Source organism: Fringilla coelebs (assembly GCF_963513975.1).
Source record: "Fringilla coelebs genome assembly, chromosome: 1".
NCBI classification, from domain to species: domain Eukaryota; kingdom Metazoa; phylum Chordata; class Aves; order Passeriformes; family Fringillidae; genus Fringilla; species Fringilla coelebs.
In genome coordinates, this window is record NC_140028.1 from 47,554,125 (window position 1) to 47,626,213 (window position 72,089).

Consider the following 72,089-nt stretch of genomic DNA (forward strand, 5'->3'; position numbering starts at 1 on the left):
CTGATCTGCATTACCACTCTGACCCCTCTTTCCTGTTCTTATGCACTGTGACTGACCTTCACAAAGATACAAATTCCAGTTTACTTCACTTCAAATGCAAGAGTGTGAGTCAGCCCCCTGAGGGAATAGCAAGGAATTCATTATAGCAACACAAGAGAAAGATGTGGAGGAAGTAATGTGTTTTCTTTACACAAAAGGGAAAAGGAATAGATGTGAGAGCATCAAGCAAAGCCCAAGAAATCTTGGGATGTAATCTGACATAGTGGCACCGAACTCAATTCTTATTGTCTGTAGGTGTATGGCCTTATTAAGGCTTAAAAAGTAAGCCAAGTCTTGTCTGATCCCTGCTGCAGCCTGCCAAGCAAAGCAGCTGCTTCCAGAAGTGGAAATCTTCATGATCAATATAAAACCACAAGAGGTACCACACTATTGTGGGTGAGATCTTTCAGAAAAATAAAAAGCCAAGATTCCTGAGTCACAGAAAATAGAAGAGGGCAAGACCTACTCTGTTTTCTTCTCTTCCTCACTATTGGTGTTGTCTTAGACATATCTGTCATGTGCTACATCAGCATGATTGCTTTTCAAAAGGTCCTAAGGAAAGAGGCTTCCACTGGAGTACAAGACTCTTCTGAAACCAAGTATCTGTTAAGGATCCCATTATCTTTTCCCCAAGGACAAGCTGTTGGCCTTGCTTCTCCTTCCAACTGAGTAAATAGCATTCTGATTATTCTAATTCTTTCCAAAGCTAATTTTCCACTTTCCTATCCTCCTCTTCACTTTCAGTGATATAATGCCAGACAATGCAACATTGAGCTAAAAATCTGTCCTGAGTGTCTCACATGTGAGATCCTCACCAATAAAAAATACTATACAAGGGACATATTTTACTGCCATCCATTCAAAATACAGTTGAAAAAAGGCAAAGGAGCTCTGAAAGCTGACAAGTAACACGAGCATATTTTTGTACTGGATACAGTGAAGATGGATCCAAATTAATTTCAGCAGGAATCCAGAAGCCTGTATTAGTGCACGGAGCGACATATCCTCTGATGCTTTTATTGGTAGAAAAGTAGAAATCATGTGGATTTCTAAAAAGGTTTTATTCTGTCATGACTGGACAGAAAGATCTAATTATTGGTAATTACTGCCCACTAATTTTATTTACAATTTAAAAGAAAATTAATTTAAAACATTTTCTGTTCTTAACATACTTGCATAAAAAACCCATATTTTTTTCTGTATAATTTTTAGCATAGTGGTTTTGTGATCCAGAATGTTTTGAGAAGTAATTGGAAATAGTTGCAGTCTTGCCCATTTTTACTATTTCCTGTATTTTTTTTCCTCTAAGCTACCACCTACCACTCATTTTTATTTTCTTCTCTAAGAATGCTTGCCTGAAACTTGCAAATGCCTTTAAAAAGAATAACCCACCAGCATAAAAAGTGCTAAACTATGGCTAAAATTCTTGCACAGATAGACAGATAGAAGACATATTTTTGTTTCAGAAACATTCAGCAAGATTCACAAAGAAGAGCTAAATTCCCGGTACAGTGCACAGATGGAATTAATGGCAGTTACAAACTCTACTAAAATCTGGAAAAGACCAATATCCATTACCCAACTGGCCCAGAGTTCCTATTTCTCAGAAATTAGGTCGTTTCTTCCAAGCATGGGACTTGGATTAAACTTTCTGCTGAAATTGTTTTAAATACTTTTCTCTGTTTGTTTTTAAAACAGATGTTCTTTGATACGGCGGCTTCAGGAGGGTGCGGATTTTCACGTGTTCTGCAGATTGCAGCTCTGTTTTCCTGCAAAGCTCCTACTATCAGTCACAGAGTATCTCAACTTATTTACAAGCACTCAAGGAAATGGAAGAAAATATTGAGTTATTTGGCAGCCACCAGGACTCCTCTCCTCAACAAAACAGAAACAGGTACCACAGAATAAAATTCATAAAATCAAATAAGGTAGAAATGGAAAAATCCCTCCTTACCTCATTGCGACAGCGCTAGCCACTTTCCCAAGCACTCACACTCCTGTGTTCTGCCCTAGTATTACCTGTTCCTGAGGACAATTGTCCCGCCTGTAATGCTACAGCTGCTCAGCTTTTCAGGTTTTCAACTGCTGAGAGTTGAGCAAACCTGCTAATGTTAGATCCGGGCAAATCAGTCTTGACCAAAATTCGATAGGGTTTTAATGCATAAAGATGTGATTCCACCAAAGTCTACAAACCTGAACCCCAACTCCTCTTCAGCTTCCCTCTTTCTAGGAGACATGTTTATTCTTCCCCTCTTTAGCTTGGTGCCTTGAGATAAGCCCAGGAGTGCCAGGCCCAGAGATTGAGGTCCTTTCCCACCCGAGGCATGGGGATGGGAAGGAAAGCTTCCCCTTGCAGCTGGGGAGCCCCCAGAACAGCAAAGGGCACATGCAGCCTGGAAGAGCCGTGGCCCAGACTTCCATGTTTTATTATCTCCATGGTGTATGGGGGTAATGCTTCCCACTGTGAGGTGCCCCGGTAGCAATATTTTCTGGAAGCCACTCCTGAGGCTAAACTGGCATTACTGATACATCCAAAGCCCCTGACCTCCCAGCTAAAGCCATCCAATGGGAGGTTATTGTACTCTGGCACCACTGGTATGGACACAAGAATGCTAGGAAGCAGCCTAGATAATTTCATTTTATATACACTACAGAACAAACAGCACATGCTTGCAGCTTTCAGAAGTCACTGGAGATCTGGGTCAGATTCAAATCAGCAACCTAGAGGTGAAAGTCTCTGTATCCCATTACCAAATCCTGAGACATCCAGTCCCCCATGCACATATTAATAGTTGATCATTATGAATTCCATGTTGGGATAATTAATTACCGCATCTGAACTCTGCCTTAGGAATTATTAGATCATTTGGGGCCTGTAATTTATTTTATTTAGCACTGTATGAAAACTGTTGCTTCTTTTTTTTTTTTTTTTTTTTTTAAATCTCCTATACTTTAGGCTTTGAGAAGTACACAGTGTTTTCTGCAAAACGCAAACCACAAAACAAATATATCTCTTATTGGGCCTGGAGTAGTCCTACAGGATTTGTTAGCAGGCTCTGATGATAGACGTGAGCAGCCATGCATCCAGCTAATGAGCTGGCCCAAGGGATAAAGAACACACCAAGCCACTAGCAATGGATGTGGAAAAAGAGCCAGGGGAATGATAGAGCATGTTGCCAAATGATGAGTCTTAAAGGTGGCTTCCCATATGAAATTAAAGGTTTTTGCAAAAGCAAAATCTGTTTTTCTCACTCAAAAATAAATCAGATAGTCAGACACATTCACTTCTGAAATGAATGTTCTCTCTGACTCCATTATGTTCTTAACAAGATGAGCTCGCTTGTAGAGAGCCAAATCCTTCAGACGTGATTTAACCTGCACTTTTGGGAGGCTTTGGTAGGTGTTGTGTAATGAGTCCTGAATAAAGACACAGTTGAAGACTGCAGAAATTTTGGTCCTTTGTGGATAGGAGTTATAATTCCAAAGAAGCTGTAAGAAGCCTATTCTACACATAGAAAGGTAAGGAAAAATATCTCTTTCTTTTTTTTTTTTTTTTTTTTTTACAGACCCTGCTTGCTATTCTGTTCTTTACTCCAGGGATTTGTCTTAGTTAGGTCAGAAATTCTCTTCAATCTGAGGGCCAGATTCTGCCCTTCAGTCCATGTGTGGAATTTATTCCTTGAAATATATATTTTATTTCTAGTACTGTAGACTAAAATGCTGTCTATTGATTTTTTTTTAAATTTTTTTTTCACAGCACACAGAATACTTTGTGTTGTTTTCACTTGTGTCAACAATTGGTAGATATCTAAGTATAGAATAGAAAGTGTCTCAGGAGATGCAAAAATACAATCCAAGTTTGTTAACATTTGTAAGCATCTATAAGGCTTCAACCTGGGCAAGATCTGTCTGCTTTACCCTAAATAATGCAACTAATTTTATTTCCCAGAAAACTCTCAGGAAAACAACTGCATGAAACTCAAAACAAGTACACTGATAGTTTTGTTTTCTAATGATTTCTTTCTTCCATCTTCATTCAATCACCTGCTGCTAATTGACCTTGTAGTCCTAGAAAATTCCCATGAATCCTAAAAGAAATGCACTGGCTTCTCTGAGCTTCATCTTAGAAAATACTTAGAAAACCTCTGGTTTGTGTCCTGCAAAGGGCACTGGAAGAGTATCTCAATTTTACCATGATTTGCTGGCTTTGGGTATTCTCAGTACTCACCTCTACCTCAGCTTGCATGGGGTGTCAGCTGTGTGTGGTGCCTGCTGTGCACGTCTGGAAGGTTTGCAACTGTGAAAGAGAACCACAGAACCATGAACTTTTCAGGTGAGTTCTTGAGAGGACGTGGATGTGAGGTTTACACATGTGGATCCACATGTGTGGGCGATCTCTAGGGTGCTAGAGTGGGGATGTCAATTCTTGTAGGGAGCAGTTTGTGCTCTCTGGGCAGACACGTGGGATTCTGGGTTTATTTTTTCCTGAAAGGCACTGCTGGAGATACTCTTCTCTGCTGTTATTTTTCCAGTGGGGAGTTTAGATTTCAGGGAACCTCTGTTTATTAGATCAAGTTCATGGAAAGAAGGTTTTGGCAAGCAGAGTCTTGTGGTAATAAATGCAAGGACCATCAAAATGACCTTGGTAGATTAGGGCACCGAGACACTAGCAAGAAAAATGCCTGGCAAAATACAGCATGCACACTTCAGTAAGATAATAGCAGTTTGATATACCTGAAACACCTCGGGGTCTCTTCTGTGAGCAATGAATCTGTACTCACCTAAAGATGCTCAGCAACTCTGTCTCACACTATACCACTGATGGAAGCTGTGGAGAGGGGAAGTTTCTGCTGCACAGGACACACAGGTTGCTCAGCTGCTGATTGGTGAGGCTTCCTTTAATGTGAGGGAGCTGCCTGATATATCTGTGTGATGGGATTTATACAGCCTGGGTACCAGAGTCAGTTACCTGACCACGTTATGAACGCCTCTGAGACATCCCAATCGGTTGTGCAAGAGAGGAGTTACCCCCCTTGCCACTGCTGAAAGCATGTTTCATGATCCATTCATCCCAGTCACATCCTCCTCAATTACTGACCCCATTTCTATCACATTGGTGATGTGCCTACACTTCCCCTTTTCCCCATTTATAGTGTTCCAGACTTTTTATGCAGCATCAAGACCTCTCAGGAACCTCTGGGATGACTTCAGGCTCCCTTTTGCAAAGCTTTTCAAAGATTAAGATGACCTACCCTCAGATGTGTCAGAAGTTTAGAGTACTTGTAGCCAAACCTCCTCTATATTCTTACAATCTGCAAAAAGCAAGCCTGGAATCCAAAGAGAACAAATCTTAGTGCAGTTTTGTTGCTTTCTTTGAGCAAGCCTCATAGAAAAATTAGCTAACAAGGCCTTTTTGAGTTTTGTAACTCTCATGGCTGTTTGTTACAGAGCTGCAAAGCTCACAAGAGTTTTAGAAAGACTATGAAATTCACACTATATTCTCAGATCTAATAACAGCAATGTGTGACTGACATTTCAAAGAAGGCTTCAGATTCATTCTCACATTATCCCAGAAACATGGTCCCACCCAGTAACCAATATTCTCCATATTCAGCCATCTTTCCTCCATTTTACTGCCAAGCACAGTAATGTGGCTGCTGATCACCATTGGTCCAGCTCAGGGGTATCAACTGTGCACCACAGAAGCCATGGATGCTAACACAGCTTCCTTTGGGAAAGTAAAAACTTTATGAGCATGTGGGGGTTGGGGTAGGGGAGAGGAGGCCATGTTTTCTGAGATGGACAGTCCCTCTGAATCCCATCTCCCACTAATGTAGAGCTACATAAATTGATTTTTCAGACAGGATGACACTCCAGAGCAAGGTGACAGGCCAGAACAGTGGCTGGACAATAAGATACTTAGGGAAGCTAGGACAGGCTTTATAGAGCTCCAGGGGAGAGTTCTGAATAATATTCTTCAAGCCAAAATCATCTCTAGGACATAAGCACTAAATTATGTTTCTACTTCCCATACTGACAGGTCTCTGGAATCTGCAGGAATTCCCTACTCCTCAAAGGATATCAGAGTGCACAGTATGCAGCTTTCAGGGATTGGCAACCTCGCATTTGTGATCTCCTGTAATGAAATTTACCCACAATGCCATAAGAATAAGGAAATAGAGCACTTGGAGACACTAAAACTATCAGCAGTTCCCTGCTCAGTGCCTGCACTGCTCCTTCGCCTTTAACTTTGTTAAATTGAAACAGTTTGCTGATTTATACACCAACTTGTGAGGAGATATTTCCAATTATTTTGGCATTCGTACCTTGGACAAGCTGTTCTCTCAAATCACCCTGGCACTTAATAGCCTGCACCGACTGGTATTTTGTATGACCCTGGCACCATTAGTCCAGCCTGGCTAGTGTTTCAATTCACCATGGCACTAATGATCTGGAAGTTGTTCTTGTTTTCCAGATTAATGAGTACCCTAAAAACCACTCAAAATTGGAAAAGAAAGAATGTTTTCAAAGGGGAAAAACAAGGCAAATTGGAGTTGCTCGCTACCTCTTCATCATGTTCTTTCTTCTTCTTCCTCCTCTGTAGCTGCTTATAGAAACTAATAACAGTGGTGCTTCCGTGGAGGAGTGGCATATGTTCATCAGCTCAAGGTGCCCACCACAGACACTGACCCCAAAAAAGCCCTGTGGTGACCCACAGGAGGGAAGGCTCTCTGCCAGCAAGTTGCTATGAGCAAGGAGCAAAGACTGAAAGGGGATTATTCTGACTCTCATTGTGTGACATGGTTGAAGCTTTCAGGTCAAAATCCAGCTCAAGATGGGAGCTGCTTAATCAGCATTGCCTTCACCAGAAGATGAGAGCTGCACCCTCATGGTGCTGCCACCTCAGCTAAACCTTCCTCTTCCCTGATGGAACATGGAGGAGGAGCACAAGCCAGAGCAGAGCAAATGCTGAACCCACAATCCCAACACCAGCAGTTGCCCCCAGCAGCCACAGACTGGGAAAAGAGGCAGGCTCAGGCCAGTGTCTCTCAACCTGTAGCTCACACAGCGAAGTTCTCTGAGCACCATCTCCCTTAGGAAGAGGTGGGGCATCTGCCTTGACTCTGGTCTTCACCACCCCAGGGTGGTCCACACAGGCAGGGATGGGGGAGGGCAGCAAACCAGGAGAGGGGAAAATGCTGTGGGATCCTGCTGTTTATTAAGACATTTTCTCTGTGTGGGAGGGGTTGGCTTTTAACTTTATTTCCAAGGGTCCTCAGAGGGTCAAAGTTTCACCTGACATACAGGCAAACAATGCCCAGATGTGATGGACATTCCTAAGTTTAGTGCAAATTCCACCCTTTTGTTTCTTTATTGTGATTGGAACTGGCCTTTCTTACTTATCTTTATAGAAATAAGCCCTATCCCACCCTTGCTTTTAAAGAAAAAAAGAGAGAATGGGGGGAGGGAGAGTGAGAAAGAGAGAATATCACGCGGCCCCTGCAGAAAGGTTTTAGAAGATTTTACATCTCAGCATTTTTTAGCTTCACTATGCATTTTCCATTGTACCCTATTATTGGTTCAATATGTATACTATGTTATTTAAATGTAAGGGGGAAAATTGACTAGCAGTTATGGGAGAAGGCAGAGCTGTCACAACATATTCCTGCTAAGCCATGATTTGTTTTGTGTTCAGTCACACATTGTTTGGATTTCAGCTCTTATTTCAGTCCTGGCCTTAGGGTTTTCTGAGCAGCGTTGAAAGTCAGATACACAGAGTGCTGCACTGAATTTAGTATTCTGTATTTCTAACACAGGAGATGGAAGAAGAGGGCTTTGTAGATGGAGGGAGGGACACAGGACAAGTTCATCCTTCATTATTTCCAGATAGGTAATCCAAAATGAGCTCGAGCTGTACAGAATACGTGTGTGCATGTGTGTCTGTGTCCAGAAATATGTCTGTCATCCAGCAGGCTGACTCCCCTTCTTGGTTGTCTTGGCTCCAGCCCCACAGCCAGAGCTGCTCAGGGAAAACCCTGTGCCCACAGATCAGGCTTTTAAGAGTGGGAGGCCAGGAAGGACCCAGCCAATCTTGGTCTTCCCACCACACAGCAGCTTCATCTGTCCTAGAAACACCTGGTCCTCACATGCTCCAGCCAGGTGCTACAGACACAACTCAGATGGCAGAATCAGAATCTGTTATAGATATATATATATATACATTCTGACTGGATGAACCATCCTAATGCCCAGATTTTTCTGGAGATTTTTATCCTTCAATACAGAAGAATATCTATCATTAACTATACAGACATGGACAAGCAGAGGAACATGAGCCAACCATGCAGTTACTGCTATCGTATGATGTTTACAAAATGCACTTCTATTTGGTCATTATGTAAGTCATTCTCTGAATTCACAAACAAAACCATTCTTCAGAGCAGTGATGAGACAAAAATGTCAACCCAGCTGCAGCTTTCCTAAGGGATCTGTCACAATGTGTTGTCTTAACAGATAGACTATTTATTGTGCTATGTCTCTGTTCATAAAGAAAAGTGCTTGAAACATGAAGGAAAGGAAAATATGAAACCAGTTTTTGGACAGAAGGGAGAAAATGTGGTGGGACCTCTCAGTACTCCTCTTCAGCTTCCACAGTGGGGAATAGAGCATTAACTTTGGGAAGGGCACAGCAAGGTCTTCACCAAAAATGCTGTGGTTGTGCCAAAATAAAGCTTTGTCTGATTTTAGAGCTTTCTTTTGTTCTAAGTACAAATTCAGTGTCTGCCACCTTCTTTATATAGTCATCACCCCATCTAGCAGCTAGTAATAATAGTAGAAAGCATATCCTAATATCTTCTGCCTCCTCCCATCCCACCGAGCACACACAAATGCTGAGCAAAAGAGACTTTATTTCTGACATTTTTTGAAAAGCCAAAGCAATAATAGATGTAACTTAAATATTCTTCTCTGCGTCTTTTTAGCTGTTGCCATTTAGACTTACTGCCCGCCTGCAAGGACATTGTCTCTAAGTGATTATTTTTTATTGCCAATGTCAATGAAACAGAATAGAGAGGAAAGAAGATGCTGTAGCAGTTACTAAATCTGCAGAGAATAATTTTTGTTGCTGGTGGCTTTACTTGTCTTTTAATATGACTTTATTCACGTGGCATGTTCCAGGGAGCAAAAGTCTTTTGGAAAGGGAATGATCTGGAAATGTAGTCACAATATAATAGCAAGGTGACCTCCAAAGGTCCATGCCAGGGCATCAGTGTGAAGAAACTTGAGCCTCTGGAATAGCAGCAAAGAGCTTCCCGGCACTGTAGAGCAGCATTCATAGCCCCACCTTGTGATTCTGATATTGGTGAAGTCAATTAAGACATGGGATACTTCCCAGAGGACTCAGAAGCTGGCACAGGTAGCCTCACCCTTGACCTTAATGGCCTCTGAATCAAATTTACAGGGCTTTATTAACGTTGCAAAATTATTATTTCAGTCGCAGAAATGTAAACTGATGTAAGGCTGAGAGAGCTTATCCGAATCTTATTCATCCCAATCTAGACTAAAGGATATTCCAAATAATAACTGCATTTTCATACCATAAAATCACCTCACAAGGAAAATTTCAGTCAGTGAAAACAAAGAGGCTCCCATAAACAAAAGAATAATTTTGATATAGTAACTGATATCAAGTTGGGGTTATTTATCAATTAGTTAGAAGAGTCTACTGGGAAAAAACCCACATATCTTCCTAACTTTCAAGTGGATTTGGCATAGAAATTTTCCAAACCTCAAAATATTTGTTTGCCTTTGTTACTTGAAGGAAAAATCCTGATCTGTAGAGGACAAGATTAACGTTATCTATCTTATTATTTAGAAATTAGGCAGAAATCCTTATAGTCAAAGACTGACTTTTGGGAATCTGTATCTGCTTGCACCTGATGAGTAGAATCAAAATTTACCAGTTTTGGAAGCTTGTTAGTCCAAACAAAATGGGAAAATATACTGACACATCACCACTACAACTCCTTACAAACCATGGTGCCTGCTGCTACCCCTGAAATGCAATGTAGAAACGCCAAACTGGGAAGCTTACCTCACTGGAAAGCTGAGACACTGGGGGCAGGATGAGCAGAGCACTTCTCCTCCTGATGGATGTGTAACAAAACCTTGATAGTGAAAAGAACCTGTATCACACCTTGTTCCTGTGGTGAAGGTTTAATGTCTCAATTGCTGTTCCTTTTATCATTTATAATGCTACACAAAACACTGATGAAGAGGATCACATTGCACTTCTTCACATGAGAAGGATGCAAAGGCAGAGATCCAAAGACAAGTTAAACCGCAGAGGTGATTTTATGTTTATCAATCTTATCTCATTTTTCTGTAATGCAATTCATCCCACAGTACAATACAAAATTTGCTAAGGCAGCCTCCAAAGCCAAAATCCCTCATCTGAAATACTTAGTTAGATTAGAGATCTGTTTTGGCCATTAATTTAGCTTTCATTGTAGGTCTCTTCAGCTTTTAAAAATGTTCTGTGGACTCTTTTGGGCCATCAAAAAGACACTTAGAACAGGCTTCACAGTGAACTGATAGGAGTCCACTGCAATGCAGTCATCTCTGCAGAGCAGTGAACACAAGCAACACATGGCATTTTGCACAGCTGAGTAGCAAAAAGTACTCCTCAAGGGCATCAGGGCAACCTCAGCTCTCAAACTACTGTAGGACCTCAGTGTGCACAGAGGGTGAAAAAAAAATTATAGCAAAGCTGCTACTGGTCTAAGACAAAGAAAAATTCATCCAACCTCAGATCTATGCCATCTAAAAATCTTAAAGCACAAATCACATATTATCTGTATAACAGGAATGAAGACCTAATCTGATTTTGCTACAAACTGAGCCTATGTTTCCAGCTAATCAAAGTATTTCTAAGCTGGTCCTTAGATGTTAATATAATTCCTGCTGAAAAACACAGTGATTGCTCTGTTTTTGTAATACATTCATCCCAAGGTTCATTTGTCCATCTGTTAAGTACTTGCATATGTTTGTTTTAGGGGATCATATGTATGTGTGTAGGTGATGGGAGAATTTCTACCAGGAGTTTTATTACTGTTGAAACAGATAAACATATTTTCCTTAAAACCCCAGGCATGATTTATCAAAAAGATTGTTTTGTTTAGTAATGATTCCTCATAATAGCAGGACTTGATGCTCGTATTTTCCTTTTTCCAGACATAGCAAGGTCCAATTTAATTGCTGCAACCATCCAAGATAAAGTTCGTAGTAATGGATAAAAATCATAAGGTGATGAGTTACTACATATTGATGAACTCTCAGTCCTGTGAACCAGTTAATATTATCTCACCAACCTTGATAAAATTGGTTAGAAGAAAAGAAAATAAACACAGAAGCTACTCTGGTTTGTGAATATTCTTACAAAGAAATCCAGTTCACAGGACAGCAACCACATACCAAAACACAACAGTGATTCCAGGCTGACCTTAGATTTCCCCAGCTAGTCCTGTGAAGGCCTCGGGGACACGTGCCTGAATGGCTGAGCACAGTACCGAGGAGAGCAAGGGAAGGAGATCTGCCTGTTCAAGCATAAGGAAAGGTCCTTGCTGCCCAGGAGGCAGCAGGAAAGCTCTCTCAGTCTTGAAGCAAATAGCGTAGTTGCCACTAGAGAGATTGAGACAACTGTGGGAAGACAGTGGAAGGATGTGTCTGGCACAGATGACCACATTCTGGTTTTGAAGTTATTCTTCTTGCATGGGAAACTTTGTGCAATTTCAAGGGAAAACTCAGACCCTATAATATTGAGAACCACTTAGTAGCTACACACTTGTGCCAGCAGATGAGAAACTCATTCCTCCCTGTGCCTTGGGAAGAACTGCCTGAGCAAGTTCTCCAACTGTGCAGTCTGGCTTGCCACAGACACAGCTCTAGCTCTGCAGGGAGAGGATTCAATAAACTTTCCCTTGAAAAAAAATAGGGAGCTTCACAGGAAACCAAGAAAATGATCGGGAGCTTGGGAGTTGAATGGATGCAGCAGGAGTGGTCCTCTCCCCCTGGCAAGCGGAGGAAAGGAAGGGAGGGCAGGGAAGCTCTGTGATCCTCTCAGCAGCGCCGTGAATCTAAACTAACAAGCAAAGAAAAAATTCAATCAAAACACGTGCTAGTGCCTGCATCATTATTGTCCTAAGCTACCTCATGCTTTGCCAAAAACCCTTTGCCCTCATCTCCAGGAGCTTTGTTCACACAGATAGAGTATAAATAAAATTCCTGGATAGACAAATATCCACATTGTCCTCAGGTGACTTTTAAAATACGTGTTTTGTACAAAGAATCTAACATTTTTTAAAGCTTTTTGGACCCATTCCTTCTGCAAACATAGAATACCTATGATGCTTTGTAGTACAGTTAGCTTGGTTAATGTTTTTTCATAAGGAATTCTAGCAGGAACCACCATTACAGAAGGAACTTAGTTCTTTGAACTGCTCTAAATAATATAAGTTTCACTTTCATCCCAAGAAGTGTTAAGGATGCACAAAAACACACAGGGAATTTTGTGCTAGCACCACTGATTATATTACTTTCAAAAGAGAAATAAAATCTTACCCTGAAGCTCAGAATTATTAGAGTGAACAGCCAGAATCTATTATACTATAGAAATATCACACAGAGAGCATTCATGAAAGAATTCGCCAGTCAACTTGCTATGGTACGAAGCTGTTCATTTTGTACACATTGTCTCGTTACTTACTTTCCTCCTTATTAATGAAGAAGTCATAATATGTGGGTAAATTAAAAGTCTTTCTGCTGTAACAGAGAAAAATATTCCAAAATTCATCTGCTGGGTCTTAGCTACACTGCAGTTCTGCAACAGATTTGAGCTGGTGGAGGTGGAGGTTCCCGGTGTAAAGGCTGGCTCCTTCCTTCATGCCAGCATTAACCCCACACAGCCATGACATGAGTCAGATGGGGAAACTGTTCTAGATAAAAATCAATTACCCCTGGTCTCCTCTTGTCAATTCCATCACCCATCTCCTGTCAGCACAAAGGAGGCCACAGGAACACATTGCCAAGAAGGAGACTTCTACTGGAAGCCTACACATTGACGTCAAGGGACCATGAAATTCTACCAAGCTTCCCAAGCCTGGGAAAATCAACAAAAGGGGTTCCTCATACCAGGGCAGCCTGGAGAGCATCCAGTGGGCTTCAGCACAGACATCCACTTGTTACAATGTGCCACTGCTCTGGAGAAGTTGGACCAGACCTTTATAAAGGACCAAAGTGCACTCCAGACCCACTCCAAGCACTGCCTGCACTCTTTAGCACCATTAAAACCTCTTCATCCAGCCAGGTCTGTCGCCTCTTTGCACAGCGCCATTAATGTTATTTTTTAATAAGTTGCATTAAAAATGTTACAGCTAACATGAAAGGCGTTTTACCATCACTCCCTCTGGGCAGTCATGCCCCAAGGATTGTGTGTCACTCTTGCTCTGTCTGAGCTCCCCGTCACATTTCAAAGGAACATTTTCATTAGTTCCTGGGTGACTCAGGAACCTAATTCATGTTTTAGAAGCAACTTGGGAACTGAAATTTCAGCTAAAATCCCAGGAAATCGACTCTCAGTCACTGACACTTTTGCGTGCATTCCCATATGGTTTTGTTCTTAATTTGTCTAGAATATAATAGAAGCAAATTAGGCACCAAGGAATTGTGCCTTATAGAGATGCTTGTGTTCTTATGCAGACTATGTAAAAACAAAACAGGCTTCAAGTTTTGTATTCCTCAAGGAAAAATAAATCTGTGAGACCTCTAAGAAACCCATTGTCTTTTCCCAAGCTCTAAGACTGAAGAGCACTTGCTAGGCAGTAGTTCATGCCTTGGCTCCACATCTGGACAAGATGTACAGAGGCAGTTTCCAATTCTTCCTTTAAACAGTAAGGAAAGCCTGGCACTCCAGCTGAAAGGCAGCCCTGAAACACTCTGGTCTTCCCTTCAGGCAAGGCACATTACAGCTAAGATCCCCTCAGAAACACAGTTAAAGCTTTGGCAAAAGCAGGACAGAATTTGTTTTACAATTATTAGGCCAATTGCCTCTTTCCCCTCTTTACAACTTGCCTTAGTTGAACATAAGAGTAAATCTTCCCATTGTCAGCTGTTTTAAAAATGCCTTTCTATGTTTTTCAGCCTGTTTGAGTTTTTTTTGTTAATTCTACCATCTTTGTATCTCATTGTTCAAAAATTTAGTATCTAAAGAAAAACACACAAAACCCCCCATCTGAACCTGAGGTGCTCCTTCTTGCATGGTGGCTAAAAAAAATTAATTTTCCTTTTTTTTCTTCTTCCTCTTCTTTCTTTTTATTTTTGGTAATGAGCATCAAGTATTCCAAAGGCTACTGAAGCCAGTGGAATTTTTTGCACCAGCTTTGATGGGTTCAGATCAGCCTCAGAGCACTTAAATTCATCTCATATTTTCAATTCTCTCCTGCTCAGGCTGTTTCTCATGTGGAGATGAGCTGAAATAGAAGTAAGCCCATTAACCATTCTTCTTCCAGACCTCCTCAATACAGTCAGAACTTTGTCATGATTTTAAATACCACATTTATGGCCCTGATCTACTTTTTTTTATTATTACTTAACCTTTTGGATGTGCCTGAGTTCACACAGTCAGGGACCTGCTCTTCAAAGATAAACAAATTGTTGGAGAACTAAGCAATACAGGAAATTCACGTGCTTCACCACTGAATTAAAGGGTGGTAGGCCGAAAAAAGTCATTAGTTTTAGTGACCACAGTGGGTTTTATATAGAAGAAAGGTTTCATTCCCTAAATTGGCTCACATGTTATTGCTAATGAATGTCTAACAAAGATTCTTCTCTATAAAATGTGATCATTTTACACAGGAGATTTATCAGTCGAATTCTTGGAGAGATTGAGGCATTGGAGTCTTTTAAAAGTCCATTTTTTAAGTCTCTACTCCACATACTGCTTTTATGACCTAAAAAGCAAAGGGACTCCACATGCTGTAGGGTTCAATTGAAATTATTGTTGGAAGGTAGGAATACAACAGTAGGACTGTATTCATCACAAGAGTTACACTTTCTGTTGCTAGAGCTCAAGAAAAGTCCATAAGGATCAGAGTTGCAAGCCAGCTCTTTCATTTGCTCGTTCTTTGTGCCACACTTTGTCTCTCCCTCTCTGGCGTTAAGAGGGTCACTTGGTGCAGGCAGCGCTCACGCACGCTCACCCTGCTAAAACTTTTCTGGCAATTTGTTCAAAGGTTTCCATGTCTTGTTAAAATGCTAAGGCACGTACAGCCAGCCTGTTTTTCATAAGCAGGAGCTCAGAGGGCTGTGAGGTGCACACTGGGGCACCTGTGGGAAGGGGGAATTCACATCACCTGCTTTCGGAATTTAGGGTGGGTGCAGATCCTGTGGTCAGGGCAGTCGGCTCCCTCTGTGCTCAGCAGAGAAAGTTGGGCACCTCTGAAGGGCAAATCTCAGCATCTACATCAAATACTATTCCTTTAGCACAAAGTATAGGAAATCTTTTCCTTGACTGAAGACCAAATAAGCCTTTCAAAATCCCCTTGGCAGGCCGCATGACTACAAGCCTTAGCATTATCCAACAATAATAAACACACACACACAGAGAAGAGGAACCATGTGGCCACGAGCCATACGGAATGCAGCAGCAGGCCGTATCAGACCCCCTGCTGTATGCTCTGTGCTGAGGCAGGAGAGGTATAAATACCTTGCTCTTCATGCAGTGTATTATAGCACTCAGGCAAAGGAGTCTTGGGTATTAACAAAAGGGCTGTGCTACCATCGATAATAGCAGCAGAGTGAGAAAAGAGGAAAAGGAGTAGACAAAAGAAATCATGCTTCCGTGCCAAATATTTGTAGTTGTGCTCACTCAGGACTAGCAGCTCTGTACCTTCAAAGCTACCCTGGGGAAGGCAGCAGTTTGCAACTGCTGTAGTTATCAGGCAAAAGGCATTGGGCATTGGGTTTCTCTTCCATGGCACACTGAGATTTAAGTCTAATGCATGTGCAGGTTTTAGCAGCAATCCCATCAGCCACCCATCCAACACACAAGTCTTAACATATATTGTCATCGTGCAGTCATGTGGAAGTGAAGGGGGCACTGCCTAAGCGCAGTCAGGCAATCTTTATACAGAGCAAATTTAAATGGGGCCAGCACATCTCTGGTTAGGCAAGAACACAAGATGATACCCCTGTAGGTCTCTTCCAGTGCTGCTCTGGTACATGTGAGCTGTTGCTGAGGGGCAGCAGCTCCCACCTTACACCTCTACATCCAGGCGAGCTCCTCCATTCCTCACTTGCTCTACAGCCCAGGTAAGGTACTGATCATGTGCAGGATGCCCAGCTGCATTCAAGGAGATTGGGAGAGGACATAGCCCTACTTACAAACATGAAACTCCAGGAGCTAGCCAGAGAAGCACATGAAAGGTGGAATGAGTGAAACCTTTTAGATGGGTGTAATTCATAACAACTTTAGCTGTGCCACCACTAGCAACTGAGAGGTGTTTAGGGCTACTGTGTGGCATGGAGGCACTCCAGCATAACCCAGCCTGCATCCATTCCTACCCTCTAGAGCAATACAGCCTTCTGCAGACTGACTCTGAGGAACTGCTACATGCTGTGCAGACTCCCAGACTGTGCCCAACTCTCGTCTGGGCATCCAACACAGTTCAAAACTGTGCCACAACTTCTTGACTCAGCAGGATGGACAGCAGGAGATAGGGGAAGAAAGATACTGCTATGTGCAGACATCACCCCTACGCTTGCATTTCCTGATTTTTTTTTCTCCCCCTCAATAATAGTACCTTTAACACTTTTGTTTGTTTTGACAGAAACAAACCATCTGCGTGTTAAACCAGAACATTTGATTTTAAACAAAAAGACAAAATCATTATCAAAGCAAAGCACCAAAATGGCAGTCCTTTTTGCCTCTTGTTTGCCCTGTAAGCGTTGTTGGATACCATTAATGAGTCGTTGGATTACAGGAAGAGAGCAGGAGGCTCTCTTAACCTAGAGGAGGAGGCAGTTTAGTTTCAGAGACCTATTCCAGCCTATATCCATTAAGGACATAAGACAGGAGAGAAAAGGGGCTGTTGCTCATGAGCACATTCTACACAGTTTTCTTTTTGAAACTTACTTTGTAATCATTATCTTGGCTCTCTCCCTCTCATTTAACCTCATCTGCCTGCCTTTAAATTCATGGAACAGATTTGTACTGCCTTGGACTCCGTGCAATTGGCCGCCGCAATATTCTTGGACTTTTTTATTTTAATTTTTATAAAAACATTTGATACCATTAATCATATTGCCATATGTAATAAATTGGCTGCCTGTGGTACGTTGCCTCAAACTGTCACATGGTTCCAATCACAGCCCTGCCAACTGGTTGTTGGAAAGTCTGACTCTTCCTCTCCGGCGTGCCGATGGCGGGGCGCGCGGGGCTCCGTCCGGTGTGCGCCGTGCCTTAACGACCTGCGGCTGCCCCGCGGGGGGCACCGGGGCCAGGAGTTACAAGCACACACATGTTTGTAAGTGCCGCTGTACAGAGGCAATAATCTGCCTGGTATCAAAGCCACGTCGTTACGGAGTCAGCTTTCTGACAGCGCTTGCGAGGTTTGAAGGCTAATTCGGCGCATCTCTAATTTGCAGCTTAAGTATCTGCCACAGTGAAAGGTGGAGGAGTGGGGGGAAGTATTAAATTTAGCTGTGTAAAATAATTCAGGGAACAAGAACACTGCTCCTGTGATTTGGCTTTTGCGACTGTCAGGGCTCTTGTCAAGGCACAGCTGGAATGCTGTGGATTTATAAGAACAATAGAGTTATTGGGGGGAGGAGGTAGGGAGAAAGGAATAAAATGCTATTTGTAGCTCTTCAGCTAGCACTTTGACACACACTCTTTGGATCTTTCGAAATAGGCACGGACAGACTGGTTTAAATAGACAAAATCTCTAAACACCGTAGCTCCTGATCCTTTACTGAAGATTGTCTTGGTTTTTTGCTCAGAGCAGTGATAAAAAGTCTACTGACTGTAGAGAAAGGTTCAGAAAAACATCGGTAGTTTTGAATATTGTGAACTGTCTTTCTACGCGTCAGCTGAGCGTGGGGAAGGGAAAGGACACTACTGTAATGAAATAATTAATCCTAAAATGGTTTGGGTTGGAAACAACCTTAGAGACCATTCAGTTCCAACTCCCATGGCAATGGGCAGGAGCACCTCCTACTAGACCAAGTTGCTCAAAGCCTCATCCAACCTGACCTTGAACGCTTCACTTGTGGGGCACCCACAACTTTTCTGGGAAGCATGTTCCAGTGCCTCTGCACTCTCACTAGGCTAAAAATTTGTTCCTAATATCTAATCTAAATGTGTCTTCTTTCAGTTTAAAACCATTCCACCCTCTCCTACCAATTTCCCTTGTTAAAAGTCATTCCAGCTCTCTTGCAGACCTGCTTTAAGGTCTCCCCAGAACCTTCTGTTTTACTGGCTGAACAACCCCAATTCTCTGCTTGTCTTCATGGGAGAGGTGCTCCAGCCCTCTGATCATCTTCATGGTCTCCTCTGAACTCACTCCAACAGGTCACAATAATTTATGTTATTTTAGAGCCCCAGTCATGGATCAGGGCCCCACTGAATTAATTATGATGGAAAGGCAGTAAAAAGACAGCCTCTGCACTCAAGAGATTTTAGTCTGGTCTCCAAGTTCACTGAGATTGTTCTCTCTCAAACCTTCCAATTCCTCCCAGCTCTTAGTTGAAGAAAATACAGATACCGCTACAGATGTAGGCAAGGTATAAAAGAGCACCACTGGGACACACGTTTCCACAGATCCTGTATCAGACCCAGAAGAGGAAGGCAAATGGAGAAGAGAAAAAGAAAATATTTGGAGAGAGCAAGCACTCCTCTGGCATCCAGATACTCAAGTTCTCTTGGCTGGATTAAGGAAGGGTGCCAGCTGTAGTGATGCTGCAGTGATGTAAAAGTTAAAATGTACCTCTAGACAGAGCATATATATAGAACCCTGATGCATTTATATTCTAAGGGCTACCCAGCTTTGTGCTACTTTGTTTTGTCTATGAATCTATCTAGGATGAATAATTAAAAAAATAAATCTTGCCATTTTATTACTGTGCCCATGGAATGAGCTGATGAGACGTTATAACCACCATGCTGGAAAAAAATTATGATTTAAAGCTCAGCAACATGGGACTCTCTGGACTCATGGGAGCTGCTACTCAGCACTGGACTTTGGTCCTGAACTCCTTGACTTCACTCATATATACAAACAGGCAGATAAATGTGATCCAAATGCAAAATGAATACAGGAATTCAAATTCTCAAAGAAAAAACTTATTATCCCCTCTGATCCATTTTTTTCCAAGAGATAGATTTTTTTTTCCTAAGCTGTTCCTCAGCTTTGCTTGTTTTATTTTTCTTAGAAGATATCTCAAGTTATTGCCTCACAGGCTTTTCTTTCCTCAGAAGTTATCACAAGAGGATTTTTCCTCAGAGGTCTTGATCTTTCAGACCTTTCTACCTGCGTTTAACTCAACACGTGATAAAAATCCCAGTTGCAGAATCATTTGTGAAAAACAGACAAGTATGCACAAAAATGCTTACAGGATCTTAGATCCACAAGGAAAAACTAAATAGTTGTCAAATTGAAAATGCACAATACTGAATCATGCTGTCAAAAAGCTGACACCTCTACAATGCTTGGTATCTTACTACCTACTGGTGACATTTATGAGGGGGTTTTGTTTTATTAAAAAAAAATAAAACGTTTCATGAGCCTGAGAACTCAAGCACTTGAAAGACTACATGAAGCATTGCCAGGCTGACTTTCATGAGCATATCACTTTCTGAAATTTATATAATCAAGGGCATAATTTTAGAGGTGTCTGTAGATGCCTTACAGTATTTCAGCTATAACAACAAGATAATAGTTTCAATTCTGCATCATACCCTGCAGTACCTTCACAGAGCAGGCTCGTCAGGTGAATTGAGCTATGCATACTTCCAATACTGTTTTGGTGTAATATGGACCAAATAAAAGACACTATTAGCTTCATCTGGGGAAAAATTTCCAATTTTTGGTCTAGAGGCCTTAAAAGACCTGAATGCAAAAGCTACAAGTATTTCTGGAAACATCCAAGCAGAAAAAAACCACATATCAAGAAGGAATAAGCAACTACTACTATGCTGCATAGCCCCAATGTTTTTTTATCACATGCTTGACCACTGCTGCATCAGGTGGTCCCAAAGATTTGCCAAATGCCTTATTAGCAGGTAAAGAAAATCTCACTGCAGTTAAGCATAGTCTTAAAAACAAACAAAAACCCAAACCAACAAACCAGGCATGCAGGAAAAAAAAAACACAAAATGTTACATTTTATTTGATTTGCTCTACAAAGTTGCTCAGTTATAACTCAAAGGAGTGAGACTCAATTTGGGCCTCAAATGAAGAGGGAAGACAGAGCAAGTCACATTCACCTTTCCCAGAAACAAATGGAATTACCCTTCATCTTCCAGTATTCTAACAGATGACTAGAGAAGAGGAAAAAAAAACCCCAAAACCAAAACAAACAACCCCACACCTTGAATTTGCAGACTCTGCAAATTGCTCTGACTAAAGCAGCAGCCCCTTTTCTCAGTTTGAATAATTGCATAAAGAAGAAGCTGCCTGAGTCTCTTTAGTGCAACTTTACACCATGTGATGTTTACCTCATATATACACAGCCTCCAGTGTGAAAGGAGGAGAGTGACTCAAGAGTGGGCATATTAGCTAAAGTCAAGAAGCCTTAGAGGCTAGGTGTTTCATTTGTCAGTACATTTCATGAGAACACAAATGCCTGCAGAATCTCTGTAACACAGACTGTCTTTGTGTCCTTTGAGGGCAAACCTCAAAGCAGTCCCCAGCCCTTCCCTCTGGTCACCAGCAACAGGAGTTGAGGGAACAGCATGCAGTTATATCAGGGGACATTTAGGTTATAGATAGGAAAAGGTTCTCCACCCCAAGGATGCTTGAGCACTGGAACAGCTCCCCAGGGAAATGGTCACAGCACCAGCCTGACAGAGTTCAAGAAGCATTTGGATAATATTCTCAGGCACCTAGCATGATTTTGGGGCCCATCCCTTCCAGGAGCTAGACTTCAATGATCCCCATGGATCAGGTTCCTGAAGTAGAGCCATTTTCCAGTAACCATGCACAAGCATTTTACTGTTAGGCTAAGGTATATGCTTGTAAAATCTAGCCCTTAACTAAATAAAGGAAAAATGTCTAAGCCAAAATTTCTCAGCTGAGAAATCCAGATCATTATTTTCAGCTACACACCATCTCAAAAAAAAAAAACTGAAAAATTCAATAAGGTCCTCAGAATATATTTTTAATTTTTTTATTTATTAATTCATGTGACAAGTTAACAGCTAAAGGGTGTGAGACTTTTTAAGCAGGTTGTGCTCTAGCTATCTCACATTATCATACATAACTGCTTATATATGAATAATCAAATATATGCAGCAGAATACGATTTTTAGATTTAGATCAAGTCAAAGAAAAAACACACACCAAAAAAACCCCAAACCCTCTAGGCCTCTATAGGGTAAATTAAAGCATTTAGTGAAAGGAAATACTGGCATAAACAAAGGCTTTGAATTTCAAATATCCTTCAAGAAGCTATTAAACAGAGACTCTACTGCTGAGAAAAAAAAAGCTGCATTTTGCCTCTATCTCTCAAAATTGCAAAAGAAATAGTCATTACATTAGCTTAGACTCAAAGTAATTTTTCCATTTTTAATGCCTTATTATTACTAAAGGTTTTTAAGCTCCTGAAGAAGGCAGCAACACATATCAAGGAGACAAAACTGGAATGCAAATAACTTTCTAGCTGTCTATCAATCTAAGAGCAATATACTGAGCTTTGCTCTGTTTGAAGTTCATGGCTTCTCTGCAGGCTTCAGCCTGTATTACAATAAACTCTGCATATGATGACAGGCATTTGCATCTCCACAAATTGGGCTCCCAAATTCAAAATGGATGTGCCAAAGCTCAGAACCCTCTCAAAAATCTCTCTACTGCATCATGAAAAGTCTGGGCAGAATATTGCTTTCGCCTGCTTACGGGAACCAGGGAATACTCCTCTGCAAGACTCCTGGGACCATCATCACTCCTAACACCAGCCCGAGAGCTGGCTGCCCCAGTGTCCCCAGTGCTGCCATCATTGCCTTCATCCACTGAAAATAATTCCTCTCTTGGCATGGAGGTCGAGCTGTCGTCTTCATCTAGCTCACATGGCAGCACATGGCTCCTGGAAGGGTGGCCTTCTTCTCGCTCAGCCTCTGAACAAGGACAAGCACAAGCACAGCCTCTGACCCAGCATCGAGGGGTTTCTCTCCTCTCCCAGTATCCAGCAGCCCTAGCCATCATTCCCATCACATCTCCATCATCAGGCAGCGCGGGACTCCGAGAGCTGCCACCGCTGCAGTGCGCACCCACAGGCGGGGCATGGCTGCTAAATTTGTAGACTGCAGGGGAAAGTAACAAGATTAGATCGAGCAGAACAAAACAAAGATCCAAAGCCAAGCCAAAACTTGTGTCTGATTGCCCTTACATTACCTAAACACTAAATATTTTAGAGGTGTCTCATACCACTTCCCCCCAGCCTCACCCTAAGCCTTTGAGAAAACAAATTGTTTATCACAAGACTCAGCATCATTTTTCCTAGGTCAGAATTAAGAATTAACTGCACTCCATTTTGCTGGCCTCTACTGCTGTGAAAACAGCCCTTCCTGTCTTCCCAGTAAGGGCAGAGAAATCTCATGCTCTGGTTAACTAAGGCTGGAACTAAAGCCAGGGAAAATTACCACAATGCTCTTGGATTTTGGTGTTCTCCCAGCTCCGTACAAACCACTACAATAATCCTGCAATCCATCTAACATGCTAACTTTAAGAGAAGACTAGAGCAAAAAAAAAAACAAATTTGAAGGAAGGTAAAAACCTAGCTACAAACCCTTCTCGAGCTTCAATACTTTATTATTTTGCCTTTCATTCAAGATCTTAATTAATTGGATTTACTCCTGACTCCTTTTATCACCTCTGCCTCTCCCACACCCTCCACCCCTCCAATACACCTGTTCTTGGTTTCTCTTTCTTTGCAGTCTTTCTATCATCTCAGACGTACTAAGGAAAGGGAGTTTTAACCTTGAAACATTGCTACAAAATCTTCCCAGACAATCTTTATCGCAGCCCAGCTGTGGCCTTTGAAAAGGGTTTGTGTTACACCATCAAACCCGCTCCCAGGCTACAGGAACTCCCACCACTCTGAACAGCAAGCACAGAAGGGAGTTTGGAGTTCTCCATGAGCTGGCCAGGAAGATTGCCTCCTCATGAGAGGAGGTCTGAGTGTATAAAAAAATCTCTGCAATTTAGAAGGAGGCTTCCTGTACATGTAAGGTCCAGGTCTGGAAGCTAGCTGCCTACCTGTTATAACAAAGGCACCTGGCAGCATCCTTGCCTTGCGGTTCTGCTGCAAAGAAGCCTTTGTTTTCCTCAGGACAAGAGCCAGTAGGAAATTACTGTGCTGCTCCTTCTCTAACTCCAAGCCATGCTGGGTGGGTACAAACCCAGTAGAGCCTACATGACATTTACTGTTGTTGAGCTGCAGAGCCAATCTGCACAGTGGCAGGGTAACACTGCTGAGGCTGGCAAGTAACTACACTTAAACCATAGTGAACCAGCCTGAACTCCAAGCACTGTGTAAAGATGCCTTGAGTTAAGTTTCAAAGCCAGACATTTGTCACATAAAAGAAGAAATTCTAGAGTAAGCCCTCTAAGATGATATTTCTCTGTTTTCTTTGTAAGTAAACAGGAGGTTTTAGCTCTTGGAGAAGAGAGCCAGAGCAAGGACACAAAACAAAATTTTGTGCAGGTCAGCAACAGCAGCACTGAAAATGCTAACAAGACAGCCACAGTGGTGTCACCTAGAACTCTTACTTTTGAACCCTTATTTTGAGGGAGCTTCTTATGTGAACACAGACAAGACAAATGAGGAATAGCAATTGAAATTAAGCAGCCCTCATCCCCCTCCTCAGCCAATACTACTATCCCTTTCTCACAGATCACCTTGAACGGTCCTAGCTTCATCTTCTCCTCGGGATGCAGGAGCTGCCTGCCTACGCCTTCTTCTCCGGGATCTAACTGGCCGAGGTCTGGCAGGCTGGGTTTGGCTGTCTGCTGCAGCATCCTCTTCCCCAGGGGGACCCAGGGCTCTCAGGCTGCTCTCTTGAGCCATTTCAATAGGGTCCACCTAAAGCTAAGGGTAAAGGTTAATGAGCAGGGCACTTATCATGAAGTTACCCATTTCACAAGAAAATGGGAAACAGAGTCCAAATCTTTAAAGGCTCATGTTTGCCTCATACATTACAAAGTAGTCTTAGGGCTAAATCAGTACCAACAGACCTTTCATAGCATGACCAGACCTTACCTTACTATTTAGCCCTACTTCTTTTTGAAAGTGCCCTCTTGCCTTCTTCCTTGGTAGGAACACAGTGGTAACTACACTGGTAGGGGAGGTGGAGAGGACTGGGGCTATAAGAAGCAAGCAAACCACTGGAGGAGGAGCTAACACAGCATCTTCTCATTTGTAATCAGCAAAACCTTCCCAGACCTGATGAAATTAGTAGAGAGACCACAAAACCTGCCTATGATGTTTGAATCGTAAAGGAGCCCACCATCACAAAGTTTCCTTGGTCCTCAAGGAGGCAAAAAGGAAGGGTGAACCTCTCCTTTAGCTAAGGTATGCTCAGCACAGGGACAAAGGTAGAATAAATAGTTTTTACTTCTTTGTAACATATAAGCATACTTTATCATACTGTTTTCTAATATTTTCTTTCAGTTTTATTCTATGGAAGTGTCTGCCACAGTAAGTGGAGTAGGTACTTCTTCCTCTCTTCCAGTGGCACTATTTCCCAGATCTTGTGAAAATAGAGTCTTCTTTCTGGACTATGTGACCCTTGTACAGCCCCCCCACGCCCCCTTAGGTTCAACTAGCTCATAGATTTTCCCTAGCTTAAGTGTCTCTTAGGCCTCTTCTAGCACTATGTGTGTTCCTCTGAGACCTTTTCACAACTCTTTGAGGACCACAACACTTCACCAAAAAAGCCCCCAGGTCTATAGAAAAGAAGAAGCAAATTATTATTTGCACTGCCTTCCATACACTTGGTGATGTACAAAGAGAAAAGGTAGATCTAAAAAGAAGGGCTAAGCCAAAGAAAGTCATCTCTGAGTCACTTGTTACTTGGTGTTTGAAAGGGAGAAGTTGCTAATGTCTGTGCATGGCAGCCTGTCCATCTGCACACCCCCAGGCTAGGAGACTGTCCAGAATGGAAGAGGGTGGATACACTTTCCAAAAGCACTGAAAGCTTGATGAACTTCCTGTGGACATGGGCTGTTTTGGTATTTATGATTAAAATCATCACCTTAAAATAAAACAATGCTGAGCCCTGGGTTAGAAATGTAACCAGACTGGTAAATCCTGTGTTTTCTCCTTGTCATATTTCAGAAGTAGCTAATTAAATGCAGACTTACTAAGTGAGTAGCACCAGACCACAGAAAGCTCGCTTCATTTCTGGGCTCTGCTATGTACGTGTTCAGCAATAAAATGCTTTTTCCCCTCCCGACCTGTCAAAGGCAAGGGCATCATATCATGAGTTAGTGCTGGGGGATGTGGGGGTGGGTAAGGAATGGTGGCCCAGAAGTTGAGGTGGACAAAGGCTTGATGATCCAGCTCATATGACCTAATAGACTGTGTCACTGCCTTTGGGAAACACAAGCCTCCTGACACATGCCCTTGGCTGGAAGGTCAGAATAGAAAAGGCCAAGCTCAGAAAATGAAGCCCTCCAGCTGAGAAAAATAATCCAACCATGGACTGGAGAAAGCTTTAATTTTTTTCCTCCAACTTTCTTTTTTTTTTTTCCAAATTTTCAGACTTGATACGTTGCTGTAGTGCACTTCACATCTGATTAAATTAGTCACATTGCATTATGCCATATCAAATGTGACATGTTGCAATGGAATGTGAACAGCATATAAAGATGTACTCGCACCACAGAGCTGCTACCTGCTTCTGACACATCACTCAGTTAGCAGCAAGTGAGGGAGGCATGCAAGGTCCAATCCTTCCTTGTTATTTGGTCATGCTTTTGCAGTTAAGCAGTAGTTTCTTGTATGGTTACTTAATTTTGCACCGAATTAGTAACCAGTTACTCCAAGAAACTCCTAACAACCCCACACCTGCTTGTGATAACACACAAGGAAGTATCTAATAGGGATTTGGCCCATTCCTTAAAAGCATACAAAGTATGCTAGCTAGAAGTAGGCTAGCAAAATGTAGACCATATAAACAATTGTAGCCTACAGAGAACAGGGTAGAGACATTATGTTATTGTTTGTGTGCATACAGTGTGGCATTATGTTTTTGGTTGTGTGCATACAGTTAATATTATTTTGGGGGTTGCAGGAACCCCACCACGGGGAAACTCTAAAATGTAGCTCTCTGACTAAGTGCCTCCTGTTAGGCTGATATCAGTGCAGCTCTGTTGGGGCTCTACAATGAATTGAAACTACGGCACCAATGAAGAGCACAAGGAAATCTTTAATGTAATAGTCCACCTTTCTTATGGTAAATGCCTGCCCCCCTGCATGGCAACATAGATCAAAGAATTAAAGAAAATCCATACTAATTGGATCTCAACCAGACTGCTGCAAATGCATAGCCCAATTTGTATTCACCCTGGACTTGATCTTATATGTGGGGTTCTTGCAGGAAATGTTGGAAGAGATGGGAACAGTTTCTAGAAGAAGGTCTATTGAACTACTTGCTGAAAGGGTTCTAGCTCATTGCCACTTTTCTTTTGTGTTCCTACAAGTCAATACCAGTACCCAGTATATACCAAATGACGGAGCCTTCCTATGAATATACTACCTCAGCAGTCAGCAAAGCCATTTCGTTGGGTAATCCTAAAAGACCAGAAAGGGGAAGTCCTGGTACAGGGCTGGCTGTACAGCTTATTTCATACATATCTAATGAAATCTATTTTATAAACCATGGAGAATTCACTTTGTAATAATAATCTGAGGATGTAAGTTTTTAAGTTACAATTATTAATTGCAGATTTTTTTCTCTTTTGCAGTACTGTGATTTTTTGGACAATCCCGGTAGTCCCTGGCCCAGGGGGTTTAGGGAGCCATAGCACAGCAGAAATCTCTCCTCACAATGCTCTCCTTGAACAAAGCTCCTGTGACTAAAAGGTTTAACTAGGTGCATGCAGTGGGGACTCCCAGAACTCAATACCATGACACACTACGTGAAGCTGAAGAAGGAGGAAGGCCTGGCTGGGAGGCTTTGGTAACTCAGTCTTGGCAAGTCTAATTGTAGAGCTCATGCTCATTACAGTGTGCTCCTGGGGAAATTGTGTCCTATTCTATGATTCTTTCACAGCATTCATCTTTCTTGTTCTGGGAAGAGAATAGCCAGATTCTGACAACTTCTGTGGTGCTTCTTTGACAGTGGAAATCCTTTCGCCTAAGGTATCTGTGCACTGTCAGGTAAATACACAGTTACAATATATATGTGAGAGGAATAGTGTGCAGGGTAGAATCATGAAAGCTGTACTCAGCTTCTTAACCACATTTTACCTGATGCTGTCTGTTTTTCAGACATTATCTTAACCAAGTGTTCTATCCACACATGAATGCAAATTGATGTTCTGAATTTTCTGATTACATTGTTCAGTACTCTCTTTCTCACAGTTTCCAGTGTTGCCTGAGGGCAGGTATCCCCAAAAAGTGTGTGTGTCATCGTGCTTAATGAAAAAGTTTTTTGACTAATTAAAATCAGGACCATGGCTGTACACTTAAGAAGAAGATAACATACCAGAGTGCCTGAACACACAGGCCTTGCTTGGGAAAATCTCCATTGTAGGGGTTCACCAAAAAGCCAAGCCCACTGCTGTCTCTGCAGCAGACCTCTGAAAGCCTCATAGAAAAAGCTGTAGCTGACATGGGATACGTTTCTCTTTGCTTTTCCCATTCCCTGCAATTGGCTAGTTTTGAATCTTTTCCAGTGTGTGATCCAGAAAGGGAGGATGTCTTGGTTTAGGGCAAATTTGGGAGAGAAACTTCAGAGGGGCTCTTCTTGGAAAGCAGATTCAATCGGCTTCTCTCTTCAACCGGTCCAGGAGAAAATACTTCCCTGGAGAAAAGTGGAAAAAACTGTTTATTAAACAATAAAACTTAAACAATAATTAACAATAAGACTTCTTGCTGCTCCAAAAGAGATGACAAACCTAGAAAGCCCCCTCCCCGGGTTGCAGTTCAGCTCACTCAGTCTCTTATCAGTCTCTCTGTGCTGGAAATGTCGCAGGTCCGGTGGGTCAAGGATGCGAGCCGCTGGTGCTCTGCTGGGTGTTCAGTCTAGGTTCAGAGCAGGTTTAAACAGGTCTAAAAAAAAGGAAAAAACCCACAGTCCAGGGAACTTCTTTGCCTCAGCTAGCTAAACTAAGTAAAAGCAAAGGAGAGCTCTGTCTCGCTGTCTGCTTATCTGCAGACAGCACAGTCCAGGAGCAGGAATGTGGAGGAGTGAGTGCTGTGTCTGAAAACAAACTGTGCGCTTCTTCTTTCCCCCCTTCACTCTCTGGAACGAGTCTTAATGGTGCAAAACTTCTTATTCAGCATAAGCAGAACAAGATGATTGGGGATAAAAGCATCATACAGTCAACCTAGGACAGAGGACCAGTCCCATTCATAGATTGTCCTGGCTTCCATTTTCTGTCTTTCTGTGGGCCCTCTTTCTTCTCTTTCAATTTGATACATATTGAGCAGATGAAATGAATAACAAAAGGCAACTGTGTTGTAATTAATGCACATATGTAAAACCAGTGCCTGCATAGCTGACCTTTCCATTTCTGTATATTTGGCTGACTATGAAAGAATCTGCCAACACAATTTTCCATTGGCAATGATGCGTTTATGACTGTACCGAAATGTAACACTCTCTGTTTTCTGGTGGATGAATATAGTAAGGAGGTTAGTGATTGTGAAACCAGGTCTGGATCTGAGGTAACCCAGTATAGCGCTTCTTCAGAAGTTTGAATCAGTTCCAGGATAAGTAAGATGTGTTCTCAACATTCCCTGGATTCACCTGCTCAAGTAGTCCCAGTTCCAAATTTGGGAAATTTGAAAGAAATACATCAAGTACATGGTAATATACTCATACCTGCAGCATGTCTGATGGAGAGCAAAGGGCTGATGTTTGAAGGAGACTGATGGGTACTGACTCCCAAAAGAGAATCCTTGGAGGAGGAAGCTGCACACACCACAGAAGGTACCTCAAGCTCTAGAGCATATCTCAGCTTGGTTCTAAATTAGAAATACTATGGCTTTCCTCTTAGGCTATGGAAGAGATTACTTGCCATATGTTATCATCAAAAATGAGTACCTTCCCACCCCTCCTTACTGGCTGCATCCATGGGTGGAATAAGTCCTATACAGCAACCTAGGCAGACCTTTTCTGAGGCTTCAGGGTTAAGATCATACAGGGGTGTATGACCTGGTCTTTGGCTTCACATGGTAATGACTTCACATGAATGTGGCATTTGAGCGGCTGCAGTCTGGTTTGGGATTGCTATAATTTACACCACAGATGACACTGGCTCCTATCCAAGCCAGGATCTGGGAGGACCACAGCCTTCGTACTCACTGAGTGGCCCAGTAAAGATGGGGAAATTTGATGCTACCCCAGCATTAAACCAGGATTTTAACTGCCTGCTCAGCCATTTGATTTGTCTGGAGACCTGGTATGCGTATCTCAGTGCTGGGGAATGTAGAGGAAATACAATTTAATACTGAAGCCACTGGAGTGGAAAAGCTGTGATGTTGCCCTCCCTCTTTGCCCACTTGGTTTAGTCTGATAAGCAAGGAGCATCCAAAGTGCTTCCAGGAGCATGTGTGCACAACACAGATGTGATGATCACAGCATGGCCACTGATGCAGCCAGAGCCATGTGTTCCCAGCCACCAACAAACCCTCTGTGCTGCAGAGGCACATTCTGGTGGGCACAATGGCGGCAGAGGCCTTTGCAAGAAGAGTGGGGAGGTTTAAAAGAGGCCTATGAATTAGGACTGCTATTGCTCCTGTAAAAAGATAGGGAAATTACTGTTTGGTCACTCCTGAGCTTCATGGTTGCCACTGGAGGGCTGGGGTGATTGGGGAGAAGGAGGAATTGTTATTAAGCATAGTTAACATGAGGCCACAAATTTAGGAGTGCAGGTATCTTGGGCTCTGTGTATAAGAAATAAGAGTCAGAGAGGGGCCTCTTCAGGATCCTTTTCAGGTCCACTGAGATCTGAATGGCTGCCTAAGGCTTTTCTCCCTGCCCTGGCTTGGTGACTTGATCATTGCAGTTTAGGTGAATCCAGCCCTTCAAGTTCAGACACCCTCACAAGTTACTGCAGGGCTACAAGGGACTATTAGGAAATAAACTCAATGAATTTTGCTGCAGAAAGGCATCCAGACATCTCCCTGTGTACTGCCAGGGCTTGTCTCTTGTGGAGCTGCCTGCTGTCTGCCAGCCCCCGGGAGTCCCTTGAAAGACAGCAAAAGCTAGAACCTGCTGTTCAGGGGCAGGGAAACAGAGGCAATGGGCCACAGGGTGGGCCAGAGGAAGGTTTAGAATTAATGATTGTGATTGACTATTTGTTTATTCCTCACCCTAACTGGCAAAGGCTGTTCTGACTGTCGTTCAGAACAGACAGAGCAAGGCAGCAGGTACTTTGTGAGTGGGGAAAAGAAGGTGCCTGATGGACACCTTCAGCTCCCTAGAGATGCCATTGGTGAAATGAGCATGGTTAAGAGGCCACTTTCCTTGGTAGCCACCTAAGTCTAATCTGAGGAGCACCCAGGAGGGCTGGTGAGCTCCCACAGGCAGGTGCCCTCCCCAGATGAGCCCACGAGGACCCTGATGCTCCAGCTCCTACAGCAGAGAAACCTGGGCATGTGTGAACCAGACTCTGGAAAGGAGCCAAACTCCGGCACAAGGCATCAGCATCTTGACATAGCCTCTTTCCTGAGGAAGACAGAGGGAAGGAAACCTGTCTCAGAAGACTTTCCCTCAGTGTTTAGTGGAACCTTTCTATGCTGCCACTGAAGCCCAGCAGCCCCTCACCTGTTATTTTACACTTCATACCCAGGCAGCAGGTAACAGCTTGGCTTGTGAGGGTGTTTTCCAGTTATCCACAGCCAGACATCATAGCAGAGTGCAAGCTAATCTGCTAGCTACTGAATTTGCATATACACAGGCTTTAATAGCAAGTGAAAGGCACTTTCTGTCAACTCTGTAGCTCTTATACAATGTTTTCAATTAATATCTGCTCACTCAAGTCAGTAGATTTCTCCCATAATATTTACAAGACTGTATGGACTCTCTCATTTGACTAATTAACACATCTTGAAATTCCTCTGACTAAAGCTTTTCATTGTCTGATGAGTAATATTTAATTTATCAGGCTTTAGATCCAACTGTTTGGGGGGAGGAGTCAGAGGCTTATTAAAAACAGTCTTTAATTGTCTGTCTTCTCATAGTAAGACAATGTAGCAAGTCTTCTTGTACTACATCCTTTGGTATTGTGAAAGCTTCCGTTTTATGTGTGCTTTCATTTTAATGGTGCCATTTCACTTTATGTGAGGAAGACAGGGTAACTGATTTTTTCAGCGTTGAGGTTCAGGGGACTACACCTTCACTCCAAGCCTGATTCTGCTTACAAGAAATACACAGCACCATGAAAATTGGCATTGCCTTTGTCCCAGGAGACTGAGCAGTGCTTTGTGATGAAAATGATCTTTGCCTGAAGCCAACAGAAAAATAAAGCAGAAGAGGATAAAATCCTCTACCATCTACCACAGCTTCTGTCACTAGAATTGCTGGAGAATGGGAGGCACAGTCTTCCATATTGGAAAAGTTACTCACAGCCTTTACAAAATGAATATATTAGAAGCTGATGCCTTCAAAGCAGAGCTCCACACCTCCATAGCTAGAAGAACACTAGATCTGGTTTTCCTCACAATGACACCTCAGTATCAACCACACATTTGATTTTCTCAAAGTGCACTTGTGCGCTCTTCTTGGAGCGCCTGCTTCTGGACTCATGTCATCAGGCACGGACATCTGACTCTTTTTAATTCCTCACTTCAGCACCTCTGTGCTACAATTAAAGTTTATCCACAAGAATAGTCAATCAAAGTAGATAGCACAGATCTTTGTAAAAGGAGACCTTTGCTTTAAGGAGCAATAAAAACTTTGTTTTAAAAGAACCACACAAGTGGCATCTGATTTAGCAGCCTTTGAACTCAGCAGCCTGAGTGTGGAAGTTCAGGGTGCATGGCTATTTGTTCAGGTGGATACCACTGACACTAGGGGGTCATAGTTTTCAGATTTTCTTTCCTACCATAACACTAGGAGATTTCTTTTTAAAACAAGAAAAAATACAGCTGACACCATAGAGAGAGTGAAGAGGACAATCTATCACTTCTAATCCTTGCAGGGGATTTTGTGTTTAAGTCATACAACATGGTATCTCAGAATCCTCAAGAAGAGATTTGAGTATCAATATTCACTAGTAAGGGTATCCCTACTAGGTAAATTGAAGCAGATTTCTGCTTTTTCTTTCTGAAAAAAAAAATCTGTTTCATAATGCTCCAAGTATTACTTAAAATGCAATAAGTACCAAGATACTTACACATAAAGGTAAAAAAGCAACAACAACACAGACTAGCTTAGAATTTTTCATCATTTTATTTCTATAGTGAAATTTACTTTCCCACATGGAAAAATAAAGCAAATAGTAATATAGGTCCCTAAATGTACTTTTCATAATGACCTTATAATAAGCAAAGCTGGTGGCCTCACTTGTGATATAGTTCTATTAAAACAAAAGTGCCTGCTTATTAACTTCCCCTACCCAGACATTTTTGCTGAAGTGCTCAGTACCAGGTGTCTACCCACGCTGACTGGTTTTAAAAAGCTTTTTTGCCAATTTTTTTCAGCTATTTTCCAATCTAGTTTAGAAAACCAGCAGGGGTATTGTTCTTCCCAAATTTAAAATTCTGGTAGTCTTAACTTTGAGGTTTTGAAGGCCTTATGCTTCAAAACAGGGATCTGATATTTGGCACAGTGTGACCTTTCCAAAAGGAGGTGATTTACCATGCAAACCCTTCAAAACTTGAAGCATCAAGATTCTGAAGTGTCAGATTTTAAGAGCTTCGTGTCTCAAGCTCTGGTTCCCATTAAGCATGGTCCAGACAAAGATCAAACAGCATTTTCTCAAAGTTTTCAAATTCCTGGCATAGATAGGTTGGAGATGGGTAGAGACACAATGCAAGCTTGTGGGAGCTCTTTCATGCTCACAGTGGACTCCCAGCAAAGCACCAGCAGCCTGGTTCAGTGATCGTTGTTTTCATGGGTCCTTTGTTTTGCTGTCTCATTAGAAATATCAGAAGACTTAGAGCTGTTGAGGACCCTAATAATGGCAGATTTTTAAATAAATTCTGTGCTTTGTGTAATACATGCATAATACTTACCCTCCTATGCACACACCTTATATAAAAGAGTCATATGTACTCACAGGCACAGATGCACATGGGTTGTTCTGAAAGTTCAGACTCTTCGTGCCTCAAATTCAGGACTTGAAATTCTTGAATGCTTTGGATCTTTATTTCTGTGGGCCTTAGTTCAGCATTCATAAAGACAACAGTCTTTATTTTATATCAGCATTGTGAAATTATTCTTCCTTACTGTTTGAGGCCATCCAGTTCTACAGTGATAAACATGTCTACAAAGAGATGAGGAATTCTGTCTTCTGAGCAGTATATGAATGTTGTGAAATACATAAAACACATGACCACACACTGAACACCACTGAGCTGAGTTGTTCACTCTTTCAAACATTGAGTCCTGCAAAGATCCAATGGAAGAAATGGAATTTGGTCAGGTAACAAAGACTCTTATTTAAACATGACATTCATTCAAGGACAGTCTGAATTCTGGGTTTGAGATCTTAATACATGCTTGCTTACGCATCCTCCTTTTTATCTTGTATTCCATAACATTCTTTTAATTTTGTTTGTGTGATACAATCTGAAGTATGAAAGGATCACTTTCGCAAGCAAACACTGCCATTCATCTGCGCTGTAGAATTAATTTCATTTGTGTCTGGTGAAAACAAAGCATGGTGAATATACTTCTTTTAAAGTGTGTCAGTGTAAAATGACATTAACATACAAGGTATCTTCAATTAAAAAGAAAAGTAGTGAATAAGGGAAGAAACGAACAAAAGAAACAGTATGCCCAAGAAAGTACTAATTTAGACTAGCAGAGAGCTGAGAAGAGCTATTGAACAATTTCATTATCACATCCTTTTCAAAGAAGGAAGGCTCCTGCTTTCCTATTTCACGATAATTGGATGAAGAAATGTGGGTGGGAGCACAATTCATTGCAGAATTTGATGAATTATTTACTAATTAAGGAGAGAAACAGGATAGTATGAGCTATATTACTCTGATATGAATGTTCCTTTTACTATATTATTTATACACATGCAATTGTTGCTTTTATTAACTAAGAGGTTAATCACTTGAATGGGATGCTTTGCATTCTTTACAATTACATACACCAGCAAATTGGCTAATTTTATGTGAAAAAAACAACCTAGCAATTTTTCTAGTACTTATCTGTGTGGTGCAGTTTAATAACATTTTTGCACAGTGTAAAATGAATGACCCAGCTGGTCCTGTGCTTTGGCAGCAGCGCTGCACATTGCGCCGTGGCACACACAGGCTCAGGAGCACTGCAGAGGTGATGACACACAGCTCCCCCAGGCTGGAAGATGAACCTGTGCATCCAAGCATCCTGTTCATGGGGCAGGCTTGAGAATGACTTCAAAGGTGACTGCCTCGGTTTTTTCTGCAGCTGGGAGTGCCATTTTGTTCTAGGAACGTTGTATCTGCAGCAAACCCATCTCTGGCTAGACTGGGCGAAATTAAAACTGCCCTTCTCTATGTGTTACACCCTGATAGTGCAGAGGATGCAGAGAGCCCCTCCTGCACTCAGCCCTTCCATTCCTGGGGCTGAAGGACTCATCCCTTGCACCGCTGCAAAGCCTCAATGTCTCTGCATGCAGAGCACTGGTGCCATTAAACTGCCCATGAGCCTTTTCCCCCCGCACCATCAGCCAGACTGACACTGACGAGCCCCTTGATGGTAACTCCCCTCTGCTGCTGTTCCACAGAAAGCACATCCAGGGCTTTGGGAACTGGTGCTGTTCAGATAAGATCCAAATAATGGAAAATGTGCCTGGGGGAAAAGGATTTTTCATCTGGACATCTCTTCATATCTAGATCACCTCACCAGAACTCCAGAGCCACACTGTAGCTGTCCACACCACTTAATTTTTATTTTTTTACACACATACAGATTGTTAAAAAAAAACCCCAAACATATGGTCTCCAGATAAAAACACCTACCCCTATTCAAAATATATAAAAATATGAAAGAATCTCTGTTTAGATTCCACATTTACACCCTTTCTTCCCTGATGCATATAAAGACATTGATATATTAACATCATTTGTTAGTCATTAGAAAAGTAAGTAAAAGTACATGGTTTGGGTTAATGATGTAATAACTGTAAGTTATTTAATGATTTTCACTGATTCAATGAAAAAGTATATCTTATCGTTCACTAGAGATGGGGGATGGGAAGTTAATATACATTTTGCTGTAGACATGAAGCATTTTGGGAACATTAATGGATTTTTTTCAATTGTAACCACATGGGGTTTTATTAAATTTTAAAATGAAAAAAAAAAATGCAGATGGGGCAGCTCAGCCATCTAGCTCACTTATCACATCTTCATAACACACCACAGTGCAGCCAAACCAAGCATTCATGACTGCAGCCCTGGGAAGGTCTGGGGAAAGCCTGAGCCCTGCAGTGAAGGAGTCCATCCTCCACTGCCAGGAATAGACTTTTTTTTCCATTTCTCAAACTCTTCCCTCCTCAAGAGAGCACAGGAACACTCTGACTGTTGTGGTTGTTCTGTGCAAGCATCCTTCTTTTTCCCATGCATTACTGGGACACAGCTCAACATGACCCAGGGGTCCTCAACAGTTGAATTCAGGAGAAAAAACATTCTTAACTTGTCCAAGATGACTGAACTTCCCCACCACTTGGCAGCTGGATTCCGAAGAAGACATGAGTCAAACATAAGTATATCCAGCATACCCAGAAGGAAATTAAAGGGTGTAGAAATAAAAATGACAGTAGGAGAGAAGCACAGTTTGTGTTCTCAAGTTGTCCAAGGAAGAAAGCATCCTTATAGCACAGAAGCATGACTGAGCTTCAAACCATCATCAGGTTTGGCAGACAAAATTCCCTTTCAGAATCAATTTCATTTGAAAACACTTATTCCACAAAGACAAACAAACCACACACATAAATATAATAAATAAAAACATTCTTGTGGAAAAGTAGTGGAAAACCTTCCATTTAATAATGTCAAAATATGCTAAGGAAAAGCATAAGCATAATGACTATACCAGCCACTTATTTCATGGAGCTGTGGATGTGTAATCAGAAGTTTTCCAAGTATTTCCTTACTGAGATACTTATTTCAGGAAGATTAAATTAAAAACTCCATCAACACTGACATCTTTCTCTTAAAAATTTATTCATTAACAAATATGTTGACTTTTTAAATGGAAAATCCATCAATCAAAACTTTTTTACTTGCCCCTACCTTTCTATTGTTGGAAGCAGCCCTTATGTGTGGAGATGCACAAAAGGCTGGGGAGTGGGTACTGGGACTCTCAGGAATGGGCACCATCAAGCCTGGGAATCAGGGAGGTCTTGTCCCCTCAGGCACCACTGCTGATTTGAGCACAAAGCTGGGCTGGGGGCAGCAGCAAGCTGACCTTTCCTTCCTGGAGCCTCAGCATGTGGTATCCCAGCACAGAGGCTGGAAGTGGGGGGAAGGAATATGCTCATTCCAGGACTGTCCCTGCCCACCCCCCTCCCCCCAGATAGGCACAGATTCTCCTAACACACCAATCCAACCATGTAACTCTGGATTTGAGGGCTTATTGGATTCAAGGCATGCAGTCACAGCCTGCACCTCTTAGAGAAGCTGAGTGCTGAGCAGGGCTGCTGACTTGTAGCAAAGGCAGACAAAATTGAACGCAGTGGTAGTGATATCTCAGCTTGAAGGAATACGCTGAACCAGCTTTGCACTTAATTTTGCCTCATCTTGAACAGAGGAGAGGCAAATAACCCAATGGGATGTGGTGCTCTAATATCAGGAAAACCAAGAACTCACAGTTTTCCACACACACATTGATGTCATCTCATGTTTTTCCCTGTCTTTCACAGCTTTAAGTCTTGCATTTGCTTGGGTGCTATGTGAGAGCTGCGCTGGTCAAGTGAACCCATTGTGACGCTTCAATATGGCTGGGCTAGCTGTATCTGCACTTTTAAAATGAAAACTTAATAACACTCCATATGGTTATAATTAAAGAAAAATCCATTTACATCTTAAAATGCACACATTTTATTGAAACCAGGCTACATAAACACATCTGGAACACAGCTCTAGATAAAAAGCATATGCAGGGTCTGATTCTGTCATTGCTTATGCTGGAGTAAGTAAAAATTTACACCATCAAAGTGAGTTGACAGGTGTAAGGCCAATGAGAGATCAGAATCTGACCTTGGGCCCTTCATTTCAACAAACAGAACGCTGCCAAGTTTCACTTCAATCTTGCAGCTTGGAAGAGAGGGGAACCAAAAGTTTATAGCCCATATGAAGGATTATTGTATTACGAGTAACTGGAGTTTATAGAAAAATTATTTCCAATGGACCTACAGTTCCACTTTCCACAAAAGCAGACAGAAGAGCAGGCAGTAACTTCCCAGCTTCAGTAGGGTTTTTTTATTGAGGTCTGTGCTCTAAGCAATGTCCAGCATGCACTGCTACAATTAGTCCGTCTTCCATTCTACCTTTCTGAGTTTGAAAGAAATGTAACTGCAAATAATTGGATCATATTTAATCAAGTGGACTCTCCATTTTTTTCATGGGCTTACCTTCTCTTTCAGGGGTGCTCCACCCATAGATAAAGGATTTGTAGAGCTAAAATGCAGGAAATCCTGAATACTTGCAACATGTTCTGAAATAAACAGCTAATGCAATCTTTCAGCTCTGTTCAGAACAAGACCTCAGTAGTGACACACAAACCAGACAGGTGGGTTCACTCACCTGAAATTGCAGGTATCTTGGGGTAAAATGTATTCTCTTCATAACAGAACTCTGAAAAAAGTCAGCCAATCATTATGGCAGGATGTTAAATGTACAATGTATTGCATTATGGGACAAAAAGCACACTCAAGATAAATACAGTCCTTCTTATTTTTCTCATGTATATGTTCCACCACACGCATCCAGCAGGGCAGTAAATTAAAAACACTTCACCAAGGTAATGGTAGATAATTTATTCTGGTTTTACACACTGTTTTTAGCTTCCAGACATGGGAGGAATGACTCTCCCTTTGCAGCCAACCTTATCTCTTTTCCAGTGGGATTCACTTCTCTATTGATCAGCAAGGGCTCAGGATCTATCTGGTAAGATACCAGATTTTTAATTTGTAAGTAAAAATTAAAACCTTGTAATTCTGGTCTATGTGCTTCCATGTGTGTGTATGTTACTGTGTTGAGACAGGCTTGCTCTGTGTCATGTTGTGACCAACAGGACGAACACATGTACCTGCACAATTCATTTAATCCACTGTTACAATACTATAATTCCTAGGATAGAATGTGGCCATCAGCTAGCAGCCCATCACTCTATTATGAACAGTTAAGAAAACACAGTACCTTATATTAAAAGCTGGAGGTGAATTTTAGCTTTGAAGGAATTCAGTTACTCAGAATAGAATTTGGTCCTGAGACAAAAGCTACCATCTTCACCTTTTGAAGCATGCCATGGGATCCTTAATGACCACAGATGGTCGAGGCCTCAGCTTTATGTCTCATCTTAGAGAGACAGAGCAGCCTTTATAGATCTAGATGCAACTAACTGCTGGCAAAAGCTGAAACTTTTACATTTAATGAAGCTGAGGATCTAAGAGCAAATAGCAACTATTGAACCTGTTATGGACAAACCCAGAGTCTGATTAAGTCCATGGAGCATTCACTCAAAAAAAAGCAGCCCGTTGTGGTTTGCATGTCAACTCTCCTTCACTGTTAAAGAAATCACTAAGTTCTCTGTGGTCTGCAGACACAAAAAAGGCATCTACTCTGTGTACCAGGACCAAAGACTGTGCTTCCAGTGAAGCCTGCAAGCTGTGCTGGGAATGAACTCTCATGGGACTCAGTATCTCATCTGGATACTCACCTGAGAGAAAACACAGCTCAAAACAAGACATTTGGCTTTTGCAATGCAATTACCTTGATATTCTCATTAACACAGCAGAGCCTGCTCTAGGGGCCTTACGGGATGGGAGGCGTAGCCTGGAAGCTCCAAGTGACAGATGATTTTTGAGAGCCCCTGTGCCAAAGGAGGAGTGTTTCCCCAGGGATTTGTGAATTACCTTTCAAGTTACCACAATAAGGCGTGTTATTTTAAAGAGCTTTAGAGGGCAGGACTGTATGGAGAGTCTGACAAAGCACACAAATAATCCAGGGGAAATAATAAGGCTGTATTCTTCAGGCTTATCTTCCCTAAAAAAAACAAACAAAAAAACCATTGGCATCCAACTTTGGGATTTTTTTGGGCTATAATTCAGGGCATTAGGTTAGCTTAATTAGCAGGGTTTCTCCTGATTTTGGCCTGGATGTGTTGAATTCAGACCCCCTAAACTTGTTCAGATTGTAGACCACTCTACAGCTCCCTGATGTTTTTGTGCTTTGCAGTCATTTTCTGCTGCTCTGCTGCCTAGCTCTACAATTAACTGGAATGTGCAAACATTTCTCCTGGGTTTGACGGGAGCAGAGACCTGTCTGTGTGCTGAAGGTCATGTGAGAAGTTTCGGCAGGGTGCACTGACTGAAGCGACAGCCTCTTGACATCCCCCTTGCAACCCAGTGTGCTCATTCTAGATGTTTTTTGACCATAGTTTGGCTGCTCCTAGTGTTTATTTTGGAGCTGGGAACTATACCCAAAAGGAGAGTGGTGTTTTTACTGCCCAGCGGGAGGCTGAGCCTGCGAATCGGATCTGATCTGACTCACCACTGCAGGAGAGAAAACAAGCACATCCTGAGCCTCGCTCCAAGTGCAGAGTCCTTACCTAAACCCCCTACCCCAGGGAACTCCAAGAGCTGGAGTTTGGCAATCCTTGAGTCTCTAAGCATTATCCAGAGGCTTGTTCCCATGCAGTCACATTTCAGTGAGGAGGCTTCCTATAGCAATAAGGACCACTGTGATTTTGCATAATTCTACATAGTTTGGAGTAAGGGGCTTTTTTGTAAGCCACTGTATTCCCCTTCTTGTTTATTGTGTTTAAAATACAGTTCTGGTTTATAATCTTTTTTTAATTTTCCTAGCACGTGAAAGCACATATTGAAGGATGTAAGGTGTATGGTGACTGATCTTGCTAGGAATCATCCATATCTAAGTCAGACCTGCAACAGAGCAAAATAGCTCCAGAGGAAGGCATTGATGCTGACTCACAGCAAAGGAGTCACTCAGGGCTGTGCATCTTGGCTGTCAGGCTCTTACGGGCTGGGGGTGGGGTTAAATTAGAAAATCTCAGTCTTAGCTTCTGTGCTGGCTGTTCTTTGTGCCAAAGCAGTTTCAAATCTACATACAAAAATCACTATAAAATCTATAGTATATTGTTACTGTTGAGCGCAGATAATGTTGACTTTGAAAGCAAAGCCTATTCACTTTTCACTGTTGAGAAAAATGATATTCAGAGAGAACTGAAATAGGGCTTAACTGAAGGTTACATGAAAGCTATGAAGGAGGCTCCAAGGGAAGTGCTACATTTTTCCCTCTGTTATGGACAAAAGGGAATGAAGGGAGCAGCAAGATTAGCAGGAAGTCATATTTAAAGCTGGAGACATAAGATAAAAACTTGTCTGAAAACCAAGTCCCTAGTCAGCAGTATTAATAAAATGCCAGGTTCCTTAAAAAATAAGTCAGAGTTGCTAATTAAAAAAAAAAATCTCTGTTTTTATTGCAACATTTAGTCTTTCACTCTCCTAAATATGGAAGCTCAAAACTTGTCAGTGGACAATCTCTCCACCTACAGTTAAAAGGGTAGGTTGGTTCCAAGGTGTGATATGATAGACACGTGTAATACTGTATCATATTGCACAGGGGCTATTTTATCTTTCTAAGAACCATACTGTACAATACTGAACTAGTTTTGCCAGTCCCTCTGATGGATACAAAGTGCAAAGTGGTATCCATATGGCCCTATGGAAGTATAACATCACATTCTTCCAGCTTATACAAGTTTAATGGCACTGAATTAGCATGGGCTGCCCTTTGGTGCTAATTCTTTCTGCACTCAGGGGGTTAAAGGAGCTTCATACTATCCAGATGTTCAGTGGCTCCTGCAAATGAAAGATTAGCAATTTTTGCAACTGCTGCTCTTTCTTCTGCTCCCTTTTTAAAGCTGATATTTTCCTTAAGAACTTGCTTAGTATCTGAGTCAGAGGAATCTCTTCCCTCAGGTAAATCAATCAATAGACTGCACAAGAGAAGGAACAAAATGTAGGGGAGGTAGGCCTGAGCTGTATTAATTTGTTTACAGGAATTGCCTTCCAGGGACCAATATATTCATCCCAGGGTTTCATTTTCCTCTGTGAAATAGGAATCAAACGCAGCATTATTTCAGGGTATCAAAATAAAATAATAAAAAGTAGCTCAAAGTTCTTCAAAACCCCCCATATTTTTAGTGTTAGTCAATAAGTGTCCCTACTAATTTTTCAGCTTAGACTATAGATAAATTATACAGGTACCAGAAATACAGCTCTTAATTCCCACCAGCCACCAACAAGGCATCCTGGAGAGAAATAGAAAAAGTAGCCAAAATTAATTTCAATAAACAAATACCAGCTTCAAATCTTCTAAGCCTGTCTTTTGTAGACATAGGTTTACTGAGGTTTCTTCTGCTGCAAGAGCTGTTCAAGCATGGAACAAGTAGAGTTCCAATGAGACAAAACCTTCTGCCTCATCTGGCATTTTAAAACTTGTTTTCTTGCTGCAGCTCAGCTAGAATTTTTCTAACCTTAACAGAATTGCTAGATTTCACATCTTGCTCTAAAATGTTCTTTTCCAGTGCTCCTGTTATGGTACGGCAAGCAATGAATTGTCTGAGGCAGAAAGCGATGTCGGATGTGTGTTAAAAGCACCGTGACTGTGCTCTGTGAAACTTCCCTAATGAAGACATGCACCAGGCTGCTCTTGGTGCTCTTCCTCTGCAGACATGCAGTATGCCTGGGAACAAGCTCCTTCTCATGTAGCTCCACCAGCTTTCTCACAAAGAAAACCAGGTTGAGATAGCAGCACCTAGTATTAGTTAAGCTGATTTGGGGCCATGCTGGCAACTAGTTATTTCAAGAAAGTACTGGCATAAACTTATGACTACTTGAATTAATTGCTTATTTTATTTAATAGGCACTGATGTGTTTGTTTGGTGTTGATCCTCAGCACCCTGAGGGCACTTCCAGCCTTTCCATGCTTCCCCCAGGGCCACCCTTAGGCATGCCCATTGCTCCAAAACAGTGAGGATCCTAGATACCATAATCCCCCAATCTACAAGGGGCAGAGAACAGTTTGGGACCACTGAACAGGATAAAAGGAAAGAGGCACTTAGAGAGAAAAGGTGCTTCCACAGCAGAGGACTCAGTTCTGGACTTGCAGTGATTCCAGCGTGGCCCATCAGAGATGCACTGCTGCAGCCTGAGACACAGACAGGCTGTAAATGGATCAGGACTAGCATGGACCATAAGCAGGCTGGGCCATGGTGCACATGAAACAGGTCACACACACACTTACCCAGAATTGCTCCAGGAGTAGAGGTTATTGGCAAGGAGACAGCTGTGCACTGAGGACTCAAAGCTACAGTGAAGAGTTGCTGCAAAACAAGGAAAGAGAGGGGGAGAAAGAAAAGCAGAGGGAAATAAATATGAAAAAAAAAAGGACCTTCAATAAATTTCACCAGTGTAAGGATCTCAAGGGATGGAAGCCCTGATTCTCTAGGACATCTCCTGAACTCTTGTCCCCTCTGAAACATCTTTCTTATGTTAGTGGCTAGCTGTGCTTATATATTTTGAAGAGATCCATAGAATTTTATTGTGATGTGCTCTGTTTAGCAGCAATATTTATTGCAGGTCAGATTTAGGATCAGGCATGGTCCAGCTGCCGACACCTGACCCTTGTAAGCAAATGTTTGATTTTAACTCTATATTCCCATTTAACAAAAGTAAATTCTCAGCCAGAGGAGGGCTAAACCTTAGCATATTTCTTTCCCCTAACATGACAGATCCTTTTGTAAACCTCAGGCTTTGGAAAGGTGTAGGGAGCTCCAGTGACTGGTTAAGAGTCTCTTACCATTCCAGGGGATGCAGCAGTTTGTAGATGTGGCAGGAAAGAGTTACAGCAAAGGGGGCAGGGAGCAATGGAGAAAGTTAATGATCAGATCGAAGAATCCCACTCTTGAAAACTAATAGCATTACCTCTGTGTTTGTAAGACCTACAAACTCAATCAGAGCATAGCAAGTAGGAGAGTTCACTACCTGGCACCACAGCCTAATTTGGGAATTGTGCAGAACAGTGATGAGAGGCAGGTATTTGGAGGGCACTGAATCAGCAGTAATGACAAACTCACCACAGAGACTTTGCTAATCTATCAGACCAGAGCTGCTGTTGGCCAAGCAGCTAGATCAAATCCAAAAGCCCTGTGGGTTGTCCCCAGTAGAGTGAGAAAATCATGATGATCTACTATTTTGGATATAGCTCTTTTTATTTTACAGAAATACATGGAGCCTTGCTTCCCAGAGCATGGGCAGAGAACCAGACAACAGGAGCCTGTTTCACTTTTTATGGATCCTGGCTTCTTCCAGTCAGCATTGAGTCCCCAGACTCTCTCTCCAGGTAGCTGTTTTGTTTCAGGGCCACATTAGTAGTACTCTTGCATCTGTCTTGTTTTACCTCACTGACTCTTCCCTCAGTTGCTCTGGTCTTTCTGCTATTTCTTGGAGACACTGAATTACAGCCCAGTGTATCAGCCCATGGTTTGCTGTGCCAGCCACCAAGGACATAGATTGGTTTGTAGCTAATGTGGGGTTTGTGAAAATTCTACTTACTTTTTGGTTGGGAAATGGTTCTTTTTTGATCAGATCCCCAATACAACAAAAGTATATTTGTGGTTTTCTACAGCCATCTGAGAAGATGGTGAAAGACTTGTCTCATCACCTGAAATTCAGCCTATCTTGTGAGAATAGTCTAAAAGTCTCCACGTTCACTAAATCTTTTGCTTTTGCCAGCTGTCCAATGAAACAACTCCCTCACCCTATAGGAAAAAGGGTTGAACCTCAAGCCAGTGTCAAGAGATGGCATTACATCCACCCCTACCTTGCAGGCTCCAAACGCAAATCAAATATTTGCAAGAGTGAATGTTCCCTCTGAAACACCAGATACAACATGAGCTCTGTCCTATAGAACAAGCCTGTGCAGTTCAGGAAATATCTCGGGACAATCAAATTCTACAAGGAAGTCGTGGTCGCTGGAAAACATCACAGCTTCACCTCTTCCCCACTGCTTCTTTCCTCTGCCCAATCGGGACACCACTTTCTCTCTCTGACACTCTCTGCCTCTTTATATCTCCCTTCTGTCACTCAGCCCAGCTATAATCCCACAGCACACCGTGTTCCTCGTGTCTACTTGGCTTCCTTGAGTCTGGCTGGCCCTGGATCACACTGTCCAAGGCATAAAACAACATCGGTGGACACCTCAGGGCAGGAACAGCATCTCTGTCACATCACAGGAGTTACTGTAATTTAGGCAATAAAAATGAGAATACCCGTAAGAAAAGTCACCTTGGCTGTCCAACTCCTTCTCTCCTTGAACTCCAGTGGCTTCTTGGCTTTTGAAATAATGTAGCACAGAAAGCTGGTCTCCCAGGCGCTGAGTTTCTTCTGCTGGGCTCTAGCCAGCTGCTCTCTTTGCCTGCTTTCTCTCTTCATTGACAATTTATTGGCTGCCCTACCATTGCTTTTTTTTTCCCTCTTAAATTTTCTCTTTTCTGGGCAATCCTTATACTTGATTCAGCTGGCAGTGTGTTTCCTCGGTACTTGAGCGAGAGCGTGTCGGCTGCAAGAGGAAAAAAGAGACGTCCCTCACTGAACCTGCCACAGCCGTGCCTGCTAACATCAAAATACAGCATGCCTGGGAAATGAAACTGCTCTTCCATTTCAGTGCTACCTCCTGCTTGTACCTTTATACTTGGTTTATTTGGATCATCTCAGAAGGCTCCGGAGGATGGTCTCAAACATCCCTGACTCCCACTTCACCAATGGCCTTTCCTTACTATAGGCTCAGAGCTTAGTTTCCCTATTCTCCCTTTCAGTTGCTGTGCCCAGTGCCTCCCATGGGTATTCATTTCTATGCTCAGCTTCTGAAAGCATGTTTAAAATCACTTTACATTTAAATTAGCTAAGGGCCTTAATGTTTGGATTATGACTAAAGAGCGAGTGGGTTGTAACTCTTTCCTCTCCATTGAAATTTAACATCTAGATTAAGGAAGGTTGAAATTTTCCCCTCTCCAGCTCTGCCTTCATCCTTTCTCCCGGCAGATCCTCATGTCTAGCACTGGTAGGAATAAACAGCCTGTCCGTGCTTGGGACTAATCGGGACTGGCCACAGGATGTCACTATTACTCCACAAACATATGGAGGGTGAGGTGTTTGTTTACAGAAAGCCAGGGTCTGAGCTTTAGTTGTCTGCAGCTCAGATTTCACCAGTGTGCTCAGCTCTGGATTGGAACTTGAGGAGACACATCCCGATGCTCCTCAACAGAGCCACAATCCCGTGCAGAATTTGGCGAGGCGCATTAAGACACAACCAGCTTGTGCATGAGCCTGTGCACACATCAGGCTCAGTTTGTCCTAACTTTACACAGCCCTTGGATTTCACCTTGGATATGGGATTCAAATGCCTGAAGTGAGCCAAGAACTGCTTGTTTCAAGCCAAAATCACATTAAGCCTCTGAGTATCAAATGGTTCCCTGTAAAACCTTAAATCAGACCAGGTCCCCTCCAACTCAGACAAGGCTCATAAAACTTGGGGTAAAATTCAGTTTCAAGTTCATAACAAAACCCAAAGGCAGGTTTCAGGTTTGCATTTGGATTTTGTTCTGAATGTTTGTGTAGCTCTGCTCAATGCAAGGTCACAGGCACTGGGTGGGGGAAAGGCTTTTTAAATGTTTCCATTCTCCAAAAGAGAGATAAACACATGGCTGTGAGCTGGTGCAGCCATGGGGTGAAAATTAAAATGCAGCAGTAGATAGCATTGTCCATTCAGGAGAAGTAAATCTTGAGAAGTGGAGGCAGAAACCAGACTAAGTAAAATGGTCAAAAGAAAACATCCCTATCCTGGAAGCTGACTATCCATGTGTCAGCATAAGGACTCCTACCCCTTCAACACCTCGTCCTTTCTTTCTTATTCCTTGAGATGTATGAGCTGCGCTACCTCAGATCTGATGTCTTGGGGAATCTCCAGCCAATTCCCTCCCAGTAAATTTTCTATTCACATCTTGCTCACAAAACACCCCAGATCACAAAAATATGTTCTCTGATTATGTGTTATCCTCGATTGGTTGAGTTCTGAGAACTTATTCCATGTTTACCCCTCGCTATAGTGAATTTGAATGATTTGTGGTTAGTGGTACCATTTTTTCTTCTGGGGAAGCATTTTATTATTTGCAAAAAAATGTATGTATGTACGAATGCAATTATTATTATGCATAATAGCATTATTATTATGATTCTATTATGTTCTTAATTTGTGCCTTTTTATTTGGTACCTTTTTGGTAGCACTGGGCTTAATTTTTACCCTTTGGATAATGAGGTAGGTAAAACACCAGGGCTAGTCATATACTATTCTTCTATAAAATGGGATTGTTTTCCTCAGTATTGGTTCAGGAATGCCCGTTTTGCAGGGCTGGTGCCATGATGGGTAATAGGCAGCATGTGACTCAGGTAGAAGAGAGACCTCTACAGAAGATCATTTTAGACAGACCAGTCTTAAAATATCCTACCAGGGCAGACTTCATGAATGTTAAGCACATTATTTTGGGAACCAAACTTCACTGGTTTGACCATGGTGGGCTAAGACCAGCTGGACATAAACTATTAGAAAAATCAGAAGGGGATTTCTTTCGTGTCTGTGGAACAGAAATATAAAAAGCTATAAAGTTGGAGAGTTTCTACCTTAGCAGAGGTGAAGAGTTTCCACGTCTTATTTTGTGTTTGTATTTTTCTGTAGTCTTAATGCCCCCTCACCAAGTCCCATGGGCTTTAACAATAAACCTCAGGCCTTGGCATTTGCTACATCTCACTGTTTAACTTAAAACACTCTTGATTGGGACTTTACTTGGTTATCTGGTGCTTTTTGTGCTGTCTCTTGCCACCAAGACATAGAAGGAAGCATCGTTCAACTAGAAGACTTCCCTTCCAATTCCAGCTTCCAGCAAAAAACCAATGGACCAGAAAGGTGACTGCTGCCTCTAGGGAGGAACTGCTACCCCAGTCTGGCAGAATTACAACTGTCCACCTGAATTTGAGTTTGAGCCAGCTTCTGTTTTAACCTCCCCTCTCTCTGTTGCTTTGTGTGTCTGCTTAGGCACAGAAGCTGAGCTATCAAAACAGCTACAGCAGGTGAGAAACCTTGAGCTAGGTTGGTCCAAAGGTACACAGCTAATGAGTTAAAGAAAGCAGGTGTTGATGCATTCAACAAGGTAGATAAGAGCTTTGTTAATAAATCTAGGAAAGAATTTGTAACATGGAACTGGCTGCCTGGGCTAGTTTCATTTGCACAGAAACAGCAGAAGTGGCGTACCTTGCCCTTAGAGCTGGGTAAAATACTAGCTGGCACGTACCTGTACTGAACTGCCATGGCTGCATTACCAACACCACTGGAGACAGACAGCTCAAAGCCAAATGGAATACGTCTCATGATCTGTCTTTTCATGTCCTCAGCCTACCTTGTCCTTGCTCCACAGAGGATGCAGTGCTGCAGGTCCATACAAATGGCAGTTTCGGTACCCCCGCTCCAGTACCAGTTTAGTGCTGACAGCAGGAAGGTTCCAGCTTCCACAGCACTCTTTCCAACCCTCCCTTCAGCTCATAGAACATCCCTAGAGGGAGGTAGGCACACAACATGTGCTCATCCCACAGCACACATCAGTTATTCTCTGTGCAGATATGGAAGGTGAAGGCAGGCAGCACAAAGCCATTTGGCACACAGGCCAGCTCGTATTTCCAGTGTTTAATAAAATGAGTTGTAGACATACCTGTGGTTTGGGTAGTGAGGCAGATCTATGTCGTGTCTCATTGTTATCAGACGGCAATAAATTATTCTGAAGGCGCTATCATGGGGTGAGGAGTTACATCACCTGATCAGATCAGAGCACCGGCAGTGTAATCCACAAGCCCGGTAGACCAGGCTGCTCTATTTTTGTGTTTATCTCTCATTCTCTGATGCAAGAACTTCCTGTAACAAGAGAGTCCATCTAAGACAAGTGGCACTCAGCTCTTTATCTATGTTTTGCGTTTAATGCCACATCCCTTGTAACAGAGCTGCAGCTCCCAGAGCAACAAAGACAAGTGGATGCATCCAACAACTCCAGACCCTTTCTGTCTGTCCAGTTGCAGTGATGATTCCACCAACCTAGAACAGACTCAGAAGTCAGAATTTTCATTACTTACTTTTTTTATTCCTACCCACATCACACAAAGAGCTCAGTGTACATCAGCATATCAAGATGCTTCTGAGGCCTTATTCCTCCAGAGGCAAGCATGGCAGTTCAGGTTAGAAATCACCGCACTGAAGCCAGCTGGGTAGAGCAGAGCTGTAAAGAAAATTAGACTTGTATTCCTTCTGCAGTAATTGCCGAGGTACACTGGGTATTTTATGTTGTGCCTTTAGACACGTGCCATGATATTTGAGTTAAATGTCTTCTTTCTTCTATTTTGTCTATTTTAGACCTCTCTCCGTGTTTTACACCTTCAAACTGTTGTACAGACACTAATGTGCATTTGTATGTTTGCATCCTAGAGGTCAACAAGGAATAATGACACCTGACCAATATGGTACTCTCAGTCCTGTCTTTTTTGGCTTTGGGACAAGCAGAGCTGCTTTGAGGTACCAGAAGAAAGCACAGAAAGGTTTTTTAAAATCAGGCTGAATGCACAAATGGTTAGAGTGCTTTCAGGTGGCACTTCAGCATGTAAGAGTTGATCTTATTTTCTTTAGTTCAGCCATTCAAATCACAAAAAGGGTTAAATACAAATGCAATAATTTTACAATGTATCCACTAGATGGTAGCCTATCCTTATCCTTGCCATTTCCCAATTCCATAAAGACATTTTCTACAATGACCAATGATCCATTCCATCTCAAGGAATCTCATTGTGTATATTCTTGCTCTCAAGAAGATTCTTGCCCAGTGGAATGCAGCACATGAGCAGGGAAATGCACCTCATACGAATTCTTCCTTCTCAGAAATGCATTTACCCACAATCCCAGTTCAGACTGGTGCAGGTTTTAGTGACTCTTAGGAAGTATCCAAGCAGTATAAAACTATATGATCCTGGCATCTGCAGTTATATTTTTATTATTTCAAATTCCAAGCAGACATTCACATTGGTCAAAAATGGTGTTCCTGCTTGCACTGGCACCTAAAATTATGATTTTTCTAATCTTAAGAAGGCTTATCTAGGGCATGATTAGCCTTTTACTAAAGGTCAGATTCTGTACAGAAAGTCTAAGAGGTTTTTCTGCATAACATTTTGGAAAGAGGTAATCAATAGTGGGTCAATGTATAAGTCTTCCTCAGAGCCTTCCTGAAAAAGATCAGGATAATCAGGAATTTTTGGGCCTCCTAAGCAAAACGCATTTCTTTGATCTATTTTTTGCCTAATACATGTAAGAAAGGAGAGAGAGAAAGGGAGAAACATACATTATTAAGAAGTATCATCCCTCTTCACAATGGTATCTGTGTACCAACAAAGATAAATACAATCACTGAGGACTTTAAAGGAGAATTGAAAACAAAAATTACAGTGTTTTGTGCTGTGTGTGGCATAAACTGGTTGAAATAAAAGCATGCCACACAGCAGCTTTTCTGCTGTGCATGCCTCTAATCTCTGTCCTCGCAGCACTGCCAGGTAGGAGGGCACAGAGAGCAGCAGGTGTTTGAAAGACATTTCACTTTAATGGCATTATATCAACATGCCACAAAATGTCACAGTTGCCTTTAATTAGCTGCATAAGCATTTTATGCTCATATATATATATACACATATATATACTGTATATACTTACAAATATATTTCCAGCAATTCCACTCCAAGCTGGTTTCACCAGCCCCTGTGAGGGACTCCAGATGTGTCTGAAGATCAGTACTCACCAAGGGAGTTGACAGACTCAGACACTGAGGTTGAAGGCATTCAGGTGAAAACCTGGGACAGAAGACATCTCAGAGAGCCAGCGTGAGCCCTGACTTCTGTCCAGCACAGGGAGGTGACCATCAACCATTACAGTGTGGCACAGATTGCAGGCTATTCTTAGCCTCAAAAACACACTGACTCCATACAAGGATATTTCCAGTGCTTTTGTGTCATGAACTTTTCTACTAAAACTTTAAAAAAAAATTATAAAATTAACACAAGCCTGGTTGGCAGGATTCCTGTGTGCAGATCTGGAAGTACATTTACACCCTAAATTGTTTTTACTCAGCAACTGAAAATGCTTCCCTAGTTTCTGCATCTCATTTGTATGATACACGGCAGTTAATAGAACACTTAGGAGAGTTATTAAAAATGCTCATTCCATACCATCTTTGCCATTTTTATATTATACCAAGGGGAGTGAAGCTCACTAATGCAATACTAAAGCCCTTCAGAGTTCTTACTACTGTACTTTTCCTGCTTGGTTCATGTACCATGAGTTCATATAATGTGGTCTGAAGGAAAAGGGAGGAAATATTAAAAGGAAAGTCTCCTCTGACTCAAATTTGTGCTTGGGCATTCAGTCAAGGCCAGGTAGAAAGGAAGCTGACCAGAAGCACGTGGCATTTTTCAGCCTATTTTCAATCCATTATCACAGAGGAGCCACCAGCAATGCTGAGAGGCTCAGCTTTGGGCAGCCCTGGCTCTATGCTGGAGCTGGCTGGAACTGGGTCTGCCCCTCATGGCAGCAGCTCCTGGTCTCATCTCACAGAAACCAATCCTGCGGCTGCCCTGCTACCAAAGCCTTGCTGCATAAACCAAACGCATTTATTTCTTCATCACATCAAAAAAACCTCCACATAACTCTACATTTGGGATTATTTTAGTGGCTCACCCTACCAGACTAAAAAGAAGTCTAGTTCTTCTCCTCTGATGCAGGCCTTATTGCTATTGCTGGATAATTCACAGTCTGGAGGACTGTCTCCTTCATATCCTACATCCCCTGACAGACATATCCAAATCCCAGAAGAAAATAAAATGGAGAAATGCAGCCAATTGCAAAATGTGCTCATCAGTTGTTAAATTTTAAGTGCTAATATCTGACACAAGAAAATGGAGGGCTGTGTAGTGTGATCTCAGGCATTTTGTAGTGCACAGGAAGAATGCAAACACGCCGATGTTTAAGGAGAAGTCCCCAAGCAGCACTGTTGATCATTTAATGTAAAGATCTGCTCAGAATTTAATTGCCATTAAATGAAAAATAGGTGAGCACTATCCTGATTTTTAAAGAGAGAAAAAGAAAGTAGAGATTACACAGTCCCACAATAAGCATCAATAATGCTCATGCTGCAGCTACAGCATTTTATACACCCAGTTTGGAGAGGATACAGCAGAGGCAGGAAACAAGATGAATAGGAGCCTGATATCATTTTGGTATGAAAGGAACCAAAGAGAATGGACAGTTTAGCACAGAGAGATTAATAGGAACAGGCAAACTGCTGTACTTAGTGTGTTATAAAGCAGGAAAATGAGATGCTCATAGTTATCACAGACTACATTGAATTACTCTAAAGCCTGGTAAAAGTAAATACCTTCTACATACCCTGCAGCTAGTCTTGTTGTATCAGACAATGTCAATCTTAAGCCCTAGTATGATCCAAAAGAAGATGCTTCAGAAAGTCCAGCTCCTGATCTGAATCTGAATTTTATAGCTAGAATGAACTTGAATGTATCTGTTAAAAAGCATTGCTTGTCAACAAGAGAATTTATGTTGCAGAAATAAGCATTCACAAATGACATCTGTATTTCATGTTTATCTGCTTCTCTGCACTATACACGAAGGTCACAGTTCCCACTTAACATGGCAACACTTATCAAAGTCTGGAAAGAGAATGCCATTTCAAAGGAAACATTTTCTCTTGACAGTTACAGTGGCTATAGAGCAAGCTGTAAATATTTCAAGACTTATTTGCCTAAGAAAGTCTTTAGGAATAGAACCTGTTCTTTAAATTTATATCTTATTTAATCCAAAATTCTGTAGAAGGGTCAGCAAGGCCAACCCTGATAAGTAGGAGCAGCAGTAGCAGCAATGCAGGGTAAACAGCTGCATCCCCATGCTCAGTGGATGCCATTGGCACACCCAGCAGAGCCCATATCAACAAAAATGTTCATTTTTTAAGACAGAAGGCCCTTCCTCGTGTGACCTTCCACCCCAGTGCTGGTGTGCTAGCAGGACTGCACAGGAACATCCTCCTAGCAGAGTAAATTGCCAAAGATGGAATGCAACCAGTGGCTTGGATTAGTGATCAACACAGTGGGGCAAAAGAAAATCCCCAGGGCAGATGAGCCCCAGCTGAGATCTATGAGGCATTCAAACTGGGGCAGGATGATTTATTGGTAAGGCAGGTCAGTCAGCCTGAAATTGATTTTGATTTGTGCTCTCTTAAACACTTTACATTCAGACAGGTGGTTATAAACTCACCTGTCTGAATGAAATGCCATAACCAGAAGGTGAGTTTCATTTAATAAAAATTATTTGCAAATTATTTTCCTGCAACATGAAAACTTGAAAGAAACCAATTTCTACTCTGGTCATTAGATATAGAAGCTTTCACCAGTTGTTCATATAGTATGAAGGGCAAATATTCCAGCATCACTGGCAGGAGGATTTTTAAGGTAGCTTTTGATCCTTGGGGGGCTAATGATCATTAAATAATGACATATAAACCCAAACCACATTGTGCTGAATAATCTTTCTGCAACCAGGCAGTTACATTCACATAACATAGTGATGTGACTCATTGATTACATTATAGGCTAAGCCACAGCTATTTAATTAATTTCTGTTGAGGTCTACTGGGTAATTTGCTGAGGAGTGCTCTGCAGGAAGCACTCTGGCAGCTACTACATGTTGACTTCAGGGCTGATAACTCTGATAGTGACCAGCAGCAGTTCCTCAGGAGACTGGGGAAGATGTAAGAAGATACAAGATTTCTTCAGGACATCTCATGTCTTGGGGCAGTCTGGGTGAGATTTACTCATGGCCCAAATCAAATTGAAAATCTGCTGTTGGGGTATCTCTGGTTTCAGCACTCACATCTTCTGCCTCCAGTGGCTCCTCACATTCCCTGCCTGTCTGTTTCTCTTCACATGCTTTCCTCACCTCCTGTTCCCACCAAAGTGTGGAATTGTTACTTCATAGAGCACCTTGTTATATACATTCCCATGCTACAGGTGAGGACATGCTGCCAGTGAAGGTCCCTCGGCATGGGCAAGTGCCTTGATTCTATTGATTACAACAAGATTTATTAACCAAAGCTGTCCAAAAATCCATGCAGGGTTTTTGTGCCGCAGCTATTTGTGCCAAAATCCCACATTTGGATCATCCAGTCACAGCCTTCAAACCTTTCAGGAGTTTTCATTAGAATCATCTACATCTTCAGTTTTAATTCCATTAAGAGCCTTGAAGGGCTGCCCTTGAGCACTGTACTCTTGACAGAGCTGAGCAGCTTGGCACCAATTTCATGCATCCACCTGGCTGTTTCTCATGGAACAGACATCCATCCCCACCTCACCTTTTTGTGTGACTCAGCTTAAAAAGTGCTCTGAGTGCCAGTCAGCAAGGTGAACACTTCATAAAGGCCACTCAAAGAGCAGTGTGGTTCATAAGGGTACCTGTGCTATCCTGTGCTACTTTTCCAAGATGTTACCACAGGGAGACAGAGGAGTAATCTATCCCTTCCTCTGCTGGAGAAACCTTGGAAGCAGCCTGGAAACAACTCTGTGATGGCAGAGGGATGGAGGACAGGAGAACTTTTTTCCTCCTGAGAAAGTTGTCTCGGTGTGGGGTAACTATGTATGAAAGAGGTCTCAGAGAGGGAGAAAATCATAATTTTAGGTATCATTCAGTGAGGGATTGCTTCAAATTCAGGATGTTCTTCCAGAAAAAAACCTCACAAGTTGAATGTCTGGATAAGATGTGTCCTGTGCAAAAGGCAACATTCACTGCAGGATGAAGAAGGACCAGATATGCGCACCACCCTGCATAGGGTACAACACCAGGTGGTAAAAATTACCATTCAAATCATCTAAGGCAGCCAAGGAAATGGTAGACAGATTGTCCCCAGGGATCTGAGCAATCTGAGCAGGACAATGTCTGTGCTGCACAAGAGGGAAGAGGTTCTCACTGGTCTGTAGAGAGGTTCCTGTGCTCCATTTTGATGTGTGATTTTTTTTTTTTTTTTTTTTTTTTTTTTTTTTTTTTTTTTTTTTTTTTTTTTTTTTTTTTTTTTGTGGCACAAAGTAGTGTTCCTACATCCTGGAAGGGGTTGGACACCACCCTTGAACAGTGTACAGCTCTGCTGGGCTGCTGCTAACCCCATTCTGCCCCTGGGGAAGCGTGAGACACGAAACCCAGGGCTGCACGCCTAATCCAGACCTGAGGACTGGGTAGGGGATAAGCAAAAACATGTTAGTGGAGTGGGAGCCCTGCTGTGCTGGCCCAGCAGGAGCTCAGCTGCTTTGGACCCTCCCTGGGAGATATTTGAATGGTATAAAGACCTAATATCACAGGTTCTGGAAATTGATGTTTGGGCTGAAAGCTGTGTGCTTGAATCCTGAGGAGCTTCCCATGTCCTGGACATGGAGAAAGTCTGGGGTGGAGCTGGGGATTCATCCTGAATCTAAAGCTGGAATGACTGAACCACTTTTCTTCCTTCTCAACTCACTGGAGACAAGAGTTTCAGACTCTTGTCATTTAAGTGTTTCAGACTCTTGTCATTGTCAAATGAGTTTCAGACTTGTCATTTAGTGCTCAGGCAGCCCCTGAGTTGTCATAGATTTAATTCAGGTACACCGATAGTCCACAGAAAAAACTGCATTGAACATCTAGGGCTACTGAGGGAAGGTAGCTGCCATTTTTTCATGTTTTTATTCATGAAAAAAAGATACAAAATTGCAAAAAAAAAAATTGGTAAAGTTTTTTTTCCATTCTTTAGGAGCAAAAAAAAAAAAAAGTAAATTTTTTATCTGTCAAGTTTTTCTTCTTGATTTTTAATGTGATTTTAAATAGATTATGCAGACTTCATCCCAGGCATGCAATAATTCCTCTGTCAATGATCAACTTACAGCCAGGGCATTTAATCAGGAACTTTTCACATACATTCATTTTTAAATGCATAAATAAATAATCTCAGAAGCAGCAGAACTCAGTATTAGCAGCTGAAATATACTTGCATATTTCTGAAGTTCACAGTCCCGTTGCCTGAGGAAAGAGCAAGAGAGTGTGAAACATTTTAAAGTGTCTGAGAAACCCTGAATTGGTTGGAAAAGCTGCCTCTCCCCCTTTGGTACCAGCTCGTGCTGTGACAGCATCCAGCAGAGCTTGGCTTTGGTACCAGAATGGCATGAAAATGTGATTGCTACAAAGGTGACCAGCTTGACATATGGACTTACATTGTGGGATTTTTTTCCTCAGGACACGAAAGAAAAGAGGAACCCTTAACTGAAGCAAGCTGAAATGAAGAGGCCATGGTCCATGGTCTAGGCCAGCTTGGAAGAAAGAACATGACTAAAAGCCATGTGGTGGGAGAGGCCCCCTTTTATATTCACTTATCACCAGCTATATAATGACTTGTTAAATCCTCGTGGGGAAAATGAACACATAGATTTTTTTTTTTTTTCTGGCAGCTGAAGTGAAATTTTATTGATTTGACAGCTTTTCAGATAAATCACATACAGATCTAGAATGCAAGATTTCCGTGACAAAAACTGCAGTTTGAAAGAAACTCAAACAACTCCATCAATGGCAACTGATAGAGCTGAATATCCAGCGGGAATGTATAAAGCGATAAAAAGCTTTTGGGGGGAGCAGGTGAAGGCTGGGTCAGAAGATTGCAAGATTGCCTGTAAGGAACATGTGATAAATGCAGATTTCAAAATGCCTCTAAATTTGACTGTGCCCCAAAGTCAGCTAAAACAAAGAATTAGAGCATTTCTAAAATTTTAATATTTTATTTCAGGAACAAGTATTTGCTTGTTTGTTCAACAGGGAGAAGTGGAGTGGTACAAGATTGCCTATAAATATTTGGAAGAGAGTCTGAAAATAAGTTCTGGGGGTGTCAGTATGGAGATTTGTAAGTTTTGTATGATACTGCAGCAGGCCCAGCCAAGGAGAGGCACAGGGGAATGGAGAAGATAGGTCCTACATGGAAGAGCTTACACTGACCAGCTGGGTTTGAGATTCATTTTTCTTTGCTATTTGGCCTCATAATGTCTATAAATGCAAAAACCAGTTCCACTGTTACTATTATCAGAGCAGTACCATAATTTACTCTTTGATCTACAATTCTCACTTCATGACTGCTCCAAGAAACGATGCTGAGGTGGAGCAGCAGGCAGAGTCTCGCGCAGAGTGCTTCCTCCCTGGAGCAGGAGGTGTGTGACTGGAAGCCAGAGCCAGCTCCTCAGTCTGCTCCCCAGGGCAGAGAGTTTAAACAGACCTTGTGTATGAAAACAAATACCAGTTTTAGGAAGCTGAAAGCAGATCATGTATCTCGGTTCATTAGCTCTAGTCCACAGCCCTCTCAGATACTACTGCCTGAAAAGCCCCTCCAGAAGCTCTTCAAGTGCCGTCTTCCAGTCTGGTAGGATTTTTGACTTCAATGTTAAAGAGCTGATCCAGGACCTATTTTTACTAAAACCTTTTTTTGTGCTTAACTCCCTCCCAGCTTTCATTTTCTGAACATGAGAAAATCAAAATCTTCCAATCTTTTCTATTGCAAAGAGCTCCCACACTCTTCATGCCATCATAGCACCAGTTCACAACATGGTTTTTAGGCTAAGTTCATCCTTCTTGAACTGGGATGACCCAAAATGTGTGCAACATTGCAGTTTAAAAGCCTTTCATTATTTATAAGAACTTGTTAATAAATAGCAGTTTACCCAACTGATGATTTGACGGGGAAGACAAGATATGCTCTGAGCTCCCAAAGGCTCTTAAGTCATTTCTTGCTCTAAAAAACACAACCAAGAATATATGGCAAGACCATTGGTGTGTAAATAATTACAACACCCTCACTGCTGAGCCTTTGAGTTTGCATTTTTGTTTAGGCTGATTACTCATTGAAAAGGGAATATATGGGCTTATTTCTGGAGAGGTAATTATTCAATGACAGTTCTGAACTCGTGGATTCTGAACTGTCATTCCCTTGATCTCTTTTTAGTTTAACCTATAAACAGATGAGTTTTCTATTATGATCACGTCTGATTATCTGTCAATATATGAATTGGATAGTTTGTTCAATGGTATGCTGACCATTGAAAACCATGAATTATGTCCATATTTTTAGGATAATATTAATTAGCCTTCATGGTAAATTAAGACCTTCCGTCCAGTAGTGCCACACTGACACTGTCTCACACGTAGTATTAACTTGCAAATGCTAAGAAATGCTGTCCATCTAGTGTGTGCTCTCTAAGCAGGGAACCAGACAACAAACCATTCCAAGCTTGCTTGTGTGTGATATAAATGATGCTTTTACCTTCAGTTGCTTTTTCATGTGTATTCTCTTCTTGCTTTCTCTCCTTGCATTTTGAGACGATTGGGACAAAACAAATGGCACCAGCAAGTAGTTTGGCCCAACAGCTCTTTAACTGTGGGGCAAAACTGTCAGTATGGGGATGCAAGAGTCACACTATTCATCTCTCATTTTATGTAGCATATTTTGTTCTGTCTACATTTTGGTTTAGTCTGATTCAAAGCACCAAAAAACACTAAGATCTGGAATAAGCCACAGTTTCCCCTTTTCAATTAGCAATAAGTCCCTTTTACTCTAAAAATATGCAGTTGGATATTTTTATAATTTTCTGCCAAACTTTTTGTTATTTTGGATTGTAGTTTTTCATGAGTAAATAATGTGGGGCACATTGGGCTTCTCCTTCCTTCTTGAAATACTGTGGAAGCTTGTTGACATTTTGGAGCAAAGTAGCAGAAAGTGTTGAGCAACAGTAGCTTATTCCACAGATTTTACTTAATTTACTTGAAATCTTCCCATGGATTTGTTCACCTAATTGGTAACACGTGAATCTATGTTATTATACGTTTTTCTTTTTGCCATTAGGTATGGAATACTTTTTGACAGTCACTGTCACACAGGGTAACATTTGTATAGAGTAAATGGAGGCCTAGCAATTGCATATCATCCTCTACCCCAGAGAAACAAAAAATGATGATTCCTGATGCACACAGATGCTTTTTATCTTCAGGGAAATACCAAGGAACTCTCTTTGCACCAGCCTCTGATGCTGTTAATGTTCATAATTACTATATGTTTTCATAATAGCATATTAAGTTTTTTCTTCTTTATTAGCATTTTCATTAGCCTTTGTTTACTTCCTAAAATGAACCCAAGTTCATTTTAGTTTGCTTCCTTGCTTTCTTAACTTTTTCTCATACTAGTAATTACCAACAAGTTGCTTTCTTTTAGGCTGGAATGTTAACAGCCTTGAGCTAAGTTCTCTTTAGGGCTGGAACCTATTTTAGCAGGTCCCACACTTGCCTCTCAACAGCCCCATGACACATTGCTACAGGGTGGGGGAAGAGTGGCTGGAAAGCTGGCAGCCAAAAAGGACCTGGGGGTGCTGGTCGAAAGCTGGCTGAACATGAGCCAGCTGTGTCCAGGTGGCCAAGAAGGCCAATGGCACCCTGGCCTGTGTCAGGAATAATGTGGCCAGCAGGACCAGAGCAGTGATTGTCCTGCTGTACTCATCACAGGTGAGGCCACCTTGAATCCTGTGTTCAGCTTTGGACCCCTAACTACAAAAAAGATATTGAGATGCTGGAGTGTGTCCAGAGAAGGTAGTGGAGCTGGTGGAGGGTTTGATGTACAAGTCTGATGAGGAGACATTGAGGGAGCTGCCTTTGTTTGGAGAAAAGGAGGCTCAGTGAGGACCTTATCACTCTCTACAACCACCTGAAAGGAGACTGCAGCCAGGTGGGAGCAGTCTCCTCCCATGTATCAAGTCACAAGGGAAGAAGGAATGGTCTCAGTTTGTGCCAGGGGAGGTTTGAATTGGAAAGGAAGGTTTGTTGAGCATTGGAACAGGTTGTCCAGGGAAGTGGTTGAGTCATCACCCCTGGATGTATTTAAAATACATGTAGATACAGCACTTGGGAACATGGTTCAGAGGTGGACTGGGCAGTGCTTGGTTAAGAGTTGGACTTGATAATCTTAGAGGTCTTTTCCCAACCTAAATTATTCAATGATCCAAAGTCTTGGCTGAGTGGTACGACCTCTCTGTGAATCTAGAGGGGCCAGAGGTTCAGAGGTTGTAAAGTATGTGTGTCCTTTGCCAGGGTCAGGCACCCAGCAACAGGTAAAAGTTCCTGCACATGTTCCTGCATGTTCAAAGTTTATATCTGCACAAAAGGCTGTTTGGTCTCAGAAGGTGTACCTGATCGTGTCTAGACTTTGTTGTTTATAAGAAGAAAACTAAAGAGTGAAAATAACCTCTTCCTTCTGAGGCATCTAAATGTAGGATGAATTTAGGTCATTTTCTTTACATCATCAAGACATATCCAGTGGTATATCAGATGTGCCATGCACACACCTTGTGAAAGCCTCAAGAGTTAATGCAAACCCAGGAGCTTACACATGAAAGCAGTGGGAACATTCAGGAAGACAATGTTTCAGCCTATCAGTCTTGATAAAGGCCACGATGGGTAAAAATGTCAGCTTTATGTGTGTTCCAGCCACTCTCAATCAATCTACTTTCCTATGTAGGTTACTGAGTGTGTCTTTCCCAAAGCCTTGAAGGCTTTAAATCTTGTGCCCAGAGTGATGCCATTATTTTCATGATAAAATTGATCCAGGCAGACATCAACTTTCATTTTCATGGTACCAGACTGGTGGGATTGTACTTTTCAGCTCAATGATTCTAGAAATTCTCATTGCAGTGGTGATGTATTAAATTGATTCTCCTTTGCTTTATATATCACTAATACTGCACAGGGGAAGTGATTTTTTTTTTTCCTTTCTGCCCACATTTGCCATGATGTAACTGAATTGCTCAAAACCAGGGAAATTTAATAATCTTTCCACAAGGTCTTACAGTGAATGCAATTAGGGTGTTCTAATTCAACCATTGTATTATTAGATGTGCTGAAATGGATTCATTGATGAAATGAAATGAGAAAAATTGCATTTTAAGGCCTGATGTGTAGTATGCCTTCCCTGTTTCCTTGTTTATCCCACATTTGGTTCTGTCCCTTTTTTACTCTTGGAAGTTCCACCACCTCCTCTGCAGCCTCAACAGCTGTCATATGCTGTATTCGTATCTCATCTCATGAATGCTTTTTTGTCCCCTCATCTTTTCTCACTTCTCTCTTAACACTAACACCTCTTGTTCATCTCAAGCAGACTTCATCTGCAAGTCTTCCTGTCCTTGGCCTCCTCACCAGCAGTGACTTGCCAAATCCTCAAACAGTAGGGAGTCAGTCAATGAGTGCTGTCACATGTAATTCCATTCTCTGTTACAGATTCCTTCTCAGAAAAGGTATTTCATTTAAATTAATTTTGTAATTTGGCAAGTAATTATGTTTTAAAAGCTTAATTTTTCAACTTTCTTGGAGTATTTTATAGACGTAAACACCCACCTCCATATTTATATGCTAGTGTCATAGCATCTTCATGCATCCATGATACCTAAAATTATTATCTCTGTTGCAAGGAGAATAGCATTCACCTTAAATCCTTGAGGCATTGAGAACATTTCCAGGGGATGCCTTTCAGTTTCTGCAGAACCCTGCTGCTTCCATCTCTATCAAAGTCTGTGACAGTTCTCCTGAGGATTTGCTTCTGCAGAAACACAGGTGTTAATTCTCAGCAACTCTGCATGTCCAACCTGCTGTGAAAATTACAGAAACTCAGAGCTGTTCTAATTTCTTCTGTGCTTCCCACTGCCTCTGAGGGAGCAGCTCTCCAGCATTGTCCCATTTCTTCTCCCTGTTTCCTTCCCTGATGTCTCTTGGACTTTACAGGGGAAATAGAAGTTATAAGGATGAATATCTACCAAAAGCAGGGAGTCTCTGAGTGCAACAGCCACATCCTACTGTGAAGATCCACTGCCAATAAAGCCCCTAAACCTAAGCAAGTTAATACAAAGATTCCCTAGAGTAACAGAGTCTCAAGTCCATTTTCTTCATAGAAATAATTGTTTAATCAGCTCGGAAAGTGTGAGTAAATGTCAGTGTTCAATTTGGAAAGGGTAAGATGGAAAATTCTTTTCCTTATTGAACAATGTTTTAGCTATTTGTGCAGATCTCTTATGCTTGTCTGGAACACAGAGGAAGATTGCAGTGTTAGAAAAATTTCCCATTTCATTAGCTGTGTATTGGGGTTTCATAGGTAAACTTCTTCAGGCTATGTCCATAATTTAAATAACACTGGAATATCAAAAACAAAACAAGCTTTCCTTCCCAGGACCACAGGATGCCTGAAAGTCTAGATCCAAACTCATAGTTTCAAGAAGCTTAAATGTGGCCACGTTATTGTTAAAAGTGGAGTTTTTCTCATGTCATTTCCTAAGTCTGGTGGCTGCATGGGTGCTATCTAATATACAGAAATATTTGAGTAGTAAGCAATTGCATCAGGGTTGCAGAGAACATTATTATACTTGAAGCTAGTCCATTGACACTTAAGGCTTTGCAGGCCATTCCAAATTAATATTGTTCAAATAAAGACTCTTTGCTAACTTATTGGTAAGAATACTCTGATCAGTCGTATACCAGACTCCATGATGATGCTTTCAATACCCACACCCTTCCCATTCTCTACAATTTCCACCTGTTTTCCTTCAAAATTCTTTTTCCTTCCCTTATTCTTTTCTTTCTTAACCTATTGAAACAGAAATTAAACTAACATGACATTTACCTCTGCCATGGCATGTGTCTTCATGGTGGCCACTTCCTTTCACAATACTGTATCTGGATTTTTATAGATTTATGATTTATGTTTTTATAGATTCATGGCATAGACTCTATTCCACTGTCTGGGAAGTGTAGCACAATAAGGCCTGATTTTTAAGTTGCTTCTTGTGAATATAGATAATTATTACTCATAATTAAGAATATGGACATTTCCAGAACATTCTTTCTTACTAAGCTCTCAATCCAAAGACCCCTGAAGTTAGAGGAAGGACTTCTTCTGATGTGAATGGTCCTTACTTTAGATCTGGGCACTCTGGTTGGTACAGTCCGAAACGAGAACTCAACACTTGGGAAGTTAATGTGTACTAAATCAAATCTTTTGAGGATGAGTCATCACTATACTCAGCTCTGCTCAGTGACATTTAATAATACTGTTACAGATTTCCCAAAGCAGCCTTTTATATCTGCATAAAAATGTAAAGAAGCAAATACTGAACCAGCTTGTTGTATAATGAAGAGGGCAGAAATTGTACAGCTTTTACCACTGTGATTCTTTTATCTCCTTTCAATTTAGCATTCAGAGTTGGTGCTTCTGAAATAGAAAGAAGTTTTCTTAAGGGATAACAACACTGCAGGGCTTGGAATTACACAACTGAATGAGAATATTGAGAAGGCTGCATACATCTCCCAGACAAACACTTCCAAGTAACCACCACTGGTAACCCAACATAGTCCCCCAGCCCATCTCAATGTGAATATGGTTTCCAGAAAGTACTGGCTCATGCAGCACTGTTGCAATAAAAATATTTATTTATAGACTTCTAATAGTTTCTCTGCCACAGTTGCAAATTCTGACTTCATTCTTGTGCCTCACTAGGGTATTATTTGCTTGTGGAGGAAGTACAGAAATACAAGGAAAAACCACCTATTAAATACAAAAAAAAGTCTATTGGATTTCATCACTTGGTGTGTGCTACTTTGCGGCTTTCCAAAGGATGATGTAAAGCATAAAACCACAGTTGTCTCATATATCCTGCAAATTCTGGGATTTCAGATGGTCTTGTAGGTGCTAACTTCTCCCGAAACCATGACCTGCTGTTGGAAGATAAGTTTTGCTGTGTTCCCTGATGTCAGCTCCACTGGGAGATGGGGCTCATTTGGCATTTTGTGGGTTTTGTGTTGGCTGCTGCGCACAGAAGTCTCTCTGCCCAATCAGGCTCTGAGAAAAAGATTTGGGAAACACTCCCAAATATTTGCTATTTGAAAGAGCTCAAAAGTGAGGGTTTTTTTTCTTGGTTTTTTTGTTTTGTTTTGTTTTGTTTGTTTTTTGGTTTTGGGGGGTTTTTTTTGCCAGCACAGGGGAAAAAACATGAGGTGGATGGGCACAATGTGGGGAGAGATGTTTTATAGTAATGGAGTGCTGGAGTCAGAGCAACTCCACAATTTAGGAAAGCAGTAAGACAAAAATCCACAATGAAGCACGATCTAACAAGTTCACGTGAGACTGACTAGATCACTACAGACCTAGTGATCACCAGACCACTGTAGATAATGTGACTGAACAAACATCAGGAGTCCTACAACTAGGATGGACAAGCTAAAATGCCAGGTTTGAAATGGAAGTATCCCTAGAGTCACACCCATTATTTAGGAGAACAAAGATGATCAGTGGCCCATTGTAATGCTATGATACAAAGGAAACTCAGCCCACAAGTTCATTCAGTTTTTAAAGTACTAGGGAATACAGGACTAAATTATCACCTTAGAAATAATTTGTGACAGTGGTTTGGAATTCCACACACATTAAGTAGTGAAGATCTTTAGTCTTCCATATCCCACCGAGGAAGGGAGATAAAGAAATCTGGAAAAGCACACAATGATCAGATGCTCCCACATGCTGCATCTCTGTGTCAGCTGTAACACAAGGGCTGTTTTTCAGACATGGGGAAACAATTCCTTGGATTAGCTAGTCTGACCATTTGCAAGAAGAATTGTAAACTGTAATTTTACTTGGTTTTAAGTAGGATTTTAAAAGAAGGCTCAAGATTCAGCTGTGAATTAATAATAGTGACTATAATGCGTTGAAATCCAGTGTCTTCCTTTCAGAGGGAAAAATTTCTAAAAATCACATTAGGTAACACTTGATTTTTAAAAGTAGAGCTACAGAAACATCAGCAAATAATTTAAAGCAAAATAAAGAGGGCTTCTATAATACAAAATGTGCTTTTGCTGTTGTAGGAGGTGTCTAAGGACTACACATCAGAGGCTCAGGGTAAAGATATACTGCTCCAAAAAGTTCAAACATGCCAGTGTGGAAAAATGTTAGAATAAAGGAGGCTATTAAAAGTAAAAAGGCATTTTTCAAAAAAAAAAAAGGGGGGGATTCATGCATAGGTGAAGAAACTGATAAGAATATGAACATTTAAATTCATAATATTAATCTAAATTTTATATATATATATGCATGCTAAGCTATACTAATGAGAGCAAGAAAGACTGAGAAGCATCTGCCTCTACAAAGAGGCAAAAAGAAAGAAAGGTGAAAAAATAAAAAAGTCCTACAAGAAAGTTTGTGGGATCAAAACTCATCAAAGGGAAACAGATTGCAAAATCTACCCAACCTAATTGTATTAGCATGCACATCAGAAGCCAGGAAGTTTTCACACCTCACAAATGGGGAATGAGCTTGAAAAATGTACTACAAGAAGAGTATTGTTGATGATGTTTCAGGGAAAATTAGTAATTCAAATCATAACAAATAAGGAGGTAGGATTTTTTTTTTTGACCTAAAAGCTCTGAAAGAATTCAAACAGGAAGTTGATCACCACCAAATTTAGTTTGATTCTTAGTTTATCTGGTGGTCCTGTTTTGTAACACAGGACTGAACACAGCCATGAGACAGTCTTTAGGAAAGCTTTGCAAGGGTGATTTTCAAAAACTACAGTCCAGTAAGCCTTACTCTGGCACCAGGAAAATGCCTACAGCCATAGTAAAGAGGGGAATTGACAGACAAGGGGCTAAGCCAATTTTGGAAAAAGTCAGCACCTGTTTGGTCTACCTGAATCTATTTTGGAGAAGGCAGCAATCTCACCAGTAAGTGGTGGTCAGTTCACTTAGTAGGGTTTATTCATGACTACAAAGCTTTCTCAGACTTCCAGCTCACAAACCCACCAGGCTTTGATGGAAGATGAATATCTTTTCTGCTTTCATAAGGCATCACATGAGGATTTCCCAAGGCTCTCAACAACATCCCCATCTCCACCAAAGCAAATGGGAGTCTTGTCAGAAGCAGGATGAGGCTGGGAGTTTTTAAGGATTTTCTGTTCTGTTTATGCATCTGCAGTGGCACATCTTTCCTCCTTCATTTATTATCTTTCTTGACTTCCTTTTAATGAGTTATTTTTATTTGAATTCTATTTTTCTTGTTGCTTATCACCCCAAGTGCCTCTGCAGGAGAGTGGGGCATACTGTTTCCTTTGTAAATTAAGTATTAATTACATGATTAATTATTATTATTATGTGCAGTTCCCTGGAAGGTCTTATACAAAGACAGTTGAAATGCATAAATTCTCCAAGGTATGTCTGCAGAGTGATTATGGACTTCACACTTATACAAAGCTATTGATTTTTCTCATGTACTCTAGTCTATAATTCTGTTCCAAATAGACACTATTTTACTATGTCCTTCCTCTTTATGATCAAGTTTTGTATAAAATTTTATGGAAAGGGTTAAAAAAGGAAGCTGCACAATTTCTCACATATACACACAAATTTGTTTCCTGAAAAAAAACCCTGTTCCCTTGGGAAGCTGGGAAATTGTATTTAACCTTTGTTTTCATTAGTTGCCCTATATTTCCATTTTGCTTTCACACAACGCTGCAGTGACATTAATGAACCTTGCAGGCAGTGAAAGAATTTGCACTCATTGGTGAACTCATAAGAAACATTGCAAGTATTTTTAAGCAAGCTCTGCTTTGGCAGTGGCTACCCCACAACAGCACCCAAGGTCCATGGGGAGCTTACATTCTAATTTATTTCAGAGGCACTTGTGACCCTTTTGGATTTTTGTGCCTCCCAGTCTTCCTTCAGAAGCTGAAGAGCAGCAGCTGCATGTTGGAGGGTCAGTACAGGGCTCCCTGGGCTCAGGGATACCCTGCACTCCCCCCACCTCGGGGGTTACAGCACTCAAGAGGAACATCCCTCAGAACATTTTCTTCCATTCAGTAAAGCTATGAAGGTTTCTGAAAATCCAAAAAGACAGACATTAAGTGATTGTGATGGAAATTCAGGGTGAAAGAGGGGTACAGCAACATGGACTGGAGACCCTTCTCCATGGGGCTTCTCCAATATGTCAGGCCACAGTCCTGAATGCCACAGCCAGAAAATAGGACTTCCTGCACCAGGGAGGGCTTGCCTGCATCTTCCTTCTGTCTGACTCAGGAACAGTTCTGTTCCTCCTCCTTCTCGTCCTCACATGATGGTGGTGAGGGGGGGTAGATTTTAGTTAAAAGGTTCAGTTTGGGAGAGCAATTCACATTCTCGGCAGTGCTGGAAGTTTATCTAATCCTATCAAACCTCGCTGCTACTGTCATAACAGATGTTCACCAGCAATAATCTAAACAATACAAAAACACACACCATCTCCTCCCTAGGGAGAGGAATGTTCTGATTTGTAGATTAGGGGTTTTTTTAAAGACAAATTGTCATCAATTTCTCTAAAAATGATCTTGTTTGACAGCATGAAAGTAGAGAACAGTCTCCTCCTTATGCAAGAGTATGGATGCCATTTGCCCCACTGACAATTAGGGCCCCATCCTAGAAGGAGAAATCCATCTGTTTCGATGTCAGTCCTTTAAACCATCTGACACTGAACATTTTGCTAAACCACCTCAGCCCCTTTTGTCAATTGGAGCCTTTGTGTGATTCTTGTAGGCACATCAGGAGCCATATTAAAACCTTCTTCTGCCCCTCCTGTGGTCCAGGCTATGGACAAGGGGCAATAAGGTGATGACAAGCACATGCTTGTAAATGTTGGTACTGTTATTTTATTTTGCGTACAGCTTCTTTTATTAAAAAGCTTTTGTACAATCCTTGGTTGCGCAGTAACGACCTTTGATTAAGTCGATAATTTTACTGCAAATCGTGTAACTAATCTTCTCCAGTTATTTATGAATGGTTACATGCAAAAAAAATGAATTACCATATTAATAGTGTGGTGAGAGCAGGTCTATCTGAGTTGTCCTAGTGGCCCAGGGGTAAGAATCCACCTCTGATCAGGTTCAGATGTAGATTTTGTACAGGCATTAATACCTGTGTCATATAAGCCTCAAGACTATTTCTGTTTTGAATATGAGGCTGGAGAAAGTGGATGTCTGTGCCTACACCTGCACTCCCACTGGGACAAGGTAGAAGGAGAGAGCCAAGGGTGCCCTTTCCTCCTGACAGACAGGATAACCACTGCCAGGCATCAGCCAGTGCTGAAATGTGATATAACAAGCAAGTAAGAGCAAGCCTCTCTAAAATGATGAAATAGCACAATACAGCTGCCACCACAGAGTTTTCAAGTCCCATTAGAGAGATGGAAAAACACTGGTAGAGAGGAACTAAGTAAGCCATGCTTTGGGTACTCGGCACACCAAGTAACCATCACTTGGAGGCATCGTCTCCAGCTGACATACTTGTGCAATGGGAGCTAGACTTCTGAACAGGAAATCATGCAGGGAGCCAGAGCAAAAGCAAAACTTCTTCCTTCCAAGCAGCTTTGACACGTAAATGTGAGTGCTGCTAGAGTGGGACACCTTCAGTATACAGCTCACACTCACTCTGTCCACCAGAGCTGATGCAGGGGAGGGTGGCAAGAGACGTGAGCACCAGGGCTCAAGTGTCAAGCTAGCTGCCCTCACTTGCCTTCATCCATAGACTTGAGGCACTCCCCATTACACAGCCTTCAGAAGCACATGAAGCCAAAACACCATCCCAAAACGTGCAGGTGTCCTGAACATGGTTGCCAGAGGCAGAAAGCGGCAGGAGAAGGAAGGTACCGCAGGCACTGCAACGAGGGAGCGGGGTGTGTGCTGTGACAGCAGCAATACCTCCACTGCCCTTCCATGGGGCTGAAGAGATCATCCTCAGCTCCCAAAGCTGGCACTGAGACAGCCCAGACCCCTGCCCCATCTCTGCCCCCCATGTCAGATGACTCCCCCACACTGCAATGCCACCCAGCAGCTCGGCCATGTCCTGGCCCCCACCACCGCCTCAGCCGCACACCCAGGAGCAGCAGCAGCCAGGGGTAAATACCGGTTGTAAAGCAGGGATGTTCATGGACTCAAACTTTAAGTTCTGTCCCTAAAATGAATTGGGAGCATCTGGCTGTTTTGCTGTTGGTGGGTAATGATGCAGCCCCGTCGCAAGCCCAGATGTGATTCTACATTCCTGCAGCTGTTCTGGTGGGAGTTTCAACACCCGAAACATCTGCTATTGGGAATCAGAGGCACGATACTTACATGATCTTTTAGGGCTGTTATTTTTGTATGTTTGCAATTTTGGTTTTTCCCATCCTTTGGAAAATACATTCTATTTATGTAACATCGCTTTCTGTTCGTCCAGTAGTGCCCACATCCCCCGTGAGGGTATCCCCACATTCTACACATCTGCGGTGTTGTGCATGAAAAGCAGGAGATTCACGTGTCACAAATGAGGTTTATGGGGGCTGAGGCTGCAGAACACTATGGTCTGTCATGTAAATATGTATGTGGGGAGCTGCTAAAATGAAATCATTACTGTCTGCTGCATAAATATGTATCTGGACCATCTTAATAATACAGAAATGTCCATCTATCAGGTAATTGCATGCTTAGCCTGTGGGAGAAAATGCTGTTTTGACGTCCAGTAGTTACTTAAATCCATTTTAAAAAAAATCATCAAGGCAAAAGAGATGAGAAACCCATACCATGACTTTACAAAGACAATAAAGGGAAGATTAAAGCTTTCAGGAAAAAGCAAATTCTGAGCTGTGGGAAGGTGGTGAAGCCGTATAAGGCCCAGACTTATCTACTAAATTTTGTAGGGGAAAAAGCCCACGATCTGACTGGGACCTCTAAATACCAGGATTAATCCTGAATGAAAGTTCATTATTTTATTACTCAAAGCCATTAGAAGCAGACTTTCTAATGGAAATGCTGACTTTGCACTGTAACAGGAACAGTCGTTATTATAATTTCTTACTTCCTGGATAGTTAATACACTGGAAAGAAACAGAGGACCTGGAAAATTTACACAAGAAATCATGTCACGCCACTTCTTACAGTGCTGTTAATTACAGTTTGGTTCCTGCTGCGCAACTTGGCGCAGGTTTGCCAGCCCCCTGCATCTGGAAGTCATCCCTTGCCCTCCTGCTTCAGGAATTTATTCCTGCACCTTTTAGGTGCTGCAGAGGATGTGCTACCAAGTCTTCTGTGTGCTGATGAACCCCCACGAAAGCAGTAATCATCGTGCCTCTGGTCCTCATGTTATTGTAGAGAAGTGAGGGGCAGGGAGGACATGGTGAGGGTTGGAGGGCTGGTGGGAGAGTCCATCCCACCAACCCAGGGTAGAGGGGAAAAAGCCAAAACAGGTGGTAAGAGAAGCTGAGGACACCAAGGACAAGGAGGCAGGGGCAGCAAAATCTCAGGGGCAAGTGTCAAGGAATAGAAAAAGGAAACGTTGGTCAGAAAAGGAAGGCAGGAAGGCAGTCTGAAAAACTGCTGCCCTCTGAAACTTTGCCTTATTCATGCACTGCACAATGGGGCTGTCTGGAGAAGAGCCACCTCTGGACAGGGTAAGGGCTCCTGGGACAAACTGGGAAGCCTTGAATTATCCACCCCAGCATAGGGAAGCAATGAAGTAATGGAGCTGAAGAGGGAGACAGGGGAGCAGAGGGAAAGGCACATCAAACACACCAAGCAGAAATATTTTCTTCTTTTGCAGTATGGGAAAAAGCCCCCATTTCACTTTTTCAGGTTTTCTTTGGATTGTTTTCAAGCGAGGCGCCCTGGGTTGCTTGCTACCTCTCGAGCAAAGAAACTCCAGCAAAGCAAGCCCAGCTCCTCACTTTGGCATCTCAGTCAGCAGTAATTTATATTGCTGTTCCTCCTTAATAAAATCCATCGTGCACTCCAAAAGAGTAACTAGGACACTTAGTTTTTATTCCACATGCATCTCATTTGTCTTCAGCAGGTTCTTCCATAATCTCATCATTATTGCAATCACCCTCTGAGGACAGCTGACTTGCATTAATCAGCTAGGCCTCTCATCCCTCACTAGATTCTTTACAGTTTTACTGTGCCCTTGGGCATCCTAACTTTACTTGAAAAATTAATAAACCTCCCCTCTCTTATCTTACCTTATTAATGTCTGTCTTTGTAACCCATTATCCCTGCATCTCTTCAGTGACCATTTGAGGATGTGGTTACCACCAAAGGATTGTGCCCTGGTGAGGCAGCACACAAGAGTGCCCTACATAATTGAAAAAAAAAAAAAAGAAAAGAAAAAGAAAAAGAAATAAAAGAGGAGTGGAGATGATGAGAGAAAGAAAGAAAAGGACCACAAAAACTTTCAAGAAACAATATTGTTTACAAGGGAGTATAAAAATATGGGAGACACTAAGAACACCATATAGATTATTCAGATTCTTTAAAGAGTTCCTTTTTGCCTTATTCCTCATGTCATGTAAGCAGCCCCTTCTCCTGCAGTCCCTCCATGCATACTCCAGCTCTCACCCATCCCTTCCTGCTCCCCTTCCCTCTCACGCACCCTGTTAAACCTGACTCACTCATTTTGGATGTTTTGAAATCCTGGTACATTAATCACTTGTGTTTGCACACACTTTATGTGGGTTGTTGGTCATGGTCTGTAGTTATACTGGCTGTCTCCCTTGCTTACTTAAAAGTACAATCCAATTGAAAATAAAGATTTTGCAGGTTTGCTCATTTCACACAGCGATAGCAGCTGGTAAGTGTCTTTTGCAATTCATCAGAGGCCTCCCAGACCACCTGCTCTTGGCATCCTGCAAACAGCTGGCTCTGTGTAAGTACCATAAGCTATTATCTTACTTAATAAATAATGAAATAAAGGAAGAAAGCAGGACAAAACCACGTCTTTGTAAATAACATGCATTCATGACTAGCCACTTCTCCTGTTTCAGAGATCAAGTTAGGGTCCTTTGCTGGCTTTAGCAGTACCTTAGCATAGAAGATGGAGATAAATCAACACCAATACCTAGGGCTCTGTATTTTCTTTCTTCCTTTCTTTCTTTTTGAAA